At 38.9% G+C, this 60,948-nt stretch overlaps 3 protein-coding genes across 3 annotated transcripts; 1 reads left to right on the top strand and 2 right to left on the bottom strand.

The window, feature by feature from the left end:
* Nucleotides 1-506: 506 nt before the first annotated feature.
* LOC115731222 (purine permease 21-like) lies at nucleotides 507-3,651 on the bottom strand. Its single transcript, XM_030661863.2, has 2 exons — nucleotides 3,533-3,651; nucleotides 507-1,867 (listed from the first exon to the last, which is right to left on the bottom strand). The coding sequence occupies exons 1-2, from the start codon at nucleotides 3,582-3,584 to the stop codon at nucleotides 684-686; spliced, it is 1,236 nt and encodes a 411-aa protein (XP_030517723.1). The 5' UTR covers nucleotides 3,585-3,651; the 3' UTR covers nucleotides 507-683.
* Nucleotides 3,652-10,393: 6,742 nt separating this feature from the next.
* On the bottom strand, nucleotides 10,394-34,118 carry LOC115753020 (purine permease 21-like). Its single transcript, XM_048285545.1, has 3 exons — nucleotides 34,067-34,118; nucleotides 31,739-32,909; nucleotides 10,394-10,588 (listed from the first exon to the last, which is right to left on the bottom strand). Exons 1-3 carry the CDS (start codon nucleotides 34,116-34,118, stop codon nucleotides 10,576-10,578), a joined length of 1,236 nt encoding a protein of 411 aa, XP_048141502.1. The 3' UTR covers nucleotides 10,394-10,575.
* A 19,086-nt stretch (nucleotides 34,119-53,204) lies between these two features.
* On the top strand, nucleotides 53,205-55,954 carry LOC125316706. The gene is made up of 2 exons (XM_048285766.1): nucleotides 53,205-53,676; nucleotides 55,031-55,954. The coding sequence occupies exons 1-2, from the start codon at nucleotides 53,289-53,291 to the stop codon at nucleotides 55,723-55,725; spliced, it is 1,083 nt and encodes a 360-aa protein (XP_048141723.1). The 5' UTR covers nucleotides 53,205-53,288; the 3' UTR covers nucleotides 55,726-55,954.
* The last annotated feature ends 4,994 nt before the right edge of the window (nucleotides 55,955-60,948 follow it).

The raw sequence follows: 60,948 nt of genomic DNA, 5'->3' as shown, positions 1-60,948 counted from the left end.
TAGGTCCATCCAAGCATATTGATGTACTCATGTCGTCCAAAATTTTCTGCTTCTATTTGATCCATCCGGGCACCTTGACGTCCCCACGTCCCCTGTTTTTTTTTTTTTTTACAACATCCAAAAACCTTTCGAACTCTTGACACTTTGGCCCAGTATGTTGCTCTCTATTTGCAAACTAAGGAAGCTCTCCAGTAGTGCAGATTTCATGCTGTTAATATCCATCTACAGATGAAGTATTTATAAGAACTTGCGTATGTGGACAATATTTCAAGTGCATACTCAAATAGATATATTAGTTTAGAGAGACTGTTCGTCGATGGGATGACAATTGGTCAATGGAGACAACTTGACAAGACCTAGTCAACTCTTCTTTTATTTTTTGTATGAAGTAATTTAAGTATCTCTTTTGGCCCATGTGTAACATTATAATCCCAGTATATATAATTAATTTGCATTATTAGTCAAAACATATAAGTACCTAACTTTCATAATGAGATTGCAAAATTGGTACTAAAGGCAAAATCACCTTTCTTGTAATAAAAACAGCGAAGAAATTAAATATTAGCAACATTTTCAATCTTGTTATTCCGTTGGTTGTTCTTTTCCTCCGAGTGGCTGCAGAAAGAAACCACTCTCTGATTGAACTTGGCTGAACACAAACTAAAACACCCCACCATTTTTAATCATCCACCAACTCTTGCAATTGGCGTATTTAGAGGCGATCTCACGCTAGCCTCATCCCCACCTACACTCTTCCTTTGAGCCTTCAACTTGGCATCGTCCAAATAATGTTGGTACACATAAGAAATGAAGCCCCAAACGGCCAAGATCATGGCAATCACCTTGATGCCATCCATCCTCTCCCCAAAGAACACGACCGCTAGAATGGGCACAATCGGCAACCCCACTGCACTAATCGAGTTCGAGAACAAAGATGACACATCAAATATCAACCCGACCGCGCTGATCATGAATGCTTGCCAAGCAATTGCCGTCCCAACCAAATTCATCACATAGCTCGCCTTCCCAAGCTCATAACGATCCATCTCCCTACCCAAATGCGCCCACTCACCACTCACGAAAAATCCCACCATAATTATCACACTAGACACTGAAGATGGATACACAATCATGTCCAAAACTGCCCTAAATGTCTCCTTCCTTATGACCCTCCTGAAGCAAAGTTGGGTCAAGGATAGGACAAGCCCATAACCAGCCGATGCCCCAATGGTGCACACAAACCCTATTGCATATTTCCCTTTGGATACCCCCTTGGGGTCTTCTGAGTTTGATTGGAACACAAGGAGGGTTGAGGCGATTGTGAGGAGGACTAAGGAGTTGGTGATGTAGGGGGTGAACTTTTGGGCATTTAGGAAAAACGAGAAGAGGGCATTAAAGGCCAATTGGGAGGAGCAAATGAGGGAGTAGGTAGAGACAGGGAGGTACATGAGCCCAACTGAGTAAAAATAGCAATTTAGCGCTGCAATTGTGCCTAGAGAAAGATACACGAGGGCAAGGATCTTGAGAGAGGGTGATTGGGATTGGGATTGAGCTTCTGGGTCCGTTTGGATGTGAGGGTAATTAGTGTTATTGGGGTGTTTGGATGTGGGGATAAAGTAGAGAAGGAGGAGGATTGGGAAGCCCACAAGCTGGATAAGTGTGGCCAGCCACTTGCTGTTGCCTCCTTTGTTGTAGTAGAGCCTTCCAAGGAGTGTGGCTGCTGATTGGCTAGACAGCACAAGGAGCGAGTAGAGAGCCACTCTTAGCCACCACCATAAGTTCTTGGTTGTAGGGGTTAGTGTTGCTTGATTATTGGTGATAGTGCTGCTGGGGTGGGATGAGTTCTCTTCTTTGGCTTCTTGATCACCTGCTCAAAAGTTGGATAACAATTTAATTAAAGGTTTCGATTAGTTAAAAGAGAAAGATACGTGTATATAGAATCACACGTGGGACCCAAGCAAGTTCATCTCGAATTCACAATGATGCCTCCCCTAGTTGATTTAGGGTGCACTTGACCTAACTCCCCACAAAGACTTTTTCGTGGGCATGATTTATTGTACTTGATGAATGATTACGTCCTTTCTAGTCAAAGGCCATTCATAAATATCTACCAAAAGCATTGGATTGGTGTCAAACAAAGCAAAAAGTACGTGTACTCGACCAAAAAATGAGGGGCTTGGTATAAGAACCGTCTACGTACCTTGGTCATGCAAAATGGGGTGGAATTTGCTGCAACAAAGTGATGATGCAAAGGAACAAACTTTCCCACAGGACTTTCTAATCAGTTGGCAAAGCTAACCGTGTAAAGGTTATTTATCACACTGAATATTGATCGATGTGGAGGATTAAGAGACCAGACCTCGTTTTTTCTGGGGGAAATTTTTTTATCGATGAACGCAATGGATCTATTAGCCATGATGTCTCCTACAACGTTGTCCAATGTCCAAGCTTTCAGCTTTCCGCCCAAATGCTTTGGGAAGCTTCACACTTTCCATATCTCTTTTCCTTGTCGAAGTCATGTATATTGACGCATCGAAACTTTCTTTCTATGATGTTAATCTCAGTTCCAAGCATTTAGACTCAAATAATGGGCAATTGATTAAGTACCAACTCAGTCTGACATACTTTCAATTAGACATACTGTAATTTTAAAATTGTCAATCACGCATGATTCTAACTCTTTTGATTGGGTTTAGTTTTTTGCTTTAACAACCATATAGCCCGCCCGCCTTAGTCCATGAGATATCTAATGGAAATCACGAATGCCTAAGACTCAATTCTAAACCCACGAAGATCGTTAATTAGTGTTGTCGAAAATCGAGTTGTACCATGGCCTAAAAAGAGTAAGTTAGATCCTTAATTAACCACTAAACCACCTATGCTTTTTCCCTATTAAAGTTTACAGTTGAGGGCACCTCATCACCCGTTTGGCCAAAAGCAAAATAGATGCTCAAGGTAGGTCCAATTTTAAGTCATCACTGGATAAAGCACAGCGCATCATGATTAATTTTCTTGAACTGACATGGACGTTGAGTTTGGTGAGGAACATTTGCTCAGAAGTTCATACAAAATACCAACTATTGGTAAGAAAGTGGGCATAAATACCAAGATAAGAATTAAAAGAAAGGCGATTCATTGGACCACCTACCGAAGACCGACGCCTAACAACTTCACATCTGTTGCACTGAAAGGATGGCGAAAAAGTTTTATAGGTCAAGAAAGGTGCTTTTGTAGTTTTTGCTTCTCCTGGTGAGGAAGCAGAAGCTAAAAAGTCCCAGAATTTCATCAAAAGTTCAGGAGTTGGTGATCACGATGTTAGACGTTTTAGCTTGTTCACATGAAGCATTTAACCATCGGGATCTTCAAGCAAAACAAACAAACACAGAGTAGCTGGGAGAGAGATGAATTTATGCATGGCGACTATTCTTCCACGGTTCGAATTATCATTTTTCATCTAATGATCGATGGATAAACTCCATTGCAGGAATCAAATTATTCTGATATTGGTAAGTTCTACGGGAATCGGACTTACCCGGGATGTCGAGTTGCAGTTCCTGAGGATGATGATGAGCTAGTTCTCCCATGTCGGGAATGAGAGAGAGAACCCAGAAGAGGGTGATAGAGTACTATGAAAGCTGGGAGAGTGTGAAGACAGAAGCAAACACTAGACGAAAGAAGAGGAGGTTTCTATGTATGTACGTGTGCTGAGTGCTACTCTCTCTAACATATATATACCTGATAAACATCCATTTTCGTCAAAATATTAATAATTAAAAAGGAAAATTAATGTGTTAGATAACGTGCATATAAGAAACCGGGCCTGCAAAGTTTGATATGTTAAATAATGTAATGGACCATAGGTTGACATTAAGCAAGTGGATGATATTCAGTCAGGTTAAGAAGTTCAATAAATCGTCCAGTATCTTAAACATCATAGATCAATCTTAGCTTCTTACCTAGGGAGGGAAAAGTGTCAGAAAAGTTCTAAACCTATTGTATTTGTGCTGATTTAGTCCTAAGTCTTTTAGTGGTGTTAATTTAGTTCTAAACATTTTGACTTAGAGCAAATTTAGTCTTTGTAGCAAATTTTGGTCGGGTATTACTGATGCGGACGCCGGTCAGCCTACGTGGCACAGTTAGAACTAAAATGGACAGTGTCTATTAATATTTTAATAATTATTGAATTTTTTTAATTTTTTTTAATTTCATTTTTGTCCTCTTTCTCTCTTTCTTTCTTTCTTTCTTTATTTCTTTCTTTTCTCCTCTTTCCTGGTGATCATCAAGGGTTGGCCTCACCTGAGTAAGGCTGGCCCTCGTCGACACAAGTGACGATCAGCCTCATAAGGGCAAGGGTGAATGTCAACGAGGCCAAGCATTGCACGGGCGATGGTGATCTCGCCGGGCCTCGCCTTGGCCTTGGCGACACCGCATGATGCCGCCTTGGTCCATGCAACGCTAGGCGAGGTAGCCCTTGCCTCGGGCACGCGGGGCACGCAATGCCATCTTTGGCTTAGGCGACGCTCAATGAGGTTGCCCTTGCTACTCACCTAGGGCAAGGCGAGGCCAACCCTTTCCCAAGAGACACACGGCCTCGCCAGATTTGGAGAGGGTGGCCTCATCGGCATTCGCCCTCTCCCCGACTAGGCTGACATAACTCCCTCGCCGACCATTGGGAAAGTGGAGAAAAAAGAAGAAGAAAGAAACAAAAAGAAAGGAAAAAAAGAGAGAAAAAAAATCTGAATTGACTCTAGGACAAAAGGTTTAGGATTAAATTGACACCAATGTAATAGGTTTACTACTTTTTTGACACTTTGCCTACCTAGGGTTCCCTTCATCTGTTGGTGCGATGTTGTCCGAGCCTTGAAGTAATTCAATATGACCCGTTTATAATGTGTGTGGTTTAGGAGATTCTCGGGTAAAAGTAGAGTGATCTTCCTAAAGTCGTGCTCAGACTAAGGAAAAGAGGCCCCAAAAGATGAAATGTTTTGATAGTTGTCTTGTTAGTTGAGATTAACAAGAATGTCATTACGTAAAACTCCTAAAGAATTAAAAAAAAAATCTCCTAAAGAATAAAGGAAGCCACGTAGTTATAGTCTACGTAATATCAACGTAATTGTTTCTTCTTCTTTTTTGTGATTTATGTATGCTCGAAATGCCGACACTCTTGTAGATGTTATCGACGTGTGATATTCTTATGTTGACTCCATTTTATAAAACATGTCAAGATGAATACAGGCATGTTTAGAGAATCAGCAAGAATAATTCAAAGAAACAGTGGAGGCTAAGTTGAGTTTTTAAAAAGGCTCGCCTGAAAAATCACAAAACTATAATTATAAGTCACTTCACTTTGCATACTTAGATTGCTTAATGACGTCTATTAGTAAATTACTCCCTACTTTTACGAAAATGCAAGCATTTACATGATTTCCCATAAAGTTTCCGTCTCCCCCACTTGTGGAGAACCTACAGAAAAATAATAATCCTTTTGGACAGTAAAAAAAATTTTTCAAAAAATGACCATTTTCATTTTCAAACATCACCAATATAACCTTGGGAAAATTTTTATTGTCGAATGAAAGTGGACATAAGTTCCTGCAACTCAAGTGTGAAAAGCTTTCGACCAAAAAAAAGAAGTGTGAAAAGCTTAAGCTAGCTTTTGGTTTTTTCGCAAAGTACTAAGCGTGGAAAGATCTCCTGCTCTGATATCATGTGAGATTTGATAGAACCACTGCTGGCTATTCTAAAAATTTAAACTGTCAAATGAATACATCGTTTAATATTTACTTATTATATTACGAATCTTTAGGTGAAGAGTACAACATCATAAGCTAGAAAAGAAGAAGAAGAAGAAGAAGAAGAAGAAGAAGAAGTACAATAATTCAACCAAACTAAAGGACTAACTTCTCCAGTTAAACCTTGAAACTGTCTAAACACCTCATTTTTAATAATCCAAGAGTAAGTAGATAACGTGGAATTTTTCAGAAAATTTGGTGGATTTGTGTATTAAAATAAGCTATTGAACGAGGTGACGAGAAAAACTATACAATCCATCCAACAACTTCTTCCACCTGCTATTTGAGATTGTTTCTGAAGAATCTCTACCCGTTCTGCAGCAGATAAGGTTTGTCTGTAATGTGCTTCCAAGGTCGCTGGCACATATTTGGGGGCCCAACCTCAAGATTGGAGTTTGTCTGTTTGTGGAGGAAAATGACCCAAAAACAAATCATGAATTTATTGTAATTGTGCCAATTCAGTTCTAATTTTTTTTAGTCAATTGAATCCTAAATCTTCTGTATTTATGCCATTTCAATCCACCCTACCAACTTTAACTGGCCAACGTTAACGTGGATACCGACCGATGATGACGTCGTGCTAACATGACAATTCTTAATAATAATCTAATATTTGTAACATTGTTTATTTATTTTCCCATTGTTTCTTCTTCTTTTTCTTTTTTTTTTTCTCTTCTTTTTCCTCCAGCCATTTGCCGCCGGCAATTGGCCAAAAGAGAGGATGAGACCTCGCCCTCGCCATGGTCAGGCGAGGCTAACTAAAGCCATGGCAAGGCCAAGTCTAGCCAGAGTTGGCAAGGCCAACTCTCGCCATGGATGGGTGAGGCTTGACCTCGTCGTTCTTGGGTGAGGTCGTGATTGCCCAGCCACAATGAGGTCTCACCCTCGCCGGCTCTTTCTCCTCTGGCCGGACATTGGATTGGCGACAAGCTGGAGGAAGAAGAAGAAGAAATAAGGAAAAAAATAATTCAAAAAAATATTAAAATGTTAAAAATTGTCCACGTCAACATAGATCGGCTAAAGTTGGCAGCATGGATTGAATTAACAAAAATGCAAAATTTTAAGATTTAATTGGCCAAAAAAAAAAAATTAAGACGGAATTGACACAATTTGCAATAGGTTTAGGAATGTTTTGGTAGTTTTTCCCTGTTTGTGATGTTGAGTGGATGAGTTCGGTTACAGCGCATGAGTGTGGTGGCGGCGCGGGCTGGGTCTGATGATGCTTATGGTAGTGGTGGACGAGTTTGGTTCTGCTAGTGGGGCTCGGTTCGTCCTGGCTGAGCGAGCGTGGGATGTTCGCCACGATTTTGCTGACGGCGGCGTTATTTCATCGAGGTGCTTATCGGCCGAGGCCGTTATGGGCAGCTGTAGCGACGGGGAGAGGACGACGGCAGGCCAAGGTGTTGGGTCGGAGCTCGTGGGCATACGCAATGGCGGGAGGAACCGGTGACGGCGATGGTGCACATGTTTTGGATTTTGTATGAGAGAGAGAGAGAGAGAGAGAGAGAGAGAGAGAGTAAAGGCCTCAGTGTCCAAATTAACAGCAAGTTAACACTGCTAACGACGTTTAAATTTTTAGAAAGAAGTACGTAGAATTTAATTGGGGAAGTTGTGAGACTAAATTTATAAAAAAAAAGGAGTGCGAGGACGAAAATGAACATCGACTAAGAGCTTAGAGACGGCCTATGTCATTACCCTGAGTACAAAAAGGGTTAACGTCACTAATGATCCTTAACTTTTCGCAAAATCCAATATTTCCCTTTCCCTTTACTTCTTATTAAAAAAGCGTCCGTTTTATTTTGAAAAGTGTCACCTTAAGGCGACGTCCGCATGAGCAACAATTTAACCGTGTCAATGGCACTTTAGCAAGGTTAATCACTGGACCAATCTAAGGACGATGAGTGGCCCTTTTCAAGAGTGGGGAGATGCTTTGTGATCACCAAAAAGAGCCAAAGTACAGAAAATCAACGGTGATCCTAACCCAATAAAAAAATAAAAAAAGACTTAGGTGGCGCGAACAGCCATGCTGTCATTAGCAAAGCATCTCGTGGTGACCGCACCCCCTGGGCCACCTGTAACGACGGTTGCACAACTCAGGCAAATCGTTGCGGTGATCACCTAAGATTTGAGCCTCTCAACCCTCAGGTGACCTCGTCTATGTCTTTGATTTTATGGGCGGTCAACCACCGCATCGGCCCTCTTGAGACCACAGTTGCCATGGTCTGTCATCTATAAGCAGCGCATTGCGGGCAGGCGGTCACCCTACTGGCTCGGCGACGACCATTGTTGAGGTTGCCCTTCCAATTGAGATCGAGATTCAGACTTGGATTTCAACTATTATCTTTCTATGTCCGTGCGACCACTACAACTGCAATCACTTTTATCTTGATTTTACTTTTTGAAAATTTTTCGCCAAGAATTTTATTTTTTTGATTTTTTAAATAATTTTTCTTGTATTGTTTAGTTATGATATTAACCGATGTAGCGTGCGGTATTTTACCTAGCAAAATATAGAATATAACAAATCCACCATGTTTGTTACTACTTTTAATCTGATCATTGTCCACAACCAAACACAGTCTAATTCATGAATTATCATATGCTCGGGTTAACTTTTCCTATTTTTGATGCCCGAGCGAGGATCATAGAACAAGCTTATGCACGAAAGGTAACTTACGAAAGGCATTTGAGAAGAATCACAGAGAAACTCCTTATCCCTTTGCGGGTGAATCCAGGCATCTCCCATAGGCAATCGGTCCGGATCGGGTCCACTCCTCGCCTATTTCCTGCTATATCCGCTTCTTTAGAAGTTGATCGACTCCAAATTTTCTTCACATCAATTCTTAAGGGTGACATGACACTTTCTCTAGCAGAGAAAAGTAAGTTCAGTATTAAACTTTTCAATTGTATTAATTGAGTTTTAAACTTTTTGAGATTTATCAATATAATTCATACAGTCGATTTTGGCAAAAAAACCGCTAATATGGACTCTGACGTGAACAAAGTTTACAATTTTTTTACTTTTTTGTATTTTTTTTTTTTTATTGTGGCTGGCGAGGCGAGCCCTCGCAGATACCTAGTGGTAGCTGCCATTGTTGTCGGATACTGTCCCATCACCTACAGCCACCGTCTCTCACTGTCAAGCTTCGCCACGCCACTTTGGCCGTCACCGCTGCCAAGATAAAGCCTCCTCTCTCTCTCGACCACCTACAGCACACGAAACTCGGCTTCACAGCACCACCGCCTGTCAAGGCTCAACATTTAGATCACAAAGTCGAAGGCCAGATTTGGCGGCTCATGGAGGAGTGAAGCCTCTAGATCTAGAGGCGATGGCTTCTCCATGGTCGTCGAGGGTGGATAGCGAGGCCGAGATCTAGTGGGAATGGAGGACCCATCGAGCTTGGTAGAGATGCAGCAAATCGAGTTACGGAGAGCAAGATGATAGGGGCCAAAGGTGTTGGGGTCTGGCCATCGATGGCAAACTGCGGTGAGCGGTGCAAAGGTCGCGATCGCTATTGGCACGGCGGCAGCGGCGGCGCAAAGTAGCGGATGTGATTTCTGCCGTTCCTTGGACTTGCTATGCATAGCGGTCTTTCTCTTTCCTAGAATATGATGTAAGCAAAGCAACTTTATTTCAACAGTGTCGATTCAATTCGGGTATGTACCAAAACCAAACCAAAACAATGACAATATTCATTTGATGACCGTTCGGTTCATGTTCCAGTTTGGGTATATGGTACGGTTTTGACATCCCCGCCCAGAATATTTTGGAAAATGCCACCAAATACCCCAAACTATATCCATAGTAACACAATAAATCTTGAATTTTTTTTCTAATATCAAAAATCACAAATTATGCCCACTGTAACACATTTATCCATAGCTTTTTTTCTTTTTCTTTTTCTTTTTGTGATATCAAAATCTCCAAATTCGTACCCTTTCGACACATCTACCCTTTGTCAAATGATATTTAACCCAAAATAACGTTATTTTTATTTCATTTATGTCATGTGGGCGCCATGATAATATCATTTGCCTTCCGTCATCCGTGTAGGCAAATTTCTAGTGGTGCTCATCGACAGAATTTTGATAGACAGTAAACATGTCACACGAGTACGAGTTTGAAAGTTTTGGTGTAACAAGAAAAAGTTTAGAATAAATATGTCACCGTGAGCATAATTAAATATCTTAGCGAATATTTTCCTCAATAATTTTCAAAGAGTGTTTAGACAAGAATGGACATCCAATACAACGATTGCCCTTCCGGAGTTCCCAAAATCTCTGAAGTCCTTGGGCAATCAATCGGAAGGACATGTGCAATTTGTCTTCTAGTGAAGATGCCTAAAAAATTATTCCACCTTCTGCTAAGTATCACAAGAAAACAAAAGGATTGGAGACAGCCTGTCAAGACTTTAGTTTTTTTTTTTTGTCAACTGTCAAGACTTTAGTTAACTCTTAGTTTTTTTTGTCTATGAAGCAAATCAAGTATCTATTCTGTCCCCGATTTAATATTATAAGCCCTAGTAAAAACCTATAATTTTTCTTGTACCATCATATTAGTTAATTAACATATAGCTTTCCTGATGATACTGCAAATGGGCACTGAAGACAAGATGCCCTTTCTTGTAATCAAAACACAGAGGAAAAAAAACACAAATATTAGCAACATATTCAATATTCTACTCTGTTCCTTGTTTTTTTTTTCCACCAAGTGTTTACAGCAAGAAATTACCTGTCTCTACTACTTAGCTAAACACAAACTAAAACATTCCGCCATCTTCAATCATTCACCAGTTTTTGGAGAATTTAGTGGTGATCTTACATTTACCTCATCCCTACCAACACCATTCCTTTGAGCCTTCAACTTGGCATCGTCCAAGTAATGTTGGTACACATAAGAAAGGAACCCCCAAATGGCTAAGAGCATAGATATCACCTTGATCCCATCCATCCTATCCCCAAAGAACACGACTGCGAAAATGGGCACAATCGGCAACCCCACTACACTTATCGAGTTCGCGAACAAAGATGACGCGTCTACTATCAATCCAATCACGCCGATTCCAAACATTTGCCAACAAATTGCCGTCCCGATCAAGTTCATCATATAGCTAACCTTCCCAAGCTTATATTCATCCATCTCTCTTCCCAAGTGCTCCCACTCTCCACTCACAAACAATCCCACCACAATAATCAAACTGGCCACTAAAGATTGGTACACAAGCACGTTCAAAATTGCCCTAAGCGTCTCCTTTCTTATGACCCTCTTAAAAAAGAGTTGGGTCAAGGATAGGTTAAGAGAAAAACCAGCTGATGCCCCGATGGTGCACAAAAACCCTACTGCGTATTTCCCTGTGGAGACCCCCTTGTGGTCTTCTGAATTTGATTGGAACACAAGAAGGGTTGAGGAGATTGTGAGCAACACTAGGGAGTTAACTATGTAGGGCGTGAACTTTTGGTCATTTAAGAAGAAGGCGAAGAGGGCATTGAACGCCAATTGGGAGGAGCAAATAAGGGAGTAGGTGGAGACAGGTAGGTACAAGAGGCCAACTGAGTATAAGTAGCAATTTACTGCCAGAATTATTCCAAGAGAGATGTACACAAGGGCAAGGCTTTTGAGGGAGGGCGATTGCGATTGGGATCGAGCTCGTGGGTCTGTTTGGATGTGGGGGTTCTTAGGGTTAGTGGGGCGTTTGGATGTGGAGATAAAATAGAGAAGGAAGAGGATTGGGAAGCCCACAACCTGGACAACTGTGGCAAGCCATTTGCTGTTGCCTCCTTCACTGTAATATTGCCTCCCAAGGAGTGTGGCCACCGCTTGGCTAGAGAGCAGAAGGAATGAGTAGAGGGCCACTCTAGCCCACCAACGGAAGTTCTTGAGTTTAGGGGTTATGGTTGCTTGATTATTGGTGATGATGCATGTGGGGTGGGATGAGTTCTCTTCTTTGGCTTCTTGATCACCTGGTCATGTGTTGGGATTGCAAATTAATCAAGGGCTTTAACTAGGAAGAAAGAAACAACATAAATGGCACAAAAATCGAATCGAGGTCCAAATAAGTTCGATGACGAGTTACAATAAATCAGAATACGCAAGTATTACGACCACGATCAGATACATGTCATGATGAATCTATAAAGATGGTATTGAAATTTATCAATTGTACTGCGATTGGATACACCTGTGGCCCATCACCAATTGAGAATAGTATCTACCGGAGTTGATGTTCTTAAGTGCACTCGACCTACCCCAGTACACTACAAAGGCATTTCATTGAATGAATGGTTACGAGCTTTCTCGTCAAAGATCTTGGCCACGTGCTCCACCGCAAATTTAGGGGCTTTTGGTATTAGAATCGTCCACGACATGACCTTGTTCATAACCAAAATTGGGTGGAATTTGCGGCAAAAACTGTTATGCAAAGCAATATCTTTTCCAAAAAGACTTATCATTTTTAATATTGTTTATCAATGAAAGACTATGGTGTTGATCTCAGTTCCAAGCAATTTAGAATAAAATAATGGGCAAAAGATTATGAATAGATTCAAATTTGACGTACTTGCAACTAGGCAAATTGTAAGATTAAATTGACAACAAATGCATATTCCAACTCCGTCAAATTGAGTTTTTTTCCTTACAACTTCAACAACGATTGAGCTTACCTTAATCCCATAACCATCGACCCATGAAGTATCTAAGGAAATTTATGGATGCGTAAGACTCAAGTGAGCTATAGCTTGTTTCTAATACTCCGTGGCTTGATCGAACCAAGCCTCCGCAATTTCAGAATCTCCCTGTCGAATGGTCTGTTCTCCCCGATCAGAATAGGTGGGTCAATTCCTTCCCTTAGAACCGTACTTGAGAGTTTTCTACCTCATACGGCTCATCGTTCAATTCTTGTGGTGTCCCATTCATTTTTTTTCTCAGGTTAACCAAAAGCAAAAGAGATTAATAAACCTAGAAAGATGGACCAATCGTGAACTTAAATTAATTTAGTGTCATCGATGAATCTGTAACATATGTTAGATTCTTAATGAACCACTAACCCAACTATGTTTTTTTCCCTCCGAAAGCCATCGGCTAGGGGCGACTCGTCACTCATTTGGTCCAAAGCAAGCGGGTGCTAAAGGTAGGTTCAATTTTTAGTCCCCACTAGATTAAGAACAATGGATTAAGCACAGTCACGTAAACATTTATTTTGAAAGAGAGGCTATTGGATCACTTATCTGAGACTGACGCCTAAAAACCGGAGATCTGTTGCATCGGAGACACAGAAAAACGAAATGAACCAACGGTATAGGAAACTCACAGTGTTGATAAAATAGACTATGGAATTCCTTTTCAGGTTGAAAAAAAGGCACTTTAGTATTGTTGCTTGTCCAGGGGAAGAAGCAGAAGTTTGAAAGTCCCTAGAGAATTCATCAAAACTCCAGGGAGTAGGACCTTACGGTGTTCAAAGTTCTAGCTTCCCCACTTGAACAATTTAACCATTTGGATCTTCAGCATACGAGGGAGGAAAAAAAAAAACACAACATAGAAAACAAGAAGAAACACAAGAGTAGCAGGGAGAGAAGTGAATGAAATTCCGGTGCGAAATTCAGCTAATTCAAGAATCGGACTTACCCACGATGTGGAGTTGCAGTTCTTGAGGAGGAGGAGGAGGAGGAGCTAGTTCTCCCATGGCGGGGATGAAAGCTGAGAGAGACGGAAAGTTTTAAGACAGAAACCAACAAGAGATGAAACAAGAAGAAGATGAGGAGGTTTGTATCTACGTACGGGTCCCGCATGCTTCTTTCTCTAACATATGTGCCCGATACACATCCATTCTCGTCAACGGAAATGAAATTGGGGTCGTTCGAAGGGAAAATGAGACTCCTGTCGTGTTCTGGTACACTTGGTGGTCGCTTTCTAAGAGACGGACACACAGCTTCCAAATTGCTGGGTCAAACATTCAAGCTGCACATGCAACGCTTATAAATGTCAAAAATTGAACATGCACTGTAATTAACGTTCAAGTTCAACCTCGACGGTAATACCTGCACCATATAAACTTTCTCCATGGTACCATTATTTTATTTTTTTCGGTAATTGACCTCGAAAAATCAAAATCTAAGATCTCTCTCTCTCTCTCTCTCTCTCGAGATCAAGCATGGACACGCCACGCCACTCTAGTCGGGGCATCGCCTAAGACCGGAAACCTTGGATCCAATGCTACGACTCAAATTCAAGGCAAAATGCTACGAACATATTGACAGGAGGATTGGCGGGCCGTGGTGTTGCATGACTCAAAGGAGGTTGGCAGCGACAATGGTCAGCCAATCCAAATTGAATGATTTCACAATCGTAGATATTCTATGTAAGTGTGACACAATATGGTATTGACGTGTGATGTAGTAAGTCAATCCAAATTGAATAGTTTCAAAATTTAAGCGCTAACCAAGATGAGGTGCATATTGCTCAAAAAAACGTAATTGGCCAGTTGTGTCAACTCTAATTAAAAAAGGGGTGAACACGATCCGGGAAACAATCAATTGCACATGCAGAGCTTTCAGTTTTTTAATAGTCATGTGTATAAAGGAAACCGGGTCTTGTCCTCGCCAGCAAATCTGTCCAGTCCCTTGGTATCCACGACGTGATTTTTAAAAGGGATTGCAACGTTTTAATGGATGTCATTCGACGAAATGGTATTTGCCATTGAAGTATTCATCCTTTCGTCTCCAACACTTGCACTCTACTTCGCAGCAACCCGGGATGATGTTTGTCATGGACCCGTAGACCTCGAAGAGTTTATGACTTGCAAAAGGAACTATTTCTTCTTTTCTTTCTAATAATCTTCCATCTATCGTAAAAATATGTAGTGTTAGTTTTTTTTTCTTCGCTTGATCATGTTCATGTAGGTACTGGCCTTCTGAGCTTTCTGCCCAGAGTTTCTCTTCATCTGTTGCTGCACCATTGTTCCACCTCTCAGGTAATCCGAGACGACCCATTATTTGAGATCCATGCGTATACCTTAGAGTCCGTTTATTTTGTGAAAAAATAAGTGATTCGAAAAATATTTTTCTGAAAATGATCGCATATTTAATTTACAAAAATAATTGAATGAAAAATAAATTTTTTATCTATGAAAATATTTAAATATAAATTATTATCAATAGTAAAAATATATATTATTATTAACTAATTATTTTAAGCGATATAATTAATTATTTTAAAATGTATTTATTTTGCGAAATAAATAGATGGGCAGTTTTCCCCTTTGTGTACGTAAGCTCGAAACCGACGCTCCAGCGGGTGTTTTGGACAGGGCGGTCCACTGATGTTGACTCGATTCCATTTAAAAATATTATCAAAATAAAGACAAGAGAGGCACATTTTCCGAGTGGCTATTTATGTGAAAGTTTGGAGAGATGTCATCGACATCAATGCGCCGTGACGGTACTGGTGGATCTTCTCCAGCCATGCAATACAACAAATTCAAGTCCAACACGAAAAAAAAAAGTCCAACATGAAATTTGAAAAGATAAAACAATAAAAGAAAAGTCACTTGAGATGTAGCTCATGAATTTACTCCAAGTGTTCAATCATAAAGTAATTAAGTTGGTGGGTACCACACAAGAAGAAGTCAAAAAACAAAAAGCTTGCATTGAAATGTCAATCACGAGAGGCAAGTTTTATCCGATGGGCTTGGAATTAGCCGATTGCACCGAACCCCCGTAGCCTCGAATCAAAACAAACGAAACAAAACAAGAAATTTGCCCCCTGAAAGATTTCTTCTAGAAATGCTGCTGGTCAAATGTTTTGTGATTTTCCACTGAAGGATCCCACGATAACGAGCAAATGCTTTGGATTTTCCTAAGTAAACCTTGTTCCTTCTCCAAGTCACTGAGAGACATGCCTCATGAATTTAGTCCAAAGTTTTCAAACTCATCATACCACTCTCTCTCTCTCTCTCTCTCTCTCTCTCTCTCTCTCTCTCCCAATAATTGCAACACCATTCTCTCGGAAAATTACAATCAGAATCACAGATTTGTCTTGTTTCAGAAAAATAAGTACCAGAGTAAGAACGAGCTTCGAAAGCGCCTTCGACCAGCTCAGGCAACCTTCAACAACCATTTTGATGCATATTCAAAGGGAAAACTGCAAAGAGATAAAAGTCATAAACGTATCGTATTTGTGCCAATTCATTCATAAAACTTTTAATTATATATTAATTCTAAATATTTTGTATTTCTGCCAATTGAGTCCATCCGATCAATTTTGGCCCAGAAACGCTCATGTAGATGCCAATCGTCCTATATAGTACGACTGGTGTTGACGTGGACATTTTTTTTATAATTCGATAAATCTTTATACTTTTTCATATTTTCTTGGTTTTTATTTATTTTTTTCTTGTTCTTTTCTTTACTTTTTTTTTTATTATTATTGAGGGCCAGCGAGGGCTGCCAATTGACCCATGCTAGCCACAGGCAAGGGCCGATGACCCTCGGCGGCACTAGTCGAGGGCATAAATCAAAAATCTTATTCAACGCAACCATTGGATTCTTTAAGTATCCTTCCAAAACTTGATCGACCCATTAGACGACACACCTGGAGCTCGTCAATGTACTTTGAATGAAATAAGACCAAATTGCCTCCGTGAACTTGCCCATCTCTCCCCGGAGTTAGCCAAAACTAGCAACTCCCGTATGGTTTCTCCTAGAATTTTTTTTGTTGTTGATTTGAAAGCCTAAACTTAGGCCAAAGCACCAATCTAAAATATGAATAAAATTGATATAAACTTGGGTATTCATTTCTAGGTATGTGGAGTACTATCCATCTTGTCTGTAACATGAACATGCTCTACAACATGATCCATCCAAAATTGATCATGTTACCAAATCCCAGTCTGCTTCACATGTTGCATTTAGATCCTTCCAAGCATATTGATGTACTCGTGTCCTTCAAGTTGTTCTCCTTCCATTTGATCCGTTTCAAGCACCTTGACCACTCAAAATGCCATGCTTGCTCTCCACCAGCACAAACGCCCAGTTCTTAACATCACTCGCGTATTGGGTATCACGTGCTATTAGTTTACTTATCCCATTGGGAAAAATATAGACACTGTCCGCTAATGAGTTACGTAGTAACTTTTTACTTTTTTGAATTAGCGCAGTATCTAAAGGCGACTAGGAAATATGCTGGAATGTTGGATTTGACGAGATCCATCCAAATATGTGACTTATCGGGTTTATTATTTAATTAAATATATTACATGCATATATTTATTACATCCAATAAGACTTCTAGAACACTTATCTTTAAACTTTGATGGACGGTTGAGATTTGGCGGTTCTAGGATTGGTCCAATCACTCCCTCCACATAAGATCTCTTTTTGTGAGAACGGCACGTTATTAGGTTTTCGCATTCTTATGCTTCCGCTTCTTCCACAAAATCACAAAGAGAAAAATACACATCCATCATAATTATTGTAAAGGAGATTGGTGAAGATCTATACCCATAAAATCTTTACCAAAAAAAAAAAAAGATTTATACCCATAGAAGACATATTCTCTCTCATCGGATCAATAATGGCTTCTTTTGATTCGGGAATGTTATATCTATCAATTTCGTTTTATGTTCGCGTGATTGAAAGATCCTATCGATCCAACATGTGATATCGGAGCGATGGTTTATTCAACGCGTGGACATAGTTATAATATTTATTATGATCTTTCGTCTCCTTTTATAATTGATTCACGGTATTTTATTGATGATGGAATAAACATATGTTGATAATCAATTTTTTGATTATCTCGTGAAATCATATATTCGATTCGATTTGTATTTTGTCTAAAATCGTTGAATACCTTTGATCCAGTTTTTGATGGAATGAGAATTAATAGTTTTGTCCAACGACGTGAATTTTTAGTGTACCCATGGGTAAGAAAGGGTATTACCCTTTTAAACCGTTAGGCATTGTGTAATTTTGACTTCAATATCCTTCCGATTAAACTCAATCTACCAATTGTTTTCTCTCCAAAGGGCTGTTGTAATTCTATGTTGTTCCCTTTTTCTTTGATTTGGCACGAAATATTTAGGCATCCCCGCCATTTTTAATTTTTTGCCAAACAAGTCTCGGGCGGTGGAACTTCAATATGGGAAATAGTTTATGCAATATGACCTTTAGTATATATATATAAAAGGTGCAGTGACTTGTGATGATCCCATCAAGCAAGAAAGCCTATTTGACTAAATGACGAGTCGTATGTGTATACCATGGTACAACAGTTTTCGGATTGGTGACAAACTTCAAAGATGTTAGCTTTTGGGGGCAAGATAATCTATTATGTCGAATAAAATTTAATTTTTATTGCGGTTCTAAACTATTTGAACAGTAATTAGCCCAGCGAAAAATTGTTGTTTTACATAGATTTAGATTTTGAGAATACCGTCTTATGTTATGCTCATGATTAAATTCATAATTGGCCCAATGGAAAGTTAAGATATTTAATTTTGAGTTGAATGATAATCTGATAAGCAGATAAATTACAAATATGCTATTCGAATTAATTTTTTCCAATGATGATTTAATTTGATTTATTATTGCCTTATAAAATTTGCTCATAAATTTTGAAAGAATCCATTTAAAGTGTTTATAGTCGGCCCAACGGAAGGATATAGATGATTCTTGGACTTCCTTTGGTAAGGTTTTGTGTATTTTACCTTCCATGTAAATAAACCGCTTATTTTTCAGTCTATTGTGATGATGAATTAAATCATTTATTTTGTTTTGTGGATTTCCTAAAAGGTACTAATGTGCATAATTGTACTAATCTAGCATATAATCCTGATGTTATTACGAGTTATCTTTCCTCTATTGAACAATTGAGTGGTACAAACTTTAAGAAGTGGAAAGAGCAAATAAGCTTCATTCTTGGGGTCATGGACTTGGACTATGCATTACGGGTTGATGCTCCCGCTGAACTCGCGGATGAAAGCTCAAATGAGCAGAAATCCGCTTATGAAAAGTGGGAGCGATCCAACTGCATATCTCTAATGATTATGAAAGGCTCCATAACGACCACTATTCGGGGAGCCATTCCCGACTCTAATAATGCTAAGGAGTACCTTGCTCACATTGAGGAGTAGTATGAGGGCACTTCTAAAGCACATGCTACTGCTCTTATTTCCAAAATGATTACCCTCAAGTATAATGGAATCAATGGTGTTTGTGAGCATATTATACGGATGAATGATATGGCTGCTCAACTTAAGTCCTTGGATATGGAAATCTTTGAAGGTTTCCTTGTTCACTTCATTATGACATCTCTTCCTGCACATTTTGGTCCTTTTAAGATCAACTATAATACGCAAAAGGAGAAATGGAAGATGAGTGAGCTAATTTCTATGTGTGTCCAAGAAAAAGAGAGGCTAAAATCCGAACAACTTGACGATGTTCATGTAATTACTTTTAGTTCAAACAAAGGAAAAGGAAAGATGCATGGCTAGGGTCGCAAATATGGAAATAAAGGTATTCATGACTCTACGATTAACAAGGCAAGTCCTTCTAGTTCAAAAGGATCAAGTGGTCCTAAGTGTCATTTACGTAGAACTAAAGGATATGTGAGGAAAGAATGCTCGAAAGTCCAACATTGGTTGGAGAAGAAAGGTAATACTTTATTAAGTAATGTTTGTTATGAGTCCTATATTGTTGATGCTCCTTTAAATACATGATGGATTGATACTGGTGCAACTCTACATATAACTAATTTAATGTAGGGATTCCTTTCAAAGAAGAAGCAAAATAAGAGAGACCATAACATTGTCGTGGAAAAATAGAGAAAAGGTTCCAATTGAAGCGTTTGGCACTCTCCGTTTGGTGTTGGAGAGTGGTTTCAATTTGGATTTAGTTGATACTGTTTATATTCCTAGTATTACTAAAAACTTAATTTCTATTTCAAAATTCGACGCTTGTGGTTATTCATTTAAGTTTGAGAATAAAAGTTGCTCCATTTCTCGTTATGATGAGATCTGGCGGTTATGGTCTTAAAGGGAAACCTCTACAAATTGTGTTTAGATTCGTCATTCGCTAAATCATTAGTTTCAATGAATGTGAATGATGATGTTGCCAAAGCTAGTAAGAAACGAAAATCAAAGAATGAAAATTCCTCAAAATTATGGTATGAAAGTCTGGGTCATATATCACAAGGCGTAATGGAACGCCTCATTAAGGATGAAATTCTATATTCTCTAGATTTCTCTAATTTTAGCATCTATATTAAATGTATTAAGGGAAAATTTCCAAAGGGCAATAAACATGGTGCCACAAGGAGTAAGGGACTTTTACAAATTATCCACACCGACATTTGTGGACTTTTCCTACTCCCGGAATTAGTGGTCATAAGTATTTTATCACTTTTATCGACGACTACTCATATTATGGTTATGTCTATCTTATCCATGATAAATTTGAAGCACTGGACATGTTTAAGATCTACAAAGGCGAAGTTGAAAATCAACTCGACCTAAAGATTAAAGTTGTAAGGTCTGACTATGGAGGCGAATATTATGAAAGGTTCTCCGACACGGGTCATAATCTTGGTGCTTTTGGTTTATTTTTGGAGCGATGTGGCATAGTTGCTTAGTATACAAGGTACTCTCCAGCAAAATGGTGAAATTGTACTTTAATGGATATGATAAGGAGTATGATATGCCATAGCACTCTACCAGAATATCTTTGGGTTGAAGCTTTTAAAACAGCCGTGCATATTCTTAATCGGGTTCCCAGTAAATTCGTAGTTAAAACACCTTATGAACTGTGGACAAAAAGAAAATCGAGTTTTAGATATCTTCATTTATGGGCCTGTTTGATTGAGGCAAAGATATATAACCCACAAATGAGGAAACTCGGCCAATTGACCATAACTTGTTATTTCGTTGGTTACCCCAAAAGATTAAAGGGTTTTAGATTTTACTGCTCTTCATATACCACTAAATTTTTTGAAACTAAAAAATGTAATGTTTTTAGAAAATGCTGATTGTAGTACCCCCTAGAACAATAGATCTTGAGGAAATCCGAGATCAAGGTTCTCTTGGGGACCATGTTTTGGTTCCTATTATTCAAGGGTCTAGTGTACCATTATCTTCACCAAAAGGTTCCAGTTTACGGAAGAGGAACCTAATGAAGAACCTCATAATATAGAGCCTATTCTTCCTCTCGTTGATGAACAATCTCTTAAGAGATTAGGACGAGAAAGGAAATCAACTATCTCCGATGATTACATCGTATATTTAGATGAGTCAGACTATGATGATGGCATAGGAACTGATCCTATCTCTTATGATGAAGCCATTACAAGCGATCATTCAACTCAATGGCTTGAAGCCATGAAAGATGAGTTGAACCCAATAAAAACTAATGGTGTCTGGGATCCGGTAGACTTGCCTAAAGGGGCCAAAGCTGTAGGCTGTAAATGGGTGTACAAAACTAAGCTAATCTAAACCCTAAATGTAATGTTGAAAGGTATAAAGCTAGATTAGTTGCGAAAGGTTTCACTCAAAGAGAAGGAGTGGATTATAACGATGCATTTTTCCCTATGTCAAAGAATGACTCTTTCGGAATAGTCACAGCTTTAGTAGCTTATTATGATTTAGAGCTACATCAAATGGGCGTGAAAACATCATTTCTTAATGGAGACTTGCAAGAAGATGTCCATATGGAACAATCACAAGGTTTTGTGGTTGAGGGTAGGGAACACATGAAATACAAATTGACAAAGTCCATCTATGGTTTGAAACAAGCCTCAAGACAGTGGTATCTTAAGTTTCATGATGTGATTAGTAATTTCGGCTTTAAAGAAAATGCAATGGATCAACGTATATACCTCAAGATCGGTAGGAGTAAATTTATTAGTCTAGTATTATATGTAGATAATATATTACTCGCTAGCGATGAAAAGGACATGTTGTATGAGACCAAGAGTTTTCTTTCACATAACTTTGAGATGAAAGACCTTGGTGAAGCCGCTTATGTAATAGGCATTGAGATTCACAAAGATAGATCTCAAGAGATCTCAGGACTATCTCATAGAGCCTATATTGAAAAGATTCTCGAAAGATTTAACATGCATAATTGCTCTCCCAGTGTTACCCCTATTGTTAAGGGTGACAAATTTAGCTTATTACGATGCCGTAGAAATCAACTGAAGCTTGTACAAATGGAGCATGTTCCCTATGCATCTGCAGTATGGAGTTTTATATACGCTCATGTATGTACTCGCCCGGACATAGCATATGTTGTTGAAATGCTTGGCCGTTACCAAATAAACCCAGGATTGGGTCATTGGAAAGCAGCTAAGAAAGTGATGCGCTACTTACAGGGTACAAAATATTTGCTGCTTACCTACAAGAGAGCAGATAATCTTGAGGTTCTTAGTTATTCTAATTCTGATTATGCTAGATGTATCGATACCAAGAAATCCATAACAGGTTATATTTTAATGCTCATTGGAGGACCTATTTCATGGAAGAGTGCAAAACAGTGCATAACTGCGTCTTCCACTATGGTGGCAGAGTTTGTAGCATGTTATGAAGCGAGATCTCATGGTCCATGGTTGAGGAACTTCATTATGGGGTTTGAGGTAGTTGATACTATTTCGAGACCACTGAAGATTCACTGTGACAATCGGGTTATTGTTTTCTTCTCAAAAAAACAAGTCAAATAGTGCATCCAAACACATTGACATTAAGTATTTTGTTGTGAGAGAAAGGGGTCAAAATCAAATTGTGTCCATTTAGCGTATTAGTACGAAGGCCATGTTAGCGTATCCTATGACGAAATGCTTACCATCCAATCTCTTTCGAGAATATGTTGCTAGCATGGGTTTGGTTGATAGCCTTTAATTTTGGCCATGATTTTGGACACATGATGTATTTTTATATTTTGTGATCACCTCATTTTAATGGATTTTTAATTCATGGTTTATTGCTCCTTGTTACATGTGTCCATTTAAAGCTTTTTGAAAAACAAACAATTATGTACGGACCTCATGAACATACTATGAAACGTTATTGTTCATGACTATTAAGCCATTAGATGTTGTGTTTAATGTTTGCGCTGGAATAGCAACTAGAGAATGGTACTGTGACATTGGAACTTGGATATTGGCTTCAATTCTTTTTTGTATAAATATCAGACATGACCTTACTTAAGGGATGTTTTATATACCTGATTATGTTGTGTTAAGGCGATAGATAATAAAATCTTTGGCCAAGTGGGAGAACGTTGGATTTGATGAGATCCACCCAAATATGTGGCCTATCAAGTTTATTATTTAATTAAATATATTACGGGTATATATTTATTATATATTTGTTGCATTCAATTGGGCTTCTAGAACACTTATCTTTAAACCTTGATGGACGGTTAAGATTAGGCAGCTCTAGGGTTGGTCCCATCACTCTCTCTATATAAGATCTCTTTTCGTGGAGAATGGCTACCTTGTTATAACGTTTTCGTATTCTTACACTTTTGCTTCTTCCACAAAATCACAGAGAGAAAAATATACATCCATGATAATTATTATAGAGGAGAGTGGTGAAGATCTATACCCATAGAAGACATATTCTCTCTCATCGGATCAACAATGGCTTCTTTTGATTCGGGTATGTTATATTTATCAATTACGTTTTATGTTCATGTGATTGAAAGATCCTATCGATTTAACAATGCAAGGAAACTAGATTAATGAGGTGCCAATTTGCACACCGTAAAAAGAAGTGTTTCTTGTCATTTCGATTCCCAACTTTGTAATCCATTAAAGAAATTTCTCTGGTTACAAGAAATTGATTCATATGGACAAAAAGGTAGCCTCCTATTTGAATATGAAGAAGGAATTATAAATTTTCTACTCTAGTTTGGTTTTGATTAAAACCTCGTGAAACCGTGTTGTCACCTTACACAAGTGATACAATTCTTTTTGCGGGGTCATAAAGGAGGCCAAGTAACACCAAAAAACAACAAAAACTATCCTCAATCTTCACATCATTATCTCTTTCCATCTATTGTTAAAATATGTCTCGAATTTGAATCCCTAAACAAAACTCGACTCAAGATAAATTGAATATATTTGGATGTCCTCGACGGTGTGCCATGGAAATCGTGTTTCATGTTCAGTATAGTCCAAGTCAAAGATTTCGTATAGTGTTGGTCAAACAAAATAAAATAAGATAAAAGAAAATAATAGAAGTTAGATTTCTGTTGGGATCAGCAAAGGGATATACATTAACCAAATCTCTAAGATGGACTTTTCCTCTTTGGCTTTGGACTTTGAAGAAGGATTCTTCATATATTCGTGGGCTGTTCTTTTGCCAAAAAAAATAAGGACGCACGCAGTTGTTGATCATTATGTGCGGTCTCGAAGTATCGTTTTCAACCGAGTGCTTGGTGTGGATTTTGCTAGTAGAATTACATCAAGTATTCAAGTGTCGAAACTGATTAAATCTTGCGGTAAGATTGGTGTTAATTGCCTCATGAGATTGATAGATTATTTCGTGAGGAATTGCGGGGTTATACACTTATGGGTTATTTAATTGTACTTGGGGTCGGAAAATACCGATAGTGTTTGAGTAACTTGAGCATGGTTTGTAATCTTTGAATTGTATCACTTGATCTATAGTGAAATTCGTTACCACTCTTTCCATGGACGTAGATCTCTACGATCGAACTATGTATATCTGGTGTCCAATTTATTTTCTTGTTCTGTCTATTTTAGTGTTCGATTGCTTGTTTTGCGCAACAATTAGTATTAGAGCTAGGTGTTGGGTAACGTTGAAGCGAATCGATGGCGACGAAAGAAGTTAAAGTGAAAATCGACAGATTTGATGGGAATGATTCTGGTTTCTGAAAGACGTAGGTTGAGGGCTGCCTGCATCGGATGAAACCGCACTTGCCTCTATTTGGGAAGAAGTCAGATACAATGAAGCAAGCTGACTGGAAATTGTTGGTTAGACGAGCGATGGGTGTTCTTTGGGCGACACTAGCTCGTAACATCGCATTTAATGTTATCAAATAGAAAACCACTAGCTCTAGATATTTTGCCAAAGATTTTCATAGGAGAGGCCCACTCTATACTTATATAAGTGATTCCACCGAGTGTATCAATACACTACCAATAATGGCTAGGAAATTCATTAAGAGCTTAGATCAACCTTATTTTAATTGCAGTCTTGCACTATTCTCAACTTATCGGGGACATAAAATTTTAATAGAGCATGACTAGATTAACGAGTGACTTATTATTATCCACATAAATCTAACTAATGGGATCATAGGAAAGAACACCAAAAATGCCAAAAGTTGTGTATGACGCTCATTTTAGTACCAAAAGTTCAAATCGGATCGCTTAAGCCTGTGTTTGGTTGTCCGAATCCTATCCTATGTTTGGTAGTTGTCTAAGACAGGATATAGGGGGGATATAGGGGAATAGGGGAGATAAAATTATCCTAAGGAGGGGGATAAGATAGAGCCGGATAGGATTTCTCTTATCCATTGCTCAAGCCACTTCCTCTCCGCCACGACCCATCCACCCGACCGCCATGCCCGGCCACCTCTCCGCCAGAGGGACACCTCTCTGGTTTGGGGCGGGCTGCCTCTTCAACGACGGCGGGAGACAACCTCTCCGGCAAGTATTTCAAGCCATAAACATCCAAACTTAAATTTGACGAATGCTCCGCTACTTCATCAGTTGATTGAGACCATAATTCTAATCTAAAGATGTACGAAGATGAGGGGAATCATGTCAAGTTCCTCCACATCACATAAGTTTATAGCTAGTTTTTCTCATTAGTTATCTTCTTTCAAGGTGCCTTTGAGGAAGTCCTTGGTGCTAGACCTTTGGAAGTCCTTGGCTTCCGATTTCTTCATTATCCTCAGCCTTTTGCACGGCCCCATGAACATCCCGGTACAGCTGGAAAGGCATGAGTTCCATTACAATGATGAACATGGGACAAGGACGAAACTAGACAAAACAACATCGATGAACTACACCCAAAATTTTTGTTGTAATTGTTCCTCGGTTTGATATTTTTACAACTTTCCACTATCCCAAAAACAAGGTTTGGATATTTTCTTTCTTTCTTTTTATTTCTTTAGAAATTTAAAACCACAATTCACAATCCCCAGCAATTCAAGAATATTAATATCCAGCTTCTACCAAACAATGGATACGACAGGATATAAGATATCCGACTTTAGATCCACAGTTCACCAAACAAGAGATAGAATATGATCAAATCCCTAGATTTCTTATCCTATCCTATCCAGTCCTATCCTAACTAGAAATTCGGATGATCAAATGCAGCCTAAGTGCCTTAGGCGAGAGATTCTAGCCATGAGGGGTGAGCGGTTCTAGGTTCCTTACGGGTTCCACCCGGAACCCGTAACCTACCTGTCATAACGGGTTCCTCATTTTTTGGAACACGGAACCTACTTGTCACGCCTTGGAACCTGGAACCTACCCTATCACAGGTTCTAGGGTCGGTTCCAGGGTACCCGAGAACCTATCAATTTATTTTATTTTATTTTATTTTATCATTTTTAGTTAAGCAAAATGAGAGTGAACGCTACAACATCTAAGAGAAAGCGGAGGTGAGTGATTTTAGGCTCAGTACGGAGTTACATTTAGAACCCGAAACCAATATATTGGAACACGTTTATCATTTTTTGGAACCTAAAACCTAAAAAATTGTTTGGTTTCAAATTATACACTCATCATCGGATGCCAAAGAACATTGTATGATTGTGCAAAAATATATACCAAGAAAAATATAAAAATTTATTTCAGAATCTAGGGTCCATGTTCCGGGCTCTATGTAGTGGAACCTGGAACCTACCCATTGAAACAGGTTCCTCAATTTTTGGAACCTGGAATCTATCTCGCATACCTTAGAACCCGGAACTAGAGCGGATCCTACGGGTTCCGGTTCCGGGTTCTCGGTTCTACCCCGAAACCATGCTCACCCCTAGTGGCCATAATTAATTCGTGGCATTTATAATTAAATTTTAATATGACACGGGATTTTTTTATAAGTTTAGCCCACGTGGGCTTCCACATCAGTATTTGCGGTCCACGTGGGATTCCATGTCATAATTTAAGATAATTTTAATTTTAATTTAAAATTGAGCTAAATTAAAATTAAAATTTTACTTTAAAATATGAAAAAATAAGCTCAAAATTAAATAATAAAAACTAAAAAAATTTCAAATTCAATTTTTACTTAAAAATGTAAAAATAAACTCAAAATTAAATAATAAAAAGGTAACTGTGGAAACTAGGCAACAAGGGCCAATTAAAATCAGATTTGACAAAAAATGACATCGACTTACCCAGGTCATTACCATGTAGGAGAGAGAAAATATTAAAAACATTAGTATTTTTCGTTAGTCTAAATTGATAGAGTTAAAGGAAGGACTCGATTGTACCAATTTGGCAAGTTTTGGGCATGAATGAACTTTTTGTAAGTTTTAGGACTTAATTGCACTTTCATAACAAGTATTTTGAAATTTTTATTTTTTAATTTTTTAATCTAATTAAGTTTGTATTTTAATTTTTATTATGTTTTTTTCCATGTTTAGCTGTTTTTTTTTTAACTGGCGACTAGCCCTCTGACAAGCCACATCAACCTCAAATATTAATAAAAAAAATGCCACATTGAATTTTCGGCCAAGCAAATCGAAGTTGGTGCTTAAGTGGTTATTTTTCAAAAAATTTGACACATAAGTGATTCAAGAAAAAACTTTTAATACTAAAGTGGGTGCTGTACATAACTTTTGGCACTCCCGACATTCTTCTCCTTAGGATCGCCAATCACATAGGTTGAATTCCCATAACTGTTGATTTTCTTCAATTAACTCAAGTCCCATTTCCCTCAATGAATAGTCAAATATCAGCCAAAATCACTTCTGACTTCACACATTCGATGGATATAATTCCATCGTTAAACAATTGCTTCACCACGTCACATCTCAACTACACGTGTCTCTTTTAACAATTGAAAGTTTCATTCTTTGCGATGGCTGATTTGACATCTAAGGATTATTCTTTTTCACTTTACCAAATCAATATACTACTTTTAACCATAACTCAGCATATACCCCTGGCATATTAGATGACTCCAACGTATAAGGTAAATTCATCTTATCTCCAAGGCAGAACAAACGTCGTCACCATAAACCAAATATCGAGTGGTTTGATATCTTATAAAGTCACTAATTAGTATACTTTGAAAGGGATAGAATGGTTTGGGTTAGATAAAAATGATTCGTGAGACTCGTAAGTAAATTATCATATAAAAGCCCTCATTTTTTGTAATACCGCAAGAAAATGCTCCCACAGAAATACGAATGAAGATATCTAAGTCACAACTGGTTAATTGTCTGTTAGATTTATAAAGAATTTCTTTTTTCTCTTTTTTGTCATAATCCAATTTTATTAAATGTAAAAAAGCATGAAATTTGTTTATAAACGAAGTTATGTGTCACTATTTATATATTACGAACATTTAGGATACTTAAATAATAAATTTAAAAAAAAAGCGTCAACACAATATTTGACAAGATAAGAAATGATTGAAAAAAGGTCACTTGAAATATAGTCCTAGTATTCTGACTCATCATAAAGCAAATAGCCAGGGTTGGACCGAGTAAATTCTTTGCATGTATATATAGTGTTGTCGGTGGACACCAAAAGAAGCCAAAAGAAAAAAAAAATTGTGCAAAAATTTCAATGATGAGGCAAGTTTTATCCCATCTGCTTGGATTATCTGATTGCACCGAACACTTGCAAGTGGCAACATCGAATCAAAACAAAACAAAAAATTAATTGCTTCTTCTAGAAAGGCTGCTGGTCAAATATCGGGCCAGATTATATGTGTAAAAACAAAGAGATTCAAGGACCCACGATGACGAGCAAATGTTTTGGATTTTCCTAAGCAAACCTTGTTCCTAACTTCCTGCTCCGAGTCACGCAGAGACTTGCCTTATGAATCTTGTCCAAGTATTCAAACTCATCAAACCACTCTCCGCAACAATGGCAAATTGCAACCCCACTCTTTCGGAGAATTACTATCAAAATCGCAATTTTTCTTGTTTCAAAATGTTAGGGAGCGCGTAGTAGATTAACTGTTATACATCACACCCATTTTTTAATGTGGAATTTTTCTAATATAACTCACACGTGCATCCTACCACAAAAATATAAGTATGAGAAGTAAGAACGAGCTCCAAGAGCGCCTTCGTCAACTCAGGAAACCTTCGACAACCATTTTGATGCATATTCATAGGGAAAAGTGTAAAAAAAAAAAGTCCTAAATCTATTGCATTAATTCCAATTCAGTAATAATTCATTTAGATTTGTGTCAATTGAGTTTATCTGACTAATTTTGGTCGAAAATCACTGACATGGATGCCGTGGCACAACCGCGCTGAAGTGGACATTTCTCTTCTCAGCATGATCCAGGCATTCAAGTTTACTTTTTTTTAATTGAAGGCTAACGAGGATCGTCGGTCGACTTCTGCAGGCCACAGGCGTAAACCAAAAAAATTATTCAAAGCAACCGCTGGATTCTTCAAAGAGCCCTTTAAACTTGATCTGCACATTAGAATATACACCTGGAACTTATTAGTGTACTTTGGATGAAATAGACCAAATTGCCTCTATGAACTTGCTTAACACTTCCTGCACTTAGCTAAAAATAGCAACTCCATTATGGTTTCTCCTAGAATTTCTTTTGTTGTTGATTTGAAAGCTTAATATTAGACCAAGACACCAATCTAAATGTTGATCAAGTTGACATAAACTTGGGTTTTCATCTTTAGTTACGGGAGCATTATCCACCTTGTCTGTACCGTGAACATCCTCTACAACATGATTTATCCAAACTTAATTATGTCATCCTAATATGTGCACGTGTTGCATTTAGATCATTTCAAGCATATTGATGTACTCATGTCATCCAAGTTATTCTCCTTTTATTTTATTGAAATATGTCTCGAATTTGTACTTGTGAATAAATTGGATCTAGAAGTGCGTGTAGATATCCAAGACATATCTTTCGTGAACGTGGATTCTTTCATTTGGAAAGCACATATTAGATTTGGATTATTGCTCGGAAAAGTCGCAAATCTTGGTCAGAAAAGCAAGAAAGAAAACTTGGAGATAATCAGATTCTTTGTTGAATTTCGGTCCAAGGAAAATGTAAAAAAAAGGAAGATCTTTTGCAGTTATCCTATTCTGACTTTGACGTTGGACTCTGTGCGTGAGACGGACTCAAAGAGCAGGAAATATTTGTCTGACTTATATATTTACCTTCGTTGGACGTTGTTTCATTAAGTAGAGGGTTGCTCGGTAGGTTACGAAGGTCTTTAAGCGCCGTATCTTTACGAGTCCTTGATGGAGGATATTCTCGTGAAATTAGATTAAATATTCAAGTGTCAAAACCAATTAAATTCTTGTGATAAGAATTCGTGTATAATTCCTTTGTGATTTATCCAAACTTAGTTATATGTGCACATGTTGCATTTAGATCCTTCCAAACATGATGTACTCATGTCATCCAAGTTGCTCTCCTTCCGTGTGATCTGTTTCAAGCACCTTGACCATCCGACATGCTATGCTTGTACTCCAAAGTCCAAAGACCGTTCCAACTCTTAAACACTTTCCCCTAGTATCTTGCTCTCCACTGGCACAGCTGCCCAGTTCTTAACATCACTCACGTATGACTTGCTTATGTAGAAAATATTTCACCTGCACACTCCAGTGCATCTATTAGTTTATAGATAATGTTCTGTCATCCTCGGAGATACATAAGGAGTTTTCCCCACAAATCAAACCTATGACCTTCGGCTTGTAAACCAAGTCCTAAGCCATTTAGAGCCTATTTGGTAACAATTCTGTTTTCAAGAACAATTTCTAAGCATAAGTGATTTTGTCTGATTCTGTTCTTGGGAATAGAGAAGAAGATTGTTCTTACTTCTTGTTTCTATACCAAATTTGTTCTCTGGCCACTGATCTATTTTCGCGAACAGAAAAATTAATTGTCATTACCAAACATATTTATGTTCTTTTTCTGTTCCAGGGGAAAAAAAAAGAATCAAAAGAACATGAGCACTACCAAACAGACCCTTGACGACCAACTACTGTGGCAATATGTTTCTTACATGTTGACTTGGTTATTTTGTGGCCTTTCATCCTCTAAAAGATTTGCTCTATAGTTTTCGGACCCATTAATTGTGAATAGCCCAAGCTACAATAACGAAATTAAAACACACCATTTATGAATCCATTGTCACCTTCCATTAAACCCTTAAAAAAGAATGCAGAAAAGGAACAGAAGAGGCCACTAGAAGCCCTTCTCTGTGGTCATTAGTATTCTTCACACTTCCTTTTACAGCTGACATCATACTCGTCGAAACTCATCATCTGTTGTTCATTTCCAATTTTCGGAAGTCTCTTGATTTCAACAATTTTATAGAGCTAAGTCTAATCAATCGGATAACACGTCGAATTTGACTTACGGTGAAAATGCCCTAAGAAATGTTGCACCTTCTCCTCCTTAGTAGCAGAAGAAGAAAAAAAGGATTGGAGACATTTTACAAGACTTTAGTCAACTCTTAAGTGTTTTGTGCGTGAAGCCATTTAAGTGTATGTTGTGTTACCTATTTAATAATATGATCGTAGTGAACGCCAATTATTTGCATTAGCTAGTACAATCTTATTAGTCGAATGACATTTAAGTACCCAACTTCAATGATGAGATCCCAAAATGGGCGCTAAGACAAAAGCCCCTCCCTTGGAAGTGCCATGTTTTTATTTTATCGCCAAATGATCACAGCAAGCAATTACATATCGCTACTTGAACTCGGTTAAACACAAACCAAAACGCTCCACTATCTATAATCATCCACCAACCCTTGCAATTGGCGCATTTTGTGCCGATTTCACACTAACCCTATCCCCACCAATACTCCTCCTTTGAGCCTTCAACTTGGCATCATCCAAATAATATTGGTACGCATAAGAGACGAACCCCCAAATGGCCAATACCATAGCCATGACCTTGACCCCATCCATCTTCTCCCCAAAGAACACGACTGCGAAAATGGGCACAATCGGCAACCCCACCACGCTAATGGAGTTCGAGAACAAAGACGACATGTCGATTATCAATCCGATTGTGCCGATAGAGAACACTTGCCAAGCAATTGCTGTCCCGACCAAGGTCATCACATAACTTTCTTTACCAAGCTCATACCCATCCATCTCTCTACTCAAATGCTTCCACTCACCACTCCCAAACAACCCCACCACAATAATCACATTGGCCACCAAAGATGGGTACACAATCATGTTTAAAACTACTCTAAGCGTGTGATGCCTCATAACCCTCCTGAAGCAAAGTTGGTCTAAGGATAGGAGAAGCCCATAACCAGCCGATGCTGCAATGGTGCACACAAACCCAAGAGCATATTTCCCTCTAGAGATCCCCTTGGGGCCATCTGAATTTGATTGGAACACAAGCAGGGTTGAGGAGATTGTGAGGAGGACTAGGGAGTTGGTGGTGTAGGGGGTGAACTTTTGGGCATTTAGGAAGAAAGAGAAGAGGGCATTGAAGGCCAATTGAGATGAGCAAATGAGGGAATAGGTGGAGACAGGGAGGTATAAGAGGCCAAGTGAGAACAAATAGCAATCTAGGGACACAATTGTACCTAGGCCAAGGTATACAAGGGCAAGTCTCTTGAGAGAGGGTGATTGTGATTGGGATTGAGCTTGTGCATCTGTTTGGATGTCGGTGTTATTAGGGTCACTTGGTTTTTTGGTTGTGGGTACAATATAGAGAAGGAAAAGGATTGGGAAGCCTGAAAGCTGTACAAGCGTGGCAAGCCACTTGCTGTTGCCTCCTTTATTGTAGTAGAGCGTCCCAAGAAGTGTGGCCACGGATTGACCAGAGAGCACAAAGAGCGAGTAAAATACCACTCTAATCCACCACCTGAAGTTCTTAGATTTAGGGGTTATTGTTGCTTGACTATTGGGGATGATGCTTCTAGGGTGGGGTGAGTTCTCTTCTTTCGCTTCTTGATCATCTGTCATGCATACCATATCAATTTAAATAAGGGTTTCAATTGGTAAGAGAGTGAGCATAAATGGCACAAAAAATAGTGGAATCAAATAAATTTGATCACCTCGCAATGCATCAAAATACGTGACTAGCTTTCCTTATTTCCAGGGGAAAGAAAGAGTAAGTATAAAATGGGCCAAATCGTTACGAATATGACCGGATGCATACCTTATCGAGGGCGTTATGTCTGTACCAAACATAGGAATTACCTAATTATGTATTTGTAATACATGAGCAAACAAACTAACATGTGTCAAGACAAGGTGTTTAAGTTAAACTTTAACCTTCCAACCATCTTTCTTCGTGTCAAGAACTAGAGTTTTCATTTTTGGGGTGATCAATGCAATACCATCTTCACTAGATGCACCATGACGTGTATATAGAATCACACGTGGGACCAAAGCAAGTCCATCTCCAATGGAAATCGTTTTCTATACAAGTTGATGATCCTAGGTGAAGTTAACCTACCCCACCGCAAAGATTTTACATTGGCATTATTATTGTAATTAAAAGAAAAAAAAGATTACTAAATGTTTCAGATTGTCGTCAAACGAAGTGAAAGAAAATATACAAAATATATCACGCAAAGTTTATTGGTCTTGTCCTCGTCTATGAGATCACCTTGGTCATGCAAAAAAGGGCTGGAGTTTGCTGCAATAATGATGATGCAAAGAAAAACACTTTCCCAAGAGACTTTCTAATTAGTGTTCAGAGCGAACTGTAAAAAGTAAATATTGATCATTAAGGAAAGACTATGATGTTAATATCAGTTCCATGCATTTGGACAGAAGTAACGGGCAGATGATTACGTAATAATTTAATGGCATACTATTAGACAAACGGTAATTTCAATTTTGTGAATTGTGCATGATTCTAACTCCTTTAGATGGGTTCAGTTTTTTAACTTTAGCAAAGAGAAAACTCACCTTATAATTCAATAAATCTCGACCCACAGAAATACAAATCATGGATGCGTAAGACTCAAGTCTAAAACCTAGGAAAATGGCCAAAGATGGGAATTCGATGTATATGGTGTTGTCGAAAATCAAATCTTTACCGTGGCCTAATCAACCAACACATGTTAGATCCTTACTTAGCCACTAAACCAAGAATTGGACTTACCCGCCATGTGGAGTTGCAGTTCCTGGGGATGGTGATGAGCTAGTTCTCCCATGTCGGAGAAGAGAGAAAACCTCGAAGAGGATGATAGATATTATAAGGATCTTTGGCTAGCATGTCGACAGTATCGACGTGTAGTACAACTCGATCTTTGGCTAGCATGTCGACATCTAAAAAAAATATGTACATTAATCTTCGTGTCAAAATTTATACATAGGGAGAATTTCATATACGAGGAGGGATGTATCGATGTGCAACAATTTGGTTGGTGCCACAGAAGAAGAAGCCAAAAATGTATTGAAATCCGATGACTAGGTAAGTTTTATCGGATCTGCTTGGGTCTTGCTGGTTCCGCCGAACGCCATAACCCCGGAACAAAACCAAACAAAACAAAAAAAATGTTCCCACTAAATATTTCGGATTTTCCTATGGAAAAATTGTTCCTGCTCCAAGCCCATGAATTCATAAGCATCTTATTCGATGAATAATTAATTTGACATGAAAGTAACAGAAAATTAGCACGAGTAGTTTCCAGTTAGGATCAAAGTACGTAGTACTGGAGGCTAAGATGCCATTTTGGAAAGAGCTCAGGTAAAAGTCACAAAAGCTAGAACTCTAAAAGCCACTCGAACCTGAGCTAGCTAGTTCTTTTCGAAATGCGTTAAAGCACAGGAGCTGACTGGACATCTAGGGGCAAAACACTATTTCAGTGCGGGCCGCGGGAGCAGTACCAAAAATTTTGATCGCTCATTAGATGAAGCCAAATAATAACAAAAATTTAATTGTTAGTTGCGATAACTTAAGAAAATTCTCTCATTTAAAAAAAAAAAAGTAAACTCATGATACTTATTTATTGATGCTATTACAAAACAATTGTTTCTTGATTCTGTTACAAAACTACTACTTTTTTTCTTAGATAGAAAAAAATGACGTTACATTCTTGTCCGCCTTCCGTGCGCTATGTATTCTCTGTGCCATGTATTACGGGTAATGACCGTACACTTAAAGCAGTGGATAAAAAATTAATGTTGACAAAAAAATATATATAAGCTTTTCTAGGGCACCTGTATGTGTTTACTTTATTCATATACGAATTGCAGTACCATCTCACTATTAAAAGTAGATCTATAATTAGGCAAATATATCAGCCCTGTTATTTTCTAACAGTAAGCTTTTGGAGTAATAAACGACACAATCAACTTTGATATGATATCAAAGTTGGAGGTTTTAGAGTGCCCTACTCATGTTTTCCTTTATTAATCCTCTTATGATTCTTCTTAAAAAGTTGCTACTTTTGATAATCATCTTGTTGGCGTGAGTTGACAATTAAGACTTGTCGCGACCTAAAAAAAATAAACGAGTTAATTTTCGGGCTAATGGATTATCAGGTTAATTAATTAACTAACCTAACTCGGACTCTCCCAAGTCCATACCAAATCGCAACTTAAGGTTCAAATAATTAACATGCAATGTGATTTGAATTTGGAGTCGCCACTAATCATTTTCGGTAGGTTGATTAGAAACCTAAATAAAATAGCGGGAGAAAACTATCTTATTTCCGCGAACCGGAGATTTTGAATTCGGGGATTTGGTTACGTCAGATTTCTCTAACGCCCTTTCGGTACCATTTTCATGAAAAATATTTGATTTGGCAATTTTGATGGATTTTACTCGAAATTCAAAGATGCAATTTTTTTGGTTTTTTCTTCTTTTTTATGGGGATGTAAAACATTGAACTTTGTACGATATACACCATGGGTGATTTAGAAAGAAAGAAAATGCAGCCAATCCACGAGTATTTATAAAAATAAATTAACATGTAATAATGCTAAAATTTGAAACACGTGGCATGTCTAAAATAAACAAACAAATATTCAAACCAAACGATTACATTTTTGTAGATCGAGATGGAAAGGATTACCTTCTATTACACAAAATCTTACTCACATACACGTTATAGTTCCCTTCAAGATCTCGGAGCCGGAAGAACGCGGCTGTCGTCGAAAATGGCAAGCAATGGCCTTGTTGGGTTGCGAGGGGCGAAATATGTGTCGGGACTCGTCGAAGATGATGCTCGACTAAAACACTTTTCTTCACTCTCGAATTTTCTCTTCTGATTTTTCTCAAGAACTCTATTTTTCCTCTCTAAAAATTCCTCTCAAAAACTCTCTCAAAACTCTCTCAATTCTCTTCCACTCTTCCTAAAAAACTCTCTCAATTCTCTTCTACTCTCTCTCTCAATTCTCTTCCACTTCCCCTTCTAAAACTCTTCTCAAGAGCTCTCTTTTATAGGCAAAGTTCTCCATCCTTCATTCTTCATCTTCACTTCTTCACCTTCCATTTTCATCTTCTCTTCTTCATCTTCATTTCTTCACCTTCCATTTTCATCTTCCCTTCTTCATATTCATCTTCTCTTCTTCATCTTCCCTTCACCATCTTCCTTTCATTATCTTCTCTTCTTTATCTTCTCTTCACCATCTTCCTTTCATTATCTTCTCTTCACCATCTTCCTTTCTCCATCTTCTTTTGGTATTTGCAATGCAGTCCCTGAAGTTTCAAGTATTTGCAATACGGTCCACGAAGTTTTAAGTATTTGCAATACAGTCCCCGAAGTTTCAAATCTTCTCGGTGTATTTTTCCATCCCGCAAAATTAAGTGTTCTGCTTGCCCAATTATATGCCAATGCAATGTACGCTAAAAATAAATATGTGAGATGATTTTTTTATTTAGAACTAAAATTAGTTCTAATTTTTATGCAAAAAATAGATTAGTCAAAATTTAGGCGTCAACAGCTGCCCCTCTTTGAGTGGAGGCTCGTAGAGGTTCCGCTCAAAGACAAAATTGAATCCTAAATTTTGACAGTGCAAATTATGGATGAACTTTTTTGGCGAGAGTTTTAATCCCATTTTTTTAATGTAATGAAGTGATGCATGATATGCAAGACCGTAAATAACATGTGTCATAATTCCTCTTTTCCATGTTAGAGAAACTCGCACATGGATCGCATACAAGAATACATGTTTTACCAAATTTCTCGTAAGCTAATGGTTCTCTTAATTTCCAAGTTTCTTTTTGCGGATGCAAGGATTTTAAGGTATCGGTGCCTTATACGCTACCGCAGGCTTCTTTACGGTGCGAGACAGCGCAAAATATGTGTGTCGTTCGAGATCACAAGAGCTACGTCATTGTGAGTCGAAAGAAGTGGAACCAAGTTCACAAGAGCTACGTCGTTGTGAGTTGATTAAATGTTGAAATCGCCAGTGCATATGTCTTCACGATTCGATAAAGGGGAACCAAAATTATAAGAGCTACGTCGTTATGATTTGGTTTGGATAAAAAATATGGGTGCTTATGTCTTCATGATTTGATAAAGGAGCCGAAAATCATAAGAGCTATGTCATTATGAGCCGACTAAAGGTCAAGATCACCGGTGCATACGTCTTCGTGATTCGATACTGAAATCATAAGAGCTACGTCGTTATGATTTGAAGAGATGTCAAGATCGCCAGTGCATATGTCTTCACGTCCTGAGATTGAAACCATAAGAGCTACGTCGTTATGATTTGATAAGATGTCAAGATCGCCGGTGCATATGTCTTCACTTCCCGAGATTGAAACCATAAGAGTTACGTCGTTATGATTTGATAAGATGTCAAGATCGCCAGTGCATATGTCTTCACGTCCCGAGATTGAAACCATAAGAGCTACGTCGTTATGATTTGATAAGATGTCAAGATCGCCGGTGCATATGTCTACACGACTTGACGGAAGAGGCATATTGCCCGAATTGAACAATATTTGATAGGAGCACCATCGAATGGAATCGATAAGTACAAAAGGGGCATATTGCTCGAATTGAATCATAACAACTATCATGAGAAGAGTTGTTAATTTGAAAAGGGGTTCGAAAAACTTACCCGGGTTCTCCAAACGATTAATCAAGGAACGAAGCAGATTGCTGTATCGTACATGGTAGGCATTTGCCAGCAAAACTTGCTCATTCAATAATCCTTGGAAGAATTTCGAGACCTTGGGAGGGAACTCGAACATCGGGAATGTATTACCTATCATAGAATGTCAGAGGTAACACACACAAACATATTCAACAATGAGTATAATGCAATCACTCATACTATGGTTCATGCATAACCATTCCGTCAAGTTTGCATTACCAATTTTGTCTAGGGAGGTTCTCACATTACGAATACCTCGAATGTGAGCTGAATGGGGGGACTTCGGTCCGAAAGGGCTTTCTCTCACTCTCGAGAAAAGCTATTTATCCTGTCTGCAGGATTCAAGAGAAATCACTCAATCTTTCCATCATCGCATTCGATAAGGATCCAAGTAATCTCGCAATTGATACGACCGAGTCGATCCGGAGGTCTTGATTAGGACCGTAATGAGAGCTAGGTCAAAGGTTTACAAAGGGGACTCCAGGTTGAGTCAAGGTCGCTGAAATGAATTTCTTCATCATTTGCTCCGGATTTACAAGTCAAGAATCCTGCAAAAATGAGAGAGAAATAATCTTGCTCGAACTTCTTCGAGTGATGCTTAAAATCATTTAACTCTACGTTAACTCAAGTGCCCTAATCGAAGAGACTTTGGAGGGTTATAATGTAGGCTAGGATTGGGGACCGAGGAACGAAAAGGCTCGTTTTGGCTCAGAAATTAAATGAGAAGGGGCTTGACGTTGGTGATCATCGCCGACTAGTCACCGATCTTGGTCTTCCGGAAATGTCTTCAGAAAGAATACCATCATTGAATGAGGGATGGTAGTTTTCTACTGAAAATTGCACTTTACAAACTGATTTCTTGGGGAGTCTTCTTCATAACAAGTGTCTGTCAAGGATTTGCAAGAGACACAATGCAAACATGTACATGGAATTTACAACTTAACATGCAAAAATGTACATTCAAAATTCAGAAGTACTTTACAAATGAATGTGCATTGGCCTTACTTTTGGTAGGCACTTTGCTTTTCCTATGCTTGAAATTTTCATATGAGATCGGCCTTTGCTTTTCTTACTCCCGACTCTCATTTTTCTTTTTTTCTCTTTTTTTTTCTTTTTCTTTGAGAGCTCTTCGACATCTCTTTATTTTGCTTTTTTTTTTTTTTTATTTTTCGAGAGCAGGCCCTTTTCCTTTAAGCTGAGTTTGCCTCTCCTTTTTTTTACAATCCCATGACTTTGAACCAGGAATTACAACAAGCATAATGATCATTCGGGAATTCTCTGTTGACTCGACCATCTCCAATTCTAATCCTTGGGAAAATGCTATCTTCGCCTTTGGAATGAGCAAATGATCACCAACAGGGGTTTAAGAAATGAATTTGCGAGGCTCAAGTGGGCTATGCAAAGAATGAAGTGTATAGGATAGAGAAGTGAATGCTCTTCATCATCCTAAGGCACTTGAATTAAAATTCGAGTATAAATGCAAAGAAACACCCGAAGATTAATGTTAGTCCGAGCAAGAAAATTTCTAACCATTTACCTCGTGTTGCTTGCTAGAATTAAATCGTCCTGGACCCCGATGTGGGGTGGTTCTTGACAGGGGTAAAGAAATGAAACCACCGCTCAAAAGGGGTAATCAATGGATCACCTGTAGTGTTTGGGATAGAGAACTGAATGCCTCTGTCATTTCGGCTATCGTACCTTTCGCGAGAAAACTCTTTACCTCGGGAATGTGGAATTTTGTCACCGTTCATCTCGCCTGAAAAAATTGGACGTGTTTGGGAAAGGATTGCCTTTCATCATCCTGCTCCCGCCCCATTCCATACATTCGATGTATCTTATGTAGTTCATATTCCTTATTCGAGTTGGTAAATTAAACATGAGGAACAGGTCATGCGCAAACTTTGCAATGTATGAGTGTTTTTGAGCATATAAAATGCAACAACTTTTTATCTTGGTGGACAGAATTCGCAAGCACATAAGAAACTTCTTAGGGGCGTGGATCGCGAGTTGCCCCTGCTCATGCAAATGAGTTGCAAAAACTTCATTATCCGGTTCGAGACATGAGATTGTCAAAGGCTTCAGGAATCTCTTATTTCATTAATTTTTCGGGAGAATGGATACTTCCCTATCTGGAAAGGCGGTGACCCCCGTAAAAATCAAAAGGGAAAGCGTCAATGCACGTTCTCATGTTCTAAACGAGTTGAAACGATACCGCTTTACCCTTGTACGTATTCCTTGTGAACTTTGAATTTGAAAAGATCAACTCATCTGGATCGGATTGTATGTCCGGGATGTTATCTCTCCGGTCTTGTAACCATCCGGGCTGAGTTTCAATCGGCATTGAACTGCGAAGCAAAAAGGTTTTTATTAATCTTTGTACATTGATGCCAAATCCCAGGATCGAACCCGGGATGCCTCGGACCACTGTCATTCCCCCAACCACTAGGCTGTGGTGATGTTGGCGTCCATGGTTGGTTCGCTTTTTGCTATATTGTTCTCAAAACAATTGGCAATCCCCACTCGAGAATAAAATAAGCATAATTTAGAGTTTGAAATGACCGAGAGCCAATTGGGACGATACGGAGTTACCCATCTTTGAGCCCGTTTGGCCTTTTACTCGTATTCTCCCAAGTAAGGCTATTCGGAATCTCTCTTTACGGGCGTTCAGGGGCGTCGTCCACAAATTGATTTGCTACGAGCCTAGCTTAGTAAGGAACTTACGCGTTTGACAAGAGAGGAGAAAATTCGTCCTTTAACTCTAGGCAAATTCTAGACAGTTAGAAAGTAAAAAATATCTCACGTAGGGGAACTATACATGGAATTAAAGGAGTATTCATGTGAGATTGGTTCCACCTCTCTTGCTGGCAACTTCAACGATCAACTGATTCTGTCTTGGACTAAATACCAAAAATCGTTGTTTGAAGACCCACAATAACTTGCTTCGGATCACGGCTCTGGAGGTCCTTCATTTCCAAACAGGCTCATCAAGGTAGCAAGCTCATCATCAAAGTAATCTTCTGATTTTTCGAGCAATTGATACTCGAATTGGGCATTGTTACTTGCTAATACCGGTGACGATTGCTGTGAGCGATCCGACTCCTTAAGCTTGAGCCTCCGTCGTTGCTCGGGAACTTGTAGGGATGATCAACTGGTCTGCTACTAGAACCACCAGCGGAAGGTTGGTATGGCCTGTATTCTTGATTAGGAAGTGGCCGGGTACCTTTTGCTTGGTAGGTTTTCCCGGTATTGATCTTCCAATCAACTATGGTCCGGTCGCATGCTTATTCATTCTTGCCTGGTACATCCGGACGTGCTGAACTGGGTTGGAAGTCCCATCATACTTCTCGAAGTTGGGCATCTTGAACTTTTCCGGCACAATGACCTTTGAAAAGACAGATAGGTCGACCTGGGGTATGTTGTGAGTCCCCTCAACCTCTCGGATCCTCTGTTCCATTTGGGCCAACAGCTTGGCCGCATCACCATTCAATCCGGGGTCACGGGGGCTGGCTTGAGGGATTTGGACTACGGGTGGCGTGCTCGAGTTCATGCCTGTGATGATCACATCTTCTAGCGGCATTATCCGATAGGGAGCAGCTTTCGGGGCTTTACCGGAGTTATCCGCAGGAGGAATTCGAGCAGGAATGATTAGCGGCGGGCTGGAGGTGGATGATTGCGGTTTGGTGGTGAAGGCGGCCATCATTTCCTCCATCTTTCGGGACATCATCCCTTCAAAGCGCTCGGTCAATGAGTTAAGTTTCTCGTCCGGGGCAGCACCGATAGTGGCGTTAATGTCGGCCATCCTCTTTGCGACCGATCGAGTAATATGTGGAGGATCCGTGATAAATTACCTGTACGCAGTAACAAACCCAAAATGAGTACAGGAAGCAAGAATAGCGAGCCGACCCATGACATCCCTCTAGACTCAAACGAACAAAGTGATTATGGCCAAAGGATTGAAACATGTAATTTTCAGTTTGTCCGCTTTTACGAAAAAATTCGTATTAATCCGTACGTTGATCAAAACATGTCCAAATTTTACGAGCTTATAGTTGAGAAGGTGATGAACAACTTTTATGTTGGCCAATCAGACTAGAAATGCACGGATCAAATCAGTTTAATGTGTCTCTCCAAAACAATCACGTTCAGAAAACTGTTATAACCGCATGTTGTTGAAAAAACGAAGGGCCATCTTAAATTATGAATTTAATTCTGAAATTTTGCAAGATATTAGTTGAAACATAGGTCTACAATTTTCGTGTTTGGCACTTACTCAAAGCTCGATCGTAGAATTTAGTAAAAATCGCACAACAGGAATAAGCCAAATCAAAATTGAGGACAACTGATGAAATTGTAAAAGCTACGGAAGCAAAGTGCGAAATTGAAAATAAGACAATGAAACTTCTAAACAATCAACCTAAACCATGGACCGGCCCAAAATAAAAATGAGATAACATGGTACAAGAGACAAGAAATTACCTCTCATACGAAGAAAATGCCAATCACAAAGACATGCGCATGAATTGTGAATTTAAATCTTATTCTATCTATCCAAAAGGCTTTTGCAAAGTGAAATGATGAACGAAATGACATGTCGCAGCCTCGCGCGCAATCATCATGACTAGTCGCAACCTCGCGTACAATAGTCATGACTAGTCAGGTCCAATCACTTCGGCTTGGTTCGGTCGACAAGGGCAATTCTCATGCATCGTAGCCTCACGTGTATGAGAACGACCCTTGAGCCATTTTTTGGAAAAATTTTCGGGATCCGGATGGGATAACCTTTAGCGAAACCTTACCGCCAAGGTTAAAGCACCATCTAAATACCATCTTAAAACTATTAGTGTGACCCAGGTCCGGTCACGGGTTGTGTGCGAGTGTAGTGTAAATACGATAAATCATGCACAACAATTAAAGGCAAACACCGCTTCCATGATTCAAAAGTTAAATCACAATTCCAATTCACCAAGCCTGCAAAACAAAGGGTTAGCCGATCACTCCTCCCCTTATAACTCCCAATCTGAAAAAACATTTAACACATAAGAATGAGAATTCAACCAAAATTTACCAAATCAAGTGATTTCTTTTTCATGAAATTATCCGGCCTAAGTCCTCTTAAATTCCCCAGCGGAGTCGCCAAGCTGTCGCGACCTAAAAAAAATAAACGAGTTAATTTTCGGGCTAATGGATTATCGGGTTAATTAATTAACTAACCTAACTCGGACTCTCCCAAGTCCATACCAAATCGCAACTTAAGGTTCAAATAATTAACATGCAATGTGATTTGAATTTGGAGTCGCCACTAATCATTTTCGGTAGGTTGATTAGAAACCTAAATAAAATAGCGGGAGAAAACTATCTTATTTCCGCGAACCGAGAGATTTTGAATTCGGGGATTTGGTTACGTCGATTTCTCTAACGCCCTTTCGGTACCATTTTCATGAAAAATATTTGATTTGGCAATTTTGATGGATTTTACTCGAAATTCAAAGATGCAATTTTTTTTGGTTTTTTCTTCTTTTTTATGGGGATGTAAAACATTGAACTTTGTACGATATACACCATGGGTGATTTAGAAAGAAAGAAAATGCAGCCAATCACGAGTATTTATAAAAATAAATTAACATGTAATAATGCTAAAATTTGAAACACGTGGCATGTCTAAAATAAACAAACAAATATTCAAACCAAACGATTACATTTTTGTAGATCGAGATGGAAAGGATTACCTTCTATTACACAAAATCTTACTCACATACACGTTATAGTTCCCTTCAAGATCTCGGAGCTGGAAGAACGCGGCTGTCGTCGAAAATGGCAAGCAATGGCCTTGTTGGGTTGCGAGGGGCGAAATATGTGTCGGGACTCGTCGAAGATGATGCTCGACTAAAACACTTTTCTTCACTCTCGAATTTTCTCTTCTGATTTTTCTCAAGAACTCTATTTTTCCTCTCTAAAAATTCCTCTCAAAAACTCTCTCAAAACTCTCTCAATTCTCTTCCACTCTTCCTAAAAAACTCTCTCAATTCTCTTCTACTCTCTCTCTCAATTCTCTTCCACTTCCCCCTTCTAAAACTCTTCTCAAGAGCTCTCTTTTATAGGCAAAGTTCTCCATCCTTCATTCTTCATCTTCACTTCTTCACCTTCCATTTTCATCTTCTCTTCTTCATCTTCATTTCTTCACCTTCCATTTTCATCTTCCCTTCTTCATATTCATCTTCTCTTCTTCATCTTCCCTTCACCATCTTCCTTTCATTATCTTCTCTTCTTTATCTTCTCTTCACCATCTTCCTTTCATTATCTTCTCTTCACCATCTTCCTTTCTCCATCTTCTTTTGGTATTTGCAATGCAGTCCCCGAAGTTTCAAGTATTTGCAATACGAGTCCCCCGAAGTTTTAAGTATTTGCAATACAGTCCCTGAAGTTTCAAATCTTCTCGGTGTATTTTTCCATCCCGCAAAATTAAGTGTTCTGCTTGCCCAATTATATGCCAATGCAATGTACGCTAAAAATAAATATGTGAGATGATTTTTTTATTTAGAACTAAAATTAGTTCTAATTTTTATGCAAAAAATAGATTAGTCAAAATTTAGGCGTCAACAAGACTGATTGGAGAAATTGCAGCGCTGATTTGTTGCTTAACTTGTATTGCATAATATACTTTTTTTGAGTATCAACCATATGCTTAGCCTAAGATAGTGAATAGCCTATAATAACTTTGATAGTTTCTTCCTTGCACAAATACACGTCTACCCTAAGCTCAATGTACTGTTGCCGAGATACATATGACGAGCTCAAACAAGTGAGACCCCCCATGGAGTGGTATAACCTAATTTGGACCAGCGGCATTAGCAAACACAGTTTTATTGGTTGACTAGTATGTAGAGATAGATAGCCAACAACTCAGATCATCCCACAATGGCTACATACAATTGATACCCAAGTGATTTCTGCGGGGCTAGCATAGAAGACAAATCATATTTGTTCTTCTAGTGTGAGTGGACAAGCAGCATATGGCGCCGTATCCTAGCACAACATGGGATAAGGCGCCCTTTAGAAGGATGGAAATGAGGACCTTCAATGGATGATTAGAGCCACAAAGGGCAAAAACTTGGCGACCGGACTTCTCAAGTTATCATTCTTAACAAGCATATATTGCATTTGGATGGAGTGAAATATGAGACGGTTTCATAAAAAGTCAACTGACTCCCATATTTGGATAAGGTGCATAAAAATGTAAGAGGCTGAGCTTTACTCTACCAAAAAATCAAACCTTCCTAGACGAATGTTCTCTTGGCTACTAAGTGGAGACTTCCATCCCTTCACAACCGAATTAACCAACCATCCCAAATTAATTGATCTTTTACTCAGTCTTATACATGTTCGGATATTGTTTTGTGAAACATCTTCTCATCACATCTTTTTGTGTCACATATTGTTTTATGTGCTCTTATTTCTCACGATCTTCAAACACTTCAAAGACACAATCTTCTCACGAGTATTTCAAACATCTGCTGACTTGATCCCTACAATATCTCTATAAATATTTGACCTAATGTTTGAAATTGAACTTGTTTTATTCCGTAAATATTTTTCAAAGTACTCAAACAACCTATTCACCCCATGTAGGTTGTATTGTTAGCCCCAACACCAATGAAGAAATTATTTGCGCATGCACGCATCATCTTCCGGCTAATTTTGGTAGAAAATTGCTGCCGTTGTCCAATCAGTATCGGCCATCTTACATGATATGACAAGCACCGACGTGGACGATTTTACAATTTTTTTTATATATTTTTTAAATTTTTACCTTTTTTTTCTTTCTCACTTATTTCTTGCCTTTCTCATTTTCCATTTTTCCCCATTACCTTCCAATGGTTGCCAGCCATCGGCAAGGACCGCGGCACCCTCACCTTGGTGAGGGCCGCTCGAATTTGGCAAGTGCATCCCTCGCCAGCCACTCGCGAGGGTCATTCTCACCTATGGTTAGCAACCTCCGCCAGCCATCAGAGAGGCACGCTACCTAGCAAAGCTAGAAATATGAAAAAAGAAAAAAGAAAGAAAGAAAAATAAAAAAAATTAAACAAAAATTTCAATTCAATGTCGACCCACTATATGTGGCATATACGTCAGCAATTTTCGATAAAAATTTCCTACAAGGACTACATTAACAATTTTCAAAAAGCTTAGGACTAAATTGACACCATTAAAATGTTTACGACTGAATTGGCCTTTGTACAATAAATTTAGGATTCTTTTGACGAATTTCCTGAATTTATTGGTCCCGTACTCATCTATGAGATTACCTTCATCATGGAAAAAGGGGTGGAAGTCACTGCAAAAACGAGGATGAAAAGGAAAAAAGGCATAGTGACATTTCAAATATCAATATTTGTTTATGGCTCTCACTTTGGTGCTAATATTTTTTGCCGACTCACTTATGTGCCAAATCGGAGAAAAAAATAATTACTTAAATGCCAGCGGCGAGAAAGTTCGGCCAAACAATCCATGTGATATTTTTCACTAATTTTTAGTTTTACGTGAATGTTTCTTTTAAAAAAGGGTGTCCATGTGCCAATTTTTTTTTTAAAAATTAATTTTTTGTGGCAATTTTCTTTTTTTTTATGAAATTCAATCCACGTGGACTTACTTTTACAAATTAAATTAAATTTAGAAATAAGCTGAAACACTAACAAAAAAAAGAATTCTTTGCATAGCAGCAAGGGCTTGCGCAACCCTCGCTACCGCTGTCGCTGCCCCACCATAGCCAGCAACGACCGGCAAGGATGGGGATGGGCCAGTGACCCCCGCCGAAAAAAAAAAAAGAATTCTTTGCACAATAGCAAGGGCTTTGAGGGCTTGCACAGCCCCTCATTGCCGCCGCCCCACCACAGCCAACAATGGCCGGCGAGGATGGGGATGGGCCGATGACCCCCGCCGATGGGCGGCGAGGGCTCGAGCTCGCAGATCCGGCAAGGTCGAGCCCCACCGCAGTTGGCTAGATCGGCCTTGGTGTAGCCGGGTGAGGCCGACCTCACCTAGCAACGGCTAGGCCTCGCCAGATCTGTGAGTTTGGCCATCACTAGCCATTGGCGGAGGTCGCTAGTAGATGGCTAGGGCTCGGCGACCCCCGCCGGTCCATCCTCAATGAAATTTTTAATTTTAAATATCATGTGAATTTTTTTTTATTAATTTTGGCTTTTTTATTATTGCTGACTGAGATCCTCAAGCGAGCCACGCAAACGCCACGTACGATTTCTAGTGATGCTCACCGAAATTGGCACTCAAATAACCATTTTTCAAAAAAATTGACATTTTAATTACCCAAAAAAAAGTTATTAGCACGAAAATGAGCACTATACACAAATATTGACACTTAAAGTGTCCTTCCGCGATAAAAATACTTACCCAAAAGGCTTTCTAATTATCATAATGAACATTAATCATTAACGAAGGACTATGATGTTAATCTCAATTTCATTCATTTAGACTAAAATAGTGGGCGGAAGTTTATTTATAAATTCAACTTGACAAACGTTCAGCTTAGATAAACCATCACTTTACGGTTGTCAATCATGCATGATTTTAACTCTTTTAAATGGGCTTAATTCCAAAAAAGTCTCTCAACTTTAGCATCTGTCTCAATTATATTCAAAACTTATTTGGTCTCATAAAAAATTCTCAACTTTACCTTTGTTCTAATTGTATCGGTGGTAATACCCAAAAAAACTCTCAACTTTAACATTGGTCCCAATTATATCCAAAGCTTTTTTTATCTCATAAAAGCTCTCAACTTGTACTTTTTGTCGCAATTCTACCAATGTTAGCCTTCCGTCCATAATCACTGTTAGTTAATCCTACTTGGCTCGAATTTTCTCGCCAAACTTACTAATGAATCTTCGAAATTCAGAAGCAACGGGTTTCGTGTACTATGAGATGTGATATCGTTTGTTCAAATAATCGATCTCCATGTCTAGCCATTTTTTAGGCTGTTGAAAGCCAAGGAGAATCCAAGATGCGCCATCTTGAGTGGCTCAGTATCTCTTGACAATGTGTAGGAGAAGCAAACAACAAAAGACAGGTTGGGAACTTTTTCATGTCAACTTTGTTTAGGTGCAATTCATTAATGACGTGAAAATGTCATGTAGGACTAATTAACGTTGATTGTGGACAAAAGGCTAATAGTAGTAGAATTGGGATAAAAGTAAAAGTTATGAGTTTTTTATGAAACAAAAAAGTTTTGGAAATAATTGGGACAGATGCCAAAGTTAAGGTTTTTTTGGGTATTTTACCGATAGAATTGGGATAAAAGTAAAAGTTGAAGGTTTTTTAGTAGACAAAAAAAATATTGGACATAATTGGAATAGATGCTAAAACTGATTTTTTTTTTTTTTATGGTATTGGGCCCTTTTAATTGGGTTTAGCTTTATGCCGTAACAACTGAAAAGCCCACCTTTATTCCACAAATCTCGATATTATACAGATAATGAACATCGTGAATGCCTAAGACTTAAGTCTAAACAAGAAGATGGCCCAAAGATTATTTGTTTTTATGATAATAACACAAATAGTCCCCGAACTTTGACCTAATGTGCAATGTAGTCCCCGAACTTTTAGTTTGATTAATATGGTCCATGAACTTTAACCCAATGCGCAATATGGTCCATGAACTTTTAATTTGATCGATATGGTCCCCGAACTTTTAGAACATGTTCAACTTAGTCCCTGCTATAAGAAGATGTTCAATATAGTCCTTGCATTGATTCAAGTTCAGGGACTAAGTTGAACATATCTCAATAGTTCAAGGATCATATTAATCAAATTAAAAGTTTAAGAACCGCATTGCACATTAGGTTAAAGTTTATGGACCATATTGATCAAATTAAAAGTTCAGAAACTATATTGTACATTAGGTCAAAGTTCATGGACCATTTGTGTCATTTTGCCTTTGCTTTTAGAGTTGTCGAAAAAATAAAGATCGGTCCAATGTTAAGTCACCGGCTTTTGCATTGATATATAAGTTGAGTTTGGTTGGCATTGATAGTGTGATTCACTCTCTATATCGTAGGCTCACATGGTTGATTAAAAAGACTGTAGAATTTCAAATTTGGCCCAAAAACAAAAGGGTAAATATCATGAAAAATGTCAAATTTTTAGATATGTGACAAATTTGCCCATACTAACTTTTAATCACCAAAAATCCCAAACCGGTATATCTGTGATAAATATACACTGTGTTAGTTTTCATTAAATTTTACCATCAAATGGAAGTTGACGGGTGTATCGTTTGGGATTTTACCTTTCATTTGTCACATGTGTACTAGTTTGGGGTTTCTTGTGATATTAACCCAATATTAATGAAACCTAATAAAAGTAAATTTATCACAATTGTATTGGTTTGGGGTTTTTGGCGATAAAAAAAATTAATTTTGGATAAATTTGTTATAGATGTACCAGTTTAAGATTTTTTGAGGTAAAAAATTAGTTTGGAATAAAAATTTTACAGGTTTCTTGGTTTGGGGCTTTTCATGGTGTCAACCCCAAATAAAACTGCAGGATGACAAAATAGTTTAGGGAGACAAGAAAAGGCACTTACTTTTGCTTGTCCAGGCGAAGAAGCAGAAGCTATAAGTCTTTGGATTCATCTAAAGTCCAGGAAATGGTATAAAAAAAAAAAGCATCGGTTGCTTATGCTTGTTGAATTAGACTTTTGTGGCCCAACCTGGTGATGAATTGACGATTGAAGGTCAATGTCTTGTGATCATATGTCGTGCCCACTCTTCAACTAATCCATCCTGCAAGCAGTTATTGTCCTTCCACCTGCCAAGTTTTTTTTTTTTTTCTTTTCTTTGTTTGGGTCAACTTTCCAGTTGTAATGGCAATTCGCACACCTTTGATATCGAGGTAGCAAACGTTGACGTTTGGTGCCTAAGTAACAAACGAAGACAAAAGCGAAAATCGATCGCGCAATCAATATAAACGAGAAACAACTCGTGCATTGAGGATGACAACTTAGGTGAATGGTTTGAAAAACACTTTCCTGAAAATGATTGTTTATATCGCTTACGAAAATGAATGAACGAAGTATATTTTCATCGTGCACGATAGTATTTGGATATCAGTTGTTGTCGATAATGATAATATTTTTTTATTACCCGATTATTAAAAACATCATAATTGATCATTTCTGAAAAATAACATGAGAACATTCATTTTTCATGAAACAAATAGAGTATTAGAAAAGTACAATCTCAACATCACCTTGTTGAGATCGTAAAAGCTTGCCGAGAGGCGAATCTTTTAGTTAATTGGATTATGAAAGCTTACCGAAAGAAAGCACTCCCTAATACTTGCATGACTAATCCCTAGTCTCTTTGGTATGTTCTATGTTCTGAACCTCATTAACTATGTTTTATTAGTGGTTCTTAGTGGAAGAAGAGGATGTTTCAAGTAAAAAAATAATCGTCCCAAATTGAGTGAATTGCAATTTGAACAATCGATTAATTCGCAATTCACCGTCTATCGATAAAGTTATCTCGTGTAGAGGCACTTCGAATCTTCACAAACTTCAATCGGAACTCATAATGACTTTCACTCAATTGCGTGATTGAGCTCCACCACATCATTTCTTGCCATGAATGCGATCGATTACTATGTCATAGACGAGTGATGCGGGTCACGCCTACCTGAGAAGCCTGTCACCATGCAGATCAAGATAGGGGTCGGTCTAGAATTAATTTGCACATCTCGTTATCAATTCCGTGCATGAACAATTAGTTGAAGACTTTATTGCTTGATGTTTCGACGAATTATATGCATCTACTGTATTGATTGACCCGACATATTTTTTTATTCTCCTTCCGGGCCAGGTCTTGATTTGGATCTGATGGGGAGTGAAAATACGCATCGTATTCAATAGATGAGTAACGAAAGTCGTGCACAAGCCCATGGAGATTGGCTCTTGATTTGATTGATTGTGTTGGTGAAACGTCGCTTTCTTTCTAAGGGAAAATTGTTTAAAAACTTCTTAATTTATTGTACTTTTGTCAATTCAACCATAAATTTTTTAATTGTGTCATTTAAATACTAATCATTTTTATATTTGTCAATTGAGTCCATTTGGCCAATTTTGAAGAACTCCGTCTTATGTGACACTCACCGCTCCGATGTAGATAACTTTTAATAATATTTTGAATTCTTTTTCTTTTTCTTTTTCTTTTTCTTTTCTTTCTTTTTTTTCTTCCCTTCTTCCTCGGCGATCGGCTAAAGGCGAGTGCGTCTCCAGCCTTTGACGAAGCTTATCACCGCCACCCAGCGGTCACTAGCAAGGCCAAGAAGGGAACAAAATACATACATATATATATATATATATAAATGCTATTAAAATTTATCCAAGTTAGTGGCAATTGCGCCACATAAGATTAACAACGTCCACATCATCGATTTTCAGCTAAAATTAATTGGATAGACTCAATTAGCAAAATATAAAAAATTTTATGACTTAATTAGTAAAACATGAAAATATTTAGGACTCAATTGGCACAATTAAAATATTTAAGACAGAATTGACTAAAGTGCAATAAGGTTAGGACTTTTTGGACAGTTTTTCTTCATCCTACTGCACCTAAACCAAAATGAGAATGATGATACTTTACCTCAAGTAATTAAATTTACGTATAATGACTATATAAAAGTTATAAACAACTAAGGAACGACATCTATTGCTAGCTTGATAACTACATAGGCAACCTAGTAGTACGGTCGATATTTATAAACTATCACTTAGTTCGAGTCCCGCTCGTACTAGTAATGCATGTATCTTGCTACAGTGAATTGAGACCTCCGGCATTTCGGTATTGTCATAGCCATGAGGCACATTTATCTTTGAATAGTGAATCACGACCGTATTGAGCGACGTCCTCTCTCTAAGTTTGAATTTGAATCCTTCATCGTGGCGTGAGATCCTCATGTTAGCGCTCAGACCGAGTAGGAACGCCGGCAGCCCGTCTCCGGAGCGATGCAGAACACCTTGACGACGAATTTTTCTTAAATAAGGTCGCCCAATGAACTTCTCGAGTAGCCCTCCAAAGGAAGTTAATATTGCCTTAGAAAGTGAAATGGATATGAATATTACAAGAACAACTAACAATGGACCTGGTCTACCATTGTGGGCCGAAGCCTTGTGTATTATGATTGAGCCCACACTCTTAATCTTGCCACATATGAGATACGAAGACTATTTAGATCCTTCACAAGTAACATAGAACAGTCGAGAAAAATGAGTACCAAGTGGGGATGAATGATTTTCGGGCAAATAAGGAATAACTAATGGGCGTTTTTTGTAATGGCCACATGTCGAGTAATCGCCCGACAAATTACTAAATGAGCCAAGGTAGCCTCCTTTCTCGCCCCGACATTAAATGATTCATCTAATTCAACAAGCATAAGCAATCGATCCAGATGTCTAAATGTATCCTCTGAACAAGCACAAACTTTCAACCTCGTAAGCTCCTCCTACTCCTGGACTTTAGATGAATCCAAAGACTTATATAGCTTCTGCTTCTTCGCCTGGACAAGCAAAAGTACAACAGTGCCTTTTCTTGTTTCCCTCAACTATTTTGTCATCCTGCATTTTTATTTTGGGTTGACACCATGAAAAGCCTCGGATAAATAAATTTATAAAAAAATTTATCCCAAACTAATTTTGACCTCAAAAAATCCTAAACTAAGACATCTGTGACAAATTTATCCAAAATTAACTTTTTTGACCACTAAAAATCTCAAACTAATACATTTGTGATAAATTTATATTTTTTAGGTTTTATTAATATTTGATTAATATCACAAAAAACATTAAACTAGTATACATGTGATAAGTTAGGCAGGCCGTGCATTGTCGTCACTTCCGGCAAGAACCCCAATGCTTTCTCGCCACCGGCAAACCCCAAAATCCCAACCCCAAAGGGCAAATTGAACAATGTGATCGGCGAATGGAGCGATGTGAGCTCGTAATCAACAACAATCCAGTCGAATCGAGACCTCGATTTCAATTAATCTTATAAAGAGGAAACGGCATTAATTTTTTTTTTTTTTCTTTCACGGAGTTGCAAAACGACGTAACCAGCTCCGTTTGGATGTCGTTTTTTGTATAACAGCTCACGACATAAACCGAAAAAAAAAAAAAAAATTGCACGTCTCCGTAGGTTGTCATCCTCTTCCGCGCTGAAAAAACAGTGACAAAACCCCTGTGAAAACCTCTCCTTTATCCCAATCCCATGTCGTCGATGCTCTTCTTCTCTCTCTCCTCCTCTCCTGTCTCTCCTCCTCGCACTCCCATTCGTCTCCCTCACCCGACTCCGCTCATCCTCCGAAGCCACGTGGGGTCGCACTTCTCAGGTCGTCCTCCCGAAGCCGGGACCCTAGCATTGAGCCCGAAGCTGAGCCCAGTTGGACCTGATGGGCACCCGTTAGGGCTCCTGTGCGGCGGAAGAAGAAGAAGAAGAAGAGGAATCGCGGCGTTCGTCTCGGATGCGGAGAGCGCGGGGAGCTTCGAGGTCGACGAGGCGGAGAGGGCGGCGCGGGGCGAGAGTACCATGCCCGAGAGGTTCAGGCACTTAAACAGAGAAGCTCCTGATCCTCCGATTCGCTGGCCTTTGTTCGTAGGTAGGGGATTGCATTTTCAGACGCTCTTGTTGTTTACGTTTGTGCGTTCGCCTTTAGTTTCTATGGGTGATGTTCAATCTTGAGTTTCATTTCGGCATGTGTGTGGCTGTCTGCTTAGGGAGGGAGCTTTTTGGGGTTTCGCCAAACATGAACACTAAATGATTTTGCTTGAAGTAGTGTTAATTCGTAGACAAAAACTGAAACTTCATCATAATGAAGTGAAATTTTGGGTAAACAGATCAGGGGGCTTTCGACCTGCGTCGTAAGTGAGAAAAGATTTTATTTTTCCCCTGCTAATTGCTGCAACTTCATTTCTGGAGTGTTGCCGTTTATGTGGACAAAGGAGTGCTTCGATAAGATCCTTATCCGACAAGTGCGTCTGATTATGAACTATGGCCTCTCACCTTATATCCTTGTAAGATGTATGATGTCATCCTAAACTGAGTTGGTTAGGAGGTCAATTAAGTTGGATGATCCTTATGGTTTGCTGTCTTTGTACGCATCAAGTTTTGATTGAGAACAATCCATATTTTCCTGGGGAAACTGCGCCATGCCCCTCCTCTTGGGAGTGAAGTCCAAGCAAGGATGAAGAATTTGATTTGACACCCTAGAGTTTGAAAGTTCCACCACACCCACAATCAGTTTACCCTATCAATCTTCCTTCTATTCTGGAACCTTAATTCAAGTTTTCCTTCGATTTTTTCCTATTCTCTTATCTCACTTCAGAAGTCTTTGACCAAAGCTGCAAAGCAGCTGTAGTCGGTGCTCTGCTGTTTTGGCCAACTGCTTCAATCAAGATAATGCCTGTGTCGATTTTGTGCTTGCGAAACACAAAGAGGTGCTTTTCTCCAATATAAACGTAGAGCTAACGTACTAGTACCTATGAATCACAACCCTAAAATTTTCTAGAGCAAACAAAAAAATGTTTAGCAGGATTAGCAGCAGAAATCACAGGTGAGCAAGATGCTTCCTTTTAACCACGGGATGACAATTCGAGCCTGCAAATTTGGGGAGTTGTCGTCATTTACACTATTTCCTTTTGCGGGACATTTATTATTGGAAGGTTTGTTTTGTATGAAAACAAAAGTCATTCTCTTTATCTGGTGCATAGAGCCTTCAAATGAATTCATGAATGTTCGATAAACTGGTCTTAATTATTTGTGCATGGTTTTTTTATGGCTTGTTAGTTTAGAGCTGTTTATACTGTTCGACCATGGTTCTTGTTCTTCTTATATTGTCTTTGTTGTACTTCATGGAACCACTAGTTATCGATGATCTTATCATCAATCATCATCATCATCATCATCATTTTCCATCAAATCACCTCTCTAATCAGTCTTTACTCAATTTGCAGCATTGGCTTTCCTTATTTATGCATGGAGAGCAGTTCTCTTTGAACTATCTAACTGGAAGAAGGCTGCCTTGGCAATTGTTGGTTTTGTGGGGTACCTCTTAAAACTTGCCCTAGCCCTTATCTTTCATTTTATTGGCGATCCAATCACTTTCACAATTAGATGTATCGAAACTGCAATCTACTCTGTCCGGGCCTTTTACTCTGGCATAGTAGCATATGCTCCTGTCCCTGAGTTGACTGTGATCATTATGTTGGCATCAGCAGTGGTAGCCATTGGAGAGGCTGTCGTTCCGAACTGTGTTTCTAGTCAGCCATACTCTCTTACAGTAGCTGGATTGATTGGTTATGCAGCTGTGAGAGGCTACATCTCTGAGCCAGCTTTATGGACTTTGTTAGTGGGATTATATGGGTTTTCACGTGTTATTAAGAAGAGAGACAATGTTTCATCTGTGTTACCTGCTGCAGCTGTAATGGCTGCCATAGGGGAGCCTTGGGTTAGAGTGGTGGTGATAGCCTCATATCTTGCATTAGCTATATCTCATCATTCAAGGCAACTTTCAGAAGGGAAAGAAGTTGAAGAAGTAGGGACAAACAGGAGGGTTCCAATGCCCTTGTTTGTAGCAGCATTAGCCATTGGAATCCGTGTTGCTGCTAAGTGGGTTGGACACCGGCATTTAACCTGGATGATAGTCTGATCTTGGAGGACTTCTAGTCATTAATTTTTGTGATGGGCGGCAATTTTGGCAAACCAGCTGATTGATGAGTCATTTTTTCCCCTTTTGAGGGTCATCAGGTTTTCTTTTGTTTTTCTGTGTTCTTTATGGAGTATGTAAAATGGCTTAGAGTAGCACCTTTGTCCTCTTAATGGGGTTTAGTGTGATATCAAGGTTGTAAATTTAGGAGACCACAGTGCCCATTGCGCGGTCTGTGGTAGCTCTCTTCTGCAGAAATTTTGCAATGAAATTCAGGTGTATCCTAAGCTTGAGTTTAACAGTGGTGTTGATTAAACTGTCCACTTTTGCAAGATCTTTATCTTGTTTTCGAGGGGTGTCGTGACATAAAAAATTAAAAACAAAGGTTAATATCACAAAATTTTAAACTGGTATACTTATGATAAATTTATTTTTTTACCATAAAAAACTCAAAATTAGTACATCGTGATAAATTTACCTTTCGTTAGTTCCTTTATATTTTACCGTTAAATTGCTAAGTTGGACATTGTACTTCTTTTTTTTTTTTTGGGGGTCGGATACACATATATGATATATGATAGGTGTACCAATTTAGAGTTTTTACTCTCCATTTGTCACAGATGTTTTGGTTTAGAATTTTTCTTGGTTTTAACCCAATTTAATGGAAATTAATTGAGGTTAAATGTATTTCAGGTTTACCGATTTGAAATTTTTTATGGTCAAAAAATTAATTTCAAAAAAATTGTCACTAACGTAATAGCTTAGATTTTTCGTGGTATTAAAAAAAAAAAAAAACCGAGTGATGGAGGCATGAGTCATTTCATTCTCCCTTTGGTCCAATCTTGTTGAAAAGCTAAAAAGAAATTTCCTCCCCGACATCTTTCTTTTATTCTCAAATGAATGTATTTCCCAACATCCACTCTTTAGTCGGGTCCTCTTGAAATGCTTAAACAAATTTCCTCTCCAATATTCACCTATTAATCTCAATTTGTTTCTGAAAAAATGAATAGTTTGGATTCATAAAAATGATCTTTGTATTACTTAAAATAATTAGTTAATAACAAATATTTTTAATGTTGACAACAATTGATATTTAAATATTTTGGTCGATAATGAAAATATTTTTTTTTTCTTCATTCATTTTTGTACCCAATAGAATCTATCATTTTCAAGAAAATATTGTTCAAATCATTCATTTTTCAAAAAAACAAACGCAACCTAATCTCAAGAAAAAAATTTCTCGTAAACATACTTCATTTAATCCCATCCTCACGGCAAGCTCAAAGAAAAGCCAGTATTCTTGGAAAGCCGAGACAAAATTCCTCCCCAAATCCTCCCTTTAGTCTCAAATCCTCTAGCAAGCTAAAAAAAAAAAAAGAGTATCATCTCCAACATCCTTCCTTAAGTACATTCCTCTTAGAAAGCTTCACTAGATTTTATTGTATTTTGAGTCTATTATGTACTTTCATCGACATTTATTGTCCGAACATCTCTAGATATTATCGTGTTCTATCTCTTTCGACTTTATTATATTAGACTTGTAAATTTCATGAGTTGTCAATTTGTGAGCGACTTTTTACCCCGATTACGCTTAAACGATCCTAATCAAATTACATGCCATCTTTGGGTGAGATTTGGTCCATAATTACCCTATTTGGCTTATTTGGGTCAGGTGGGAGTAGTTGACCCTCATGTTACCAAAAGATGACATGGAATTTGGTTAGCACATTTGCATCACATTACATGCATATGCATATTAAACTGTGGTAATTGACTTTAGGATCATCATTTTTGCATTTTTAGATCATGGGGAATGGGGACATCAAAGTCATCCCAATACCGCGCAAGGAACTCGCTATATGGTGGGATCGCCTCGACATCGTCAACAAAGCCTATGTGGAAGGACGTTTGGGATGACTTGTAGATTTGATCAAAGTGGAATACCAACCGGCGCTCATTCAAGCACTAGCCAAGGCATGGGACGCGCGAACAATGACATTCAACTTTCGAGGATTAGAGTTGACTCCTATGCTCGAGGAGTATACCACTATTATTGGGGCCAAATTTGAAGAACGAATAGCTCAACCCCCTTTGGACATGGACTCCACTCGTTCGTTATCGAGTTTCCTTTGCCTTAAAACTTCTGAGATTGAAAAAGTTTACAAATCCAATTCCAACAAATTCACCTTCTCGTTCCTTTTCGACAATTATTCCTCTCTACCCACCGAAACCGGTCATAAATCGGGAAAGGTGTTCATCTTGGCTTTCTTTGCGTTCGTTCTATTCCCGACTTCTAGAACTACCTTTGACCCTTCCATAACCCATATAGCCAGACAAGCGTGTTGTCGTTGGGATTATTCATACATGATATTAGCTGAGACCTTCCTCTCCTTAAATCGTTCCAAATCTTCAAAAAAGGCTGTTTTCCAAGCGTCTAGCGGATTACTCCACTTGTGGTTCACCTCTCATATAAAGACTTTCCAACTCTGAGTAGGGTGCTATGAGATCAATGAGCACGTTCACCCTCTTAGATCCTTCCTTAAGTGTCAATCCCTTGTACCCAAATATTCGTTTAAAAAGTGGGTTGAGCTATTAGACAATTTGAAACCCGAACATATTAGGTGGCGTCCGACTTGGCCCAAGATTGTGGAGGCTCGCATTTCGGGTATTGAAGATAACCCTATTCCCTTATTGGGATGTACCGGCGCTGTGGCGTATTACCCCATTCGAGTGGTGAGGCAATTTGGAGTTCTACAAGAGATACCACCAGATGTTTGTCCCGGGATCTTCTCATTTGATATGACACGAGGAAAGCTCACTAAGGAAACAAAGGAGTTGTATTGGGCCCGGATCAAGCTTATTCTTCACGCTTTGAAGAATTCCCCACTGCAACAAGTTGAATGGCCGGACTATTTGGACGACGAGATGAACGTTCACGGGGCCTCCAAAGAGTATATCCAGAAGTTTAAGGAGTATCGCCAATCAACGGTCGAGCCATATGTACCCGAGTGCGTATCTCCTCGGATTGAAGAAGTAGAGTCATATGAGCCAGAGTACATAGTACCATATGTACCGGGAGTAGAACCGTACATTCCCGAAGATCCAGAGCGGTGGATGTCGGCGGAAGGAGAAGACCCATACTTGTGGGATTCCGATGGATCAGAAGAGCAAGAAGAGTGGAAGCGTCCCCGACTTGGATAGATCCATTCCCCTATTTAGATTTTACATATTTGTTATCTTTTGGATGCTTTTGAACAATCTGATTTGTAATAAACACATATTATTTCTTTCATGAGCATTTCATGCATACATATAGAAAAGTCAATTACCACGGATCAATATCTCCAATCCTTTAATATTTCCCATACTGATTTGATATCCCGAAAACAGGTGAGTGACAAATACGAGGACTCGTAGCAAAACGCGCAAATTAAGGATGGAACAAGAGGAGCTCGCACCTCGTGTGGGTAATCTGGAAAACCAAATGAATGTGATCGCCACAATGGTGGCGGAGATGAAGGCAATGATGATTGCAAGCCAGGGGAGATACCCCGTCGACCCTAATTCTCAAGCTCCTGCGGGGCCATCCGATGGAGCGAACGCTAATCCGGCACCCGTCGCTAATCCCACTTTGAATCCGGAGAGACCGCCTAAGGATCCTCCTGTCGTGATAAATTTGGAAAAGAAGGAGAAACAAGTCCTCAAAATGGAAGAGGAGATCAAAAGGCTTGCTAAGATTGAAGAGTGTTTGGCGAGTCGGGGTTATGAACTCTCGAGGTTCGACAAGGTAGCACCATTTGAGAAGATAGAGGTTCCTGCTGACTACAAGGAACCGGACTTTGTAAGGAGATATAACGGGACCGGGTGTCCCAAGGCGCACTTGAAGTATTACTTGCGCCGAATGTCTCGGTTCTCTGACAACATTCCACTATTTGGTTAACACCTTCCAGGGAAAGCCTATCTCGGGGCAGCCCCGGCGTGGTTCATTGAATTGGAGCCGGAGAGGCTCGCCGATTGGGATAAACCGGCAGACGAGTTCCTTCGGCAATACAAGTTTAACACTTTGACCGCCCTCACTAGAGAGGACCTTCCGAGAACAATGAAAGGAAAGAGCGAGGCCGTTCGCGCCTACGCCCAAAGATGGAGAGCGTTGGCTGTGCAGGTAAAGCCACCCGTCCCGGAAGAAGAACTAATAGACCTTTTTCTCAAGGCCCTTCCATTTGAATTTTTCGACAAGCTGAACACCTCTGGGTGTCGGACATTTGCGCACCCGATTAAGGTGGCGTAACGCCACGAATGGGCATTAAGAGAAAAGAAGATACCTGAGGCGCCTTTCAAACGCCAATACCCTTTGAGAAGGGATAATAGGGAGCAAACTGGAGAAGTAGCCTTTGTCCCTAACCCGCCAAATCCCAGAAATTTCTCGCCTTCAATTCCTACCCAAGGAACGTCCTCCTGGACCGCTTCCAAACCACCGGAATTCAGAAAAAAAAACCCAGTTGTTTTCACCCCACTACCCCGACCCTTATCCAAATTGTTACCCATGCTGTTGGAGAATCGCTTAGTTGCAAAAGAGCCACCTAGAGCTCACCCGCCAAGATTTCCTGGGTATGATGAGACCCGGACATGCGTATACCATATGGGAGAAAGGGGGCATAACGCGGACAACTGTCTCGCTTTGAAGTTCAAGGTGCAAGCATTGATCGATGGAAAAGTTTTAGAATTTGATAAGACCGAACCTAATGTGCAGCAGAACCCGTTACACGAGCATCGCGAGGTGAACGCGATTTTTGGAGTCGAAGAGGAAGAGGTTCTGGAGTTCATAGTGAATATGGATAAAATGCGGGATGTCTTGACATTGGCCTCGCAATACCCCGAAGGAGAGAGTATTTCCCGGGAACAAAAGGAAGTTTGCTTGGAAAAGCTGATTAACCTGGGCGTCATAGGAAAAATGGAAGACGTCGCTTTTAAGGGGACCTACGTGGCGGTGAACATGCTATCTCAAGAATTTGCAATGAAACCTACGAGGGGAGCTGTTTTGAAAATACCCTCGGGATATTTGATGAGTATCAAAGATGGCCAAGAAATTGAAGAGATAGACGAATATGAGATTCGTCCGGATAAAGCACGCCGAGGCGATAAAAGATTTATGCAGAAAGCTCTAGAGAGGGGCGAAATAGTTGACAACCTGGGGGAAGATAGTGGCGGTTACAACTTTAAAGTGCT

This window comes from Rhodamnia argentea, chromosome 9, assembly GCF_020921035.1.
Source record: "Rhodamnia argentea isolate NSW1041297 chromosome 9, ASM2092103v1, whole genome shotgun sequence".
NCBI classification, from domain to species: domain Eukaryota; kingdom Viridiplantae; phylum Streptophyta; class Magnoliopsida; order Myrtales; family Myrtaceae; genus Rhodamnia; species Rhodamnia argentea.
The sequence above is the reverse complement of the archived record's forward strand: the minus strand, read 5'-3'. Positions and strand labels throughout refer to the sequence as shown.

Coding starts and splice junctions, on each gene's coding strand:
- LOC125316706 (XM_048285766.1), top strand. CDS start 53,289: ATGTCGTCGATGCTCTTCTTCTCTCTCTCCTCCTCTCCTGTCTCTCCT. Junction 53,677..55,030: donor TCGCTGGCCTTTGTTCGTAG/GTAGGGGATTGC, acceptor CTCAATTTGCAG/CATTGGCTTTCCTTATTTAT.
- LOC115731222 (XM_030661863.2), bottom strand. CDS start 3,584: ATGGGAGAACTAGCTCATCATCATCCTCAGGAACTGCAACTCGACATC. Junction 1,868..3,532: donor ACTGCAACTCGACATCCCGG/GTAAGTCCGATT, acceptor ACTTTTGAGCAG/GTGATCAAGAAGCCAAAGAA.
- LOC115753020 (XM_048285545.1), bottom strand. CDS start 34,118: ATGGGAGAACTAGCTCATCACCATCCCCAGGAACTGCAACTCCACATG. Junction 32,910..34,066: donor ACTGCAACTCCACATGGCGG/GTAAGTCCAATT, acceptor TATGCATGACAG/ATGATCAAGAAGCGAAAGAA.